At 44.6% G+C, this 72,089-nt stretch overlaps 3 protein-coding genes across 3 annotated transcripts in view; 2 read left to right on the top strand and 1 right to left on the bottom strand.

Moving 5' to 3' along the window:
* The first annotated feature begins 372 nt into the window (after positions 1-372).
* SETD7 (SET domain containing 7, histone lysine methyltransferase) lies at positions 373-40,904 on the top strand. The gene is made up of 8 exons (XM_036241424.1): positions 373-681; positions 9,846-9,975; positions 19,546-19,747; positions 23,344-23,533; positions 28,227-28,308; positions 30,870-30,987; positions 32,862-33,019; positions 38,084-40,904. Exons 1-8 carry the CDS (start codon positions 642-644, stop codon positions 38,262-38,264), a joined length of 1,101 nt encoding a protein of 366 aa, XP_036097317.1. The 5' UTR covers positions 373-641; the 3' UTR covers positions 38,265-40,904.
* A 21,260-nt stretch (positions 40,905-62,164) lies between these two features.
* RAB33B (RAB33B, member RAS oncogene family) overlaps positions 62,165-72,089 on the bottom strand; it is a 12,352-nt gene continuing 2,427 nt past the window's right edge. The window contains exon 2 of the mRNA XM_036240624.1: positions 62,165-62,830. Coding sequence (XP_036096517.1) covers positions 62,390-62,830 — 441 coding nt within the window. The 3' untranslated portion in view covers positions 62,165-62,389. The remainder of the gene's footprint in view (positions 62,831-72,089) is intronic.
* On the top strand, positions 65,501-66,046 carry LOC118615568 (small nuclear ribonucleoprotein Sm D3-like). The gene has a single exon (XM_036240625.1). The coding sequence runs from the start codon at positions 65,518-65,520 to the stop codon at positions 65,896-65,898; it is 381 nt and encodes a 126-aa protein (XP_036096518.1). The 5' UTR covers positions 65,501-65,517; the 3' UTR covers positions 65,899-66,046.

Genomic DNA, 72,089 nt, shown 5'->3' on the forward strand with positions numbered 1-72,089 from the left:
GGCAGACACAGCCCAGCAAACTTCCAAGTGTCCCCGCACTGCTGGGGGTCGGGAGTGCGGAGCCCCCCGAGGGCGGGTACCCGGCGGTCCCGAGTGTCCGCGAGACCCCCTCGACGCCCAGGACCATGTGGCGCGCTCGGAGCGCACAGAGACGCCGCGAGCCAAGGAGCAACCCCGATGGCCCGGGGGCTGGTTGGCCAGGGTGCAGAGGCTGCGCGGACCCGGAGCGCCTTTCGTTTTAAGAAGCCTTACTTCTGGGAAGGGACAGGGAACTGTCAATCAGCGAGGGAGGGAGCGCACCGGCGCCGGGTGATGTCAGCGGATCAGCTGCTCGCTAACAAAGAGGGGTTATTACAGGAGAAAGTTGCGGCGGCGGCGGCCACGGCGGCACCCCGGAGCCTCGGAGGCGAGGGGCAAGTGGGCGAAGGGGGGAGGGACGGCTGCGGCAGCAGCAGCTGAAGGCCAAGGAATCGAAAGGGCTGTAGGGGGAGGCAGTGCGAGCCAGCCCCGACTGCTCCTCCTCTTCCTCCTCCTCCTCCAAACTCGCAGGGTTCAGCCCCAGCGCTCGCCCAGCCGCCGGAGCACCCGGAGGGACGGGAGGCAGCCGCGCGGCCCGGAGCTGGGCAGGGTCCCCAGCCGCCATGGATAGCGACGACGAGATGGTGGAGGAGGCGGTGGAAGGTACAAGCATTTCTCTGGGGCCGGGGGAGGAGGCGCCGGGGCTCGGAACGCGGAAGGAGTGGCGGGTGACCCGCGCGGCGCCGGGCCCCACGGCCGCCACTGTCCCCTACGTGGGTGGCCCCCTGCCGGGCTCAGCCAGGGGCCGAACAACCGCCGCCACGCCGCCGGGAGCGCGCACTGCGCGGTGGGGCGCAGGCCGGGAGCCGGGTTCTGCCGGGCCGGGGCTCCCGGGAGAGCACGGCTGCTCCATCCCGCCGGCCACAGCCCGCATCCTACCCTTGGAGTTGCGAGCCCTGCTCCGCACCCCGGCCTTCCCCCTTTCGGGGATGGAAGGTGGGGGTGCGCGAGAGGACAGCCCTCCGGGACCCGCGGTCTCCGCGGAGCAATGCCCCCTCCCGGTTTGGCGACCCCGAGCCCCTCTCCAGCCGCCAGCCCTTTCCAGCCGCTCGCCGCTGCGAGCCGCGGGGATCGCGACCGCGTCCGGGTGGGTCCCCGGCGCCGCGCACGGGGCCGAACCTGGCACGTGGCAGCCGCGACCGGGCTGGTTGCTCTTCCGAAAAGATGAAATCATTGTAAGGCAAAGGACGACGCTCCCGACCCGAGGCTTGAACGCGCGCCGACCGGGAAGCGGGTGGCCCTCCCCTTACTGTCCCCGAGCGAACTCAGTCACACCGCCCCCTCCCCCTTCCTGCTTCCGAGCCGGGCTCCGCCGCCACGCGGTGCAGGCGCGCCGCAAGCCGGACCGCAATTGCTGGGTGACACTTAACTTTCTGAATTCCTCGCAGTTGGCTATGGGTGATATCACCGCCTTGGTGTCGTATTTCTCCGCCCCTTCTCTCCTTGCGCCCCTCCTCCGACTTTTCTCGCCACTTTGTTTTGCCGAGTTTCTCCACCTTTTTTTTTTTTTTGCTAGTTCTAAAAAGCGAGGTGGGGATGTTATACAGTCTCGTTGTTTGTGTCATGAGATGTTATGATTTTGTAACAGTGAATAGTGGAAAATACTCTTTGGCGTATCTGTTTATTTGGTTCTACCCAACCAGTGTGCCCCGATGTTTTGTAATGTGTGGTATTATTCCAGAATATATATGCTTATTTTTGAATAGTTTTAATTAATCCATATGCAATACACTTATTTGTCAAAACTTAGAACCCAGAATATTTAAAACTAAGCATCTAAGTACATAATTTTTTGTTTTGGGTTGAATTTGGTTTCTATTCCATTTGTATAAACAAGTTTTCATAAATAGTAAAGAAAAACAAAGTGGCAAAACCGTACAAAATGCATAAAGATACATAGTTATTGCTGCTCGGGGAGAAGAACTCTGTTTTTATGTTTTCATGAAACATAATTGACTCCTTTTGCAGTGCTCTGGAGGTCTTAGGATGAAATTAAGTAGAATAATATTTCTGAATTCTCTAAAAGGTATCGATTATAATGTAACTATTAAAACATATTTCTTTACCAGCTTCAAAGTGTGTCTGTTGCTGTTTCAATTTTGCAGCGTTGTGAACTCACAGATCCCTCTCTCTGATAAGTAAAGCCTATGTTGGTGCTTATTGAGGCCCAAAGACATTGAGTCCATCCATTGGAAGCCTTCTTACAATTGAAGTTGGCTTGTGCCCTTCTGTTATGAAAGATAAACTAAAAAATGCTCTTCTCAAATTGTCAGGGCTTGCTCTCATTCTTCAAAGTTTACTTTTACTTGCACTTTAAAATTTTAATGCAAACCCTTGATCATGGGCAGTGCTCCCCAGATCAAACTGCTTTCTCCTTTGAAGCTGTCTAGAAATGTAAGTCCATGGTCCCCAGGCTCTTTGCAGAGTTGTGAACAAGCAACTTTAGAAATATATCAATGTTGTCTTTGAGCTTGTCCAATTCGTAGAAACTGAGAAAGTTCTTCTTTTTTTTTTAATCCTCACCCGAGACATTTTTCCATCTTTTGTTCAGGTGGAGTGGGAGGGAGAGAGAGGAACAGAGAGAGACAGAAACATCGACGTGAAAGGGACACATCTAGTGGCTGCCACCCGCATGACCAACCAGGGCCAGGGACAAACGCAACCAAGGCACGTGCCCTTAGCCGGAACTGAACCCCGGTCTCTCTGGACCACAGGCTGACGTTCTAACCGCTGAGCCAAAACGGCCAGGGCAAACTGAGGAAGTTCTTTATATAAACAAGGAAAGTTCTGTTTTATAGGGTAACCATTTACATTACTGTCCAAAATCAGAATATGCTTGAGAATGGTAGGGGTCACTATTTACGCTGGTAAACAAAAACAAACTTATAGATATAGAGAACAGATTAGTGGTCGGGGGTGGGTGGCGGGTGAAAGGGGTGAAGGGGGTCAATTGTATGGTGATGGATAGTAATTAGACTTTTGGGGGGTGATCACTCTGTAGTGCGTACAGATGAATAATAATGTTGTACACCTGAAACTTTCATATGTATATACCTAGGCTGGGACAATTTAGGCTTCAGCCTTGAATGTTTGGAGATTACTCAGTTGTACCTAACAGTAAACAGAATAACATAGAAGTCCTTAGAGACAGCTGCGGGTCAGACTCACACAGCATCTAGAGAACTCGAGTGTACATGTAGAAAACGGCACCAGTGGGCTTTTCTCCAGCCATTCTTCGCCTTTTTAGTGCTGGCTGTAATAGTCTTCACGTAACATCTAGCACATGCAGGGGGACTGGTATAAAGCTAGTCTGAATATCTTGGTGTTCAAGTACCAACCAACTTACCTTTCTCCATAAACAAAGCTTCTGTGTTCAGTAGTTTCACTGTTCTTAGCTATAATTATAATTATATTAATTGTTATTGCTATAATTGTTTAGTTCTTATTCTGTGCAGGTTCTGTGCTGAATGTTTCACATACATTATCCATTCAGTTTTACGAGGCGGGTACTAATGTTAACCAGATTTTACAGAGGAGGAAACTGAGGCATAGAGAAGTTAAGAACGAATCTAAGTACACTCAGTGGGGTGGGAGACAGGCTTGGAATCTCTCTCCACTGTACCCAATTATCTCTCTATTTTTTTCTTATTTTTGACTTTTTTTTTTTCTTTTTGGTACGTGCCCCTAGCGGGAACTGAACCTGGGACTCTCTGTTCCGCAGGCTAATGCTCCAACCACCGAGCCAAACCGGCTGGGGCTTATTTTTGACTTTTGATGAGTCATCAAATATATACAATACTTGGGAACTGAGCTTGGAAGCAACAGTTAAATATTATGTCAGTATCACTATCAGTGGTAACTCTTTAGGGTTGGTTCTGATGGGGCTGAGTGACATTCAGGGGGAAAAATGTATCTGGGAAAAGAGAATTTAACTTACAGCCTTTGCAACAGACATCCTTTTTCTTCCTCCTAAGAAATGTATTCTGGGGAACAAATTGGTCTGTTCAGGACTTGAACTGTCTTTTGTCACATCATATACGTTTCGGTTCTCTGTCACAGTGGAACTGTGGCCCTGGTGAAGTTCTGCGCTCCGAGGGGTGAATCCCTGAGGGGAGCTGGGGGGCGAGGCTGTACCGCAGACTGGCTGTGCTCCTGCGGGCGGGCAGCCCTGGGCCTCTGAGGCCTGAGACCTCCCCCCGGGCGCCTGCTGTGGATTTTTAAAAACTCTCTGAGACTCTGGTTCAGTGGGAAGTGAGGTTGAGCTTTGGAAACAGAAATATTTATTATTACCCATATATCTATGTCTTGTCCACCCACAGATAAAAAGATGAATACAATGTGGTTCCTAATATACTCTCAAATAAATATATCCGAACAGATGAATTGCTGTGGCTGCGAGGAAGTAAAAGTTACTTGCAGCTCGGGCGAGGAGCTAGGGAAAGGGTTCCCAGAAGAGGTGGTGTGGAGTCGAGTCCAGCTGAGTGGGGACTTCGTTAGGAAAGACACAGAGGGGTGGAGTTATGCAGGCACATTCAGAGACGAGACACTGGTTCTGCTAAACACAGGGCCCAGGAGAGGAGTGGAGAGTAAGACAGAACACAGCAGCGGTGTCTCAGGCTAAGGACGTGGACTGTGCTGGAAGCCACGGGAGCCGTGGGGCTCTCTCGAGCTGGGAGTGCCAGGACCAGAGCCCCGCTCCGGGAATGAAAAGGCTCCTTGCAGTAGTCCCAGTGTGCACTGGTGAGGGCAGAAGAAACGGGAAGGCCTGGAAACATACAGCAGAAGAAAAGGGGAGAGCAGAATCCCCAGAACTAAGGAGCGGGGATGAAAACAAGCATCTCAGTGCTGCACTACCCCAGCCCCTCAAAATATCAAGAATATATTTAAAAAAAATTTTTTTTCCTTTATTGATTTCTGAGAAAGAGGAAGAGAGAGGGAGAGAGAGAGAGAAACATCAATGAGAGAGAACATCGATCAGCCGCCTCCTGCATGCCCCCACTAGGGGTTTGGCCCACAACCTGGGCATGTGCCCTGACCGGGAATCAAACTAGCGACCTCTTGGTGCATGGGTTGATGCTCAACCACTGAGTCACACTGGCTGGGCTCAAGAATATTTTTTTTTATTATTATTATTTTTTTATCCTCACCCGAGGACATTTTTCCATTTTTTGTTCAGATAGAGTGGAAGGGAGAGAGAGGAAGAGAGAGAGAGAGAAACATCGACGTGAAAAGGACACATCGAGTGGCTGCCACCCGCACGACCAACCAGGGCCGGGGATAAACTGCAACCGAGGTACGGGCCCTTAGCGGAAACCGAACCCGGGACTCTCTGGACCGCAGGTCGACGCTCTAACCGCTGAGCTAAACCGGCCAGGGCTCAAGGATATTTTTAACTGTTCCTCTGACATCCCATCCTACCTGTCTCTCATAAGCCTGCTCATGCTGTGTGCTTAAGAAAAATGTGGGCTCCATGTACCAGCCCTCTCCCTTAAAATTATGACCCTCACAACTAACAGTGGAGCTCTGGTCAAGAATTACTCTCAAAAATCAAATTATGTTTGTGACAACAGTGTACATACATCAGCATGAGGGCATGTTCTTTGCACTGAGCAGAATAAGCTTGCCTTGTATTTTATTTTATTTTTTGCACCAGCAGTTCTAGTCTACAAAACCACCAGTGCAGCATGTAAGAGTCTCTTGTTCTTAGGGAAACATACACACACACACACACACACACACACACACACACACACACACACACACACGCCATTCTCAGATCTCCTGTGAGCCTGAGGCAGGAAGCCGCCTGGTGTCTGATGCGGAGGGAGCCTGCCTTGCCCAGAGGTACCATCACTGCACAGAATACAGGCAGGCCTGGCTCTCATCAGGTTAAGGGGAAAGCTCAGAGGTATCTCGAAGGGAAACATTCCCCTTTCTATCCATTCAATAGAGAGTTGTCCTTAGAACAAAGTGCAAAAGTAGACTGTCAGATGGAGACATTTTTTCTTTCTCTAACTTCCATAAATATTTGAAATCATACTGCAGATAGACCGCACAGGACTGGGACAGCATTATCAACACGGAGCCGTCACTCCAGTGAATCTGCCTTGTTGTTCGGCCTGGTGTTCAGCCTGTTTAGTGGGAACTGGCCTGGAAGGCTGTTGGCTGACTTGGCGCATTTCACAAATTGACCTCGCCCAGAGCAAGGAGGGCTAGTGTTTCTCTGTGCATCAGGTGACACTGGAAGGGATAGGAATTTGCAACCAGTATATGCTGTTGCAGGTCCTGGTGGCTCTGTGAGAACTACCTTCTCTACAAAGGCTCTTCCGTTTCTGTATCTGGGGCCAGGACACACCTACCTGTTTTCGAGGTACCTGCTTCCACCAGCAGCAGGGGAGCAAGGGTCTTCTGTGAGTTCCCCTTAGGTGGGAAGGGGCTTCCAGCATGCTGTAGCACATTCAGAGCAGCGCTGTGCTCTCTTTGCAAGTCACCGGGCATTGGCTTCCCCATCTATACGACTGGCACTTGGAAGACTGTCGTGAGGTTCAGTTTAGATGACAGGACAGCACGCAACCCAAAGCCAGACACAGAGTAATGTACACAATCTTTTTCCTTCTCTGTGTATCAGTTTTCCTGTCCATTAGATTGACTGTCACTGACAAATATGACATGATCTACTGTCCAGGTGGCACTTGAACAAGACTTGTGCCAGAGGCTTCTTAGCATTGGCTTTGAAAAGTAGAGGTGAGGGCACAGCAACCGAGTCTCTTCTCCTCCCTACATTTCTTTCTTTAGAAAGTCTCTTCCTTGTTACTGTTTGAGTTGGGCTGCTGTTTTATATTCTAGGTTCTGCAACTAGGACTCCAGGCTGTTAAACATTCAGGGTGGAAGTCTTTTTTTGTTGTTATTAATCTTCACCTAAGGATATTTTTTCCATTGATTTTTTTTTTTTTTAGAGAGAGTGGAAGGGGAGGATAGACATCCATGTGAGAGAGACACATCGATTGGTTGTGTCCCACACACACCCTGACACTCTAACCACTGGGCAACACAGTCCAGGGCCAAGGTGGAAATCTTTTTTTTTTTTTTTATCCTCACCCGAGGACATTTTTCCATTTTTTGTTCAGATAGAGCAGGAGGGAGAGAGAGGAAGAGAGAGAGAGAGAGAAACATCAGTGTGTAGGGACACATCGAGTGGCTGCCACCCACACAACCAACCAGGGCCGGGGACAAACTGCAACCGAGGTACGTGCCCTTAGCGGGAACCAAACCCGGGTCTCTCTGTACCGCAGGCCGACGCTCCAACCGCTGAGCCAAACCGGCCAGGGCCAAGGTGGAAATCTTAAACGGCATCCAGCTCCTGTTCATTGATCCAATCTCCTTCTTTTGGAAAACAACAAACAGGCCAACAAGGGGTCCTGCAAGGGCCTGACAGAGGGAGAGTTCGGAACTTTCTCACAACAAGCAACCTAACACCTTTAAAATGGCCGGGAAGTGCCAGGTGTCCAAGCACCTCCTTCTAAATACACGAGGTCCCCAGAGAAACCACCTTCGTTCAGCAGCTCCTCTGCGTTCCTCTCTCCTAGAGACTAGGAAGGTGGTGGCACCCCTCTCCACTGACCTGTCGAGAGAGGTGTTGAAACCAGGAGCCCTCATGGAGTGAGGCTTATTTTTGCTTTCATTTCACTGGGATCTGTTGACCCTCAAGGGCTGTTAGTGTGTTATATGACACTGTCCATTTTCTCGAATAGCTAAACTCCATTGCTGACGGTGCGTCTGCGGTGTTGTATTCAGAAATAGGACAGGACTATTGTGACTGAGGGAAGCTGGAAATGAATCTACATTGGCTTCCCCCGCTCCCCTTAGTGTTCATGGTTATTATACCATTTCTCTTGATCTGAAGTAGAATAACATTTTATCAAACATTAACTTTTGAACATCTGAAATATGTGAACTGTTTTCTATGGGGAAAGCATTTTCAACAAATTAGTAAGTATTCCAATACAAAGCTAAACTGATTATTCTGATATTTATGCCTAAATCAGAAGTAAAGTGCTGAATTCATAGGTATGTGAATAGCTAAATTAAATTTGATCCCAACAACACTTTATAAAAGAAAGTGTTTAGCTATACACTGAGTGGTGTTATTTTTAATGAAAATAAAAAAGTAGATTTAATTTATTTTAATGAGAGAAATGTCATCAGTAGATATTTAGAAGATAATTGTCCACATTATTTCACATGACTCAAATGTCACTGAATTATGTCACATACAGTTGGGTTTTGAACAAGAAGAAAACGACTATGGCTTATTTCCCTCCTGACCATTAATTTTCTGGCTCTTGGTAGAAAAAAAAAAAATGTGTTGAGTGGAAATGTACTATATCAATTGTGATTTATTTAAGTAGCCATGTTTTATTTCCATCTATTCTAGGTAACTCATTCTATACAGAGTCAGATATAGAAATAAAACAGTATATTTGTTCGTTGTTATTTTATGCCTTCTTAAGAATACAATAAAAATCAAAGGCTTTTTGTTCTTTATAAGTGTTTACTTACCATCTCTTCCAAAGGATGATATTCTTTTATCACTTTAGAAGAAATCATTTTAGGAGACTAAAGTGTTCATTGTGGTGATAGGGTTTGTGTTTTCTTTTATGTCTGTGCCATCTGGAAGCCACACTTAAGTGTTTAATGTCCCTGCACTGCCCACAGTTTTTAATGCTTTTGTAACTTTTCATTCATGACCCAGGTCATTCGCCCACAAAAAAAGCCACTAGATTAACTACTGCCTCCATTTTCCCCCACCTCTACAAAATCAGCTCATCAGAGTGATTGGGGAGACACCAGGGAGGGGACTCCTGGGTTCTGTGAAATATGTAGATGATCATAAAACCCTAAACTTTGCCTGCAGATATAAGTGTTAGAATATACCAGTCTGTGACCCAGGCAGAAAAGCAATTTAAAGATCACAGTATCATAACTGCTGCAGATGTTCAAAATTACTGCTTAAATGGCCATGTGGCCAATTCTAGCTACATTTAAAGCACAAGCCCTTGAACACAGTGGTAGAGGGGATATGACAAGGTCATTACTAACATTCAAAGCTGGAAGATTTTGTAAAGTAAAGCAGTAAGTTCAAGGTTAAGCTGAAGTTCAAGCTCAGAAGGACTCTGAGTTCGTATGTTGGCACACGTGGTGTGTGACTGTTCCAGCAGGTTGAGATGCATGGCCATGTCCCTTGTTTGAATGGAACAAATAGCAGTGGGGTTTTCGGAAGTCCCCTGGCTAGCAGTCCTCCACACCATACTATATAATGACATATAAAATCATATTGTACACTAGTTCTAGAATTAGATGACTCATTGCAAGGACAGTGTACAAGGCGACAGACGATAAAATGGGGATCCTCGAGCACATTTCCATTAAGCATCAGTGGAGAAGTACCTGCTGGGAAGTACTTGGTAAACTGAGCAGCGCTGCAGATGCTGTTGTTGATGAGAACTCTCAGTCCCTGATAAAATGCAAGCTTATTTTCCGTTCATATCTGAAATGTGTCTAAGTCCCTCCATTATGGGCCCGTCCACTGATGGTCAGGTTTATACTGCGCATGCGGGCAAGGTGCAAAGGCTTTGCTCTCTGTCTCGCCCTGAGCAGGGAAGGGCCCCTTTGGCTGCTCCAGGGCGCGGTGACAGCTCCTGTGCTCCCACACATCGGTGGGGGACGTGGGAGATGTTAAGGTTTGCCTTGTGATTCCCTTTCTCCAGGGCACCTGGATGACGATGGATTGCCGCACGGGTTCTGCACGGTCACCTACTCCTCCACGGACAGATTTGAGGGGAACTTTGTTCACGGAGAGAAGAATGGACGCGGGAAATTCTTCTTCTTTGACGGCAGGTAGCACTCCCAGTTTTGTTTTATTTTGTTTGGGGGAGGGTACCAAATTACTTTATTTGAAGGAATGAGACAAATGAGAGAACTTAGGTAGCGTTTTGGTACAACTTATAGACAAGATCAAATGAGCCCAACACACATGCATGCACTGCTCTGGGGACCTAGAAGTCACCCCTGTGGTTATGGAGAAGCCAGCCTACGACTCTACTGTCATCATGGCCTCCTGGACATGCTTGGCAAAGGGATGCTCTGCAGTGCCAGGTTCGTGGGCCCCCCACTTTGCACTAGTTGCTTAGGTGGCCAGCCATTCTCTGATGGATTCCACCTGCTCACTGGGGTAAGGAGTCTCACGGAAGTCACACAGTGGGGTCGTTGTGTCAGGGGCCAGTGGCGCAGTTCCAGCAGTGACCGACACGCCTACTCCAAGTGCGCTGCACAGCCCATGCCGTCAGCCCCTCTGGTCTCTGGTCTCTTATTATCCTGAAGGAAGACCCAGCAGCTTCATCAGTTTCTCAGCATCTTTCCTCTTCTCATGGGATCGGTTAGGGAAATATTTAGCAAAGTTCTGCGAAGCCACGTCATCCCGGTCCAGGTAGACGTGGACGTAGACAGGAGGAGTGCGGCTCCCGCCCCGGTGCTGTAAATGCTCGTGTCGGGATACCCGGTCAGTACGCGCGGTGCTGGGTGCTGAGGTCACACCAGTACTTCCCGTGTCCTGCCCCCAGTTAAAGCATTCCACAGCAGTGGTTCGCTTTGCTTTGCTTTCACCTGTGTGAGGACGCTGAGGGGCAGCAGCTGCTACCCCCTTGTGGGGCTGCAGTGATGGTAGGACTTGCCTCTTTCCAGGCTGGACGGGGTTGCCGGGGCTCAGCTTTCCAATGCTGACCTTTAAACCTTGTCAGCTTTAGAAACAAAGGGTGCCCGTGGGCTTTCCCAAGCACTTGGAGGAATGAACGCCACAGAAGGGCCCAGACCACTTGGTTGGTGACACCGAAATGGGTTTAGCTAACTCATTCCAGGAGTCCATGGGGCACAGCCCGGTTCCCCAGCGCAACCCTGGGAATAACCTGAGCTTCCTAAACTGTGGCCTTCCTCTGGGAAAGGGCATGTCTAAGCGGACAGGGTGAGCACAGGGACTGGCTGTCAGCGATCTGATATGAGGAGGGGTGAGGAAAACAATAAACACCCATCATAGGCCCTGGCCGGTTTGGCTTAGCGGTTAGAGTGTCGGCCTGCGGTCCTGAGAGACCCGGGTTCGGTTCCCACTAAGGGCATGTATCTCGGTTGCAGTTTGTCCCCAGTCCTTGTTGGGTCGTGCGGGTGGCAGCCACTCGATGTGTCCCTTTCACATCGATGTTTTTCTCTCTCTTCCTTTCTTTCCCTCCCACTCTATCTGAACAAAAAAATCGAAAAATGTCCTCAGGTGAGGATTAAAAAAAAAACATCATAGAGCTTTTGTAAAATTTCATTTCAGTCATTCATTCCAACCTACTCTTTCCCATTGCCCCCAATTTCACACCCTGCCTTTTTGTTTTTAGCAGAGCTTTGCTTACAAACTTCACATTTGAAATGGTCAGCTACCTTGCTGCCTTTCTTTCGCCTGCTTGGAATACCCAGTGGGCTCCTGAGCCCCTCGGACGGCTCTGTCAGGATTTGATATCCGTGCTTCCTTCTCCCGGGATCCCTTCACCTGTCCGGAGAGCAACATTTCCTACTTCCTCCTTTTCTTATTCTCATAGCAGTGTGTTCACCCTCCCTTCCGGAAATACCTCATGCTGCAATTATGTTTTGATTCATTAAGCAAATGCAATGTATATAAATGTCTTGTTTCCCCTACAGACAGAGGTTTCCTTGGGGGCAGAATCTTGTCTGTTTCCTCTTCTGGGCTTCAAAGCACTTTCCCTTAACTTAATGCTTAAAAAAAATTCTTGCTGAATGACACGAGAGCTGGAAGCGAGTAGAATTCACCCAGAACACACGCACACGCTCATTCACGCTTCAAATGGAGCAGTTTGACGATCAGAGCAACTGATTGACTCTAGGAAAACAGTCCAGCAGTTTGGTTGGTTACTAGTGTTGTCACTAGATTGTTTCACAGACCTGACACACAGATCCGAGGGACCAGACGAGCTGCTAAACCAGGGTGTCAGGAGTGAGCTACACGTTAGCTCCAAAGTACTGGTCCCTCTGTCCTGGGGCGCCGAGTGGCGCCCGAGACTCCACCAGCACCTCCTTCCTCTCTCGGGCCAGTCACTTCTGGCTCCAAACAGCTTCATCCCGCCGCCCAGTGTGTTGTACAAATGCAGCGATTGGCACCTGCGTCGTGACAAGACCGAGCTGAAGCGCTAGGCCAATAACTAGCTATAAATTCACGACCTTTTTTTTTTTGAGACACCAGTTCATGACTTTTCATCCCTACCACTCAAACCCTGGTAAGACACTGAGCGCGTAGAGTAGACTCAAAGAATGACGGTGTTAGCAAGGACCTCGGGAGCTTATCTTTGTTAGCTTTCTTCACACAGATGGGGACGAATGCCGGGTGATGAAGCAGTGTGGTGACAGGTTCTCATCACCCTCTTTCTTAAACCCAATACCGATCCTGTTCAGTGACACTAAAAGCATTCACTGTGAAAGTTGGTGAGATGGTCTTAAGACTAGAAAAAGGCCATGGGATCTGTTGGGTCTTTCTAGGGAGAGCGCAGGAGTTGGGCACAAAGTCCGTTCCCACAGGAAGCAGCTCCTTTCTTTACATTTGTCTGTTAGTTTTCCTCCCAATTGCCACTCCTAATTTTTAGGGTCTGGTGTGTTAGGTAAAATAAGTTGGAAGCCCTGCACCTTTATTTACTGCCAGTCAGGAGGCTTTGGTCGGGGAAAAATTCCCTAACAGAGGCTGAAATCAAGATATTGAAATAGCAAGTGAGGAAACAAAGAGTTTCTATTAGAGTTTTAAAAAGTTGTCCAAACCTGTAGTGCCAGCTAATGTTCCCATCAAAGGGTTTGTTTGCAATCACAGGGACCTGTGTGTGCAAAATCACCAAGTGTAGACAGATTCAGATGGAAACATTGTATGTAATCTTACATAAAACCTGAACTCAGGTGTGTCATTTTTTAAAACCAGTGTATTGAGGTATGATTCACATGCAGAAAGCTGTGCGTATTTAATGTGTACACCTTGATGAGTCTGGAGTTAAACATAGGTCCATGAAACCATCATCATAATCTATGCCATTAACTGGGTGTGTGATTTATGAGGTTTTATATAAATGTGAATTTCTATCAAGAAACTTTCAGAATCAAATTTTCCCTTAATACAGATCATGATAAACCTAAATAAGGATTTTAAATACTCAGATCACCAGGAAAATGGCCTGTTACATCTTTTCACCAAGTTCCTAGACAAAAGCAGATTTTAGTTTATTTTTAAATTACATATGTGGCACATGCCTGGTAGGAAAAAAAAACTTCAAGAGACAGAAATACAAAAAATTAATATAGTCCTCCTTTATTAACCCTCACTCCCATGTCACAGAGGTCACCACTATTGGCAAAAAATTTAAGCGCCTTAAGTATATTCAAGGTAAAATAAGGAAATCACTACTTCTAAATCTCTAAAGGTTTCAAGAGTCAAAATTTACATTGTTTACCTTTTTACTGCTGTCTCAGCTTCAGACCGTTTGCTAGTTCTGAGACCTTAACGAACAGCTAGTCTTTCCTTCATTACATGACAAAACGCAGACCACAAGAGGTGTCATTACAACAGGCTGTGCAGTCGGAAACCTGGAGACAGACCGCGCATCCTTTCCAGATTATCCTGCAGATGCGAAGTGAATGTGAAGATGGACCTTCACTGGAAAATTGTCTTTTCAGGCAGCTATTGTTTTCCATTTTCCCCTCTTTTTAAAGGAAAGAAGAAAATTGTACTAAGATTAGGTTATTGGGACTTCTTAACATCTGCTCGGATCCTAGATAAAGATGTCTACACCTTGAGGAGGCAGGGAGCTCGGGCTTTGCTGGCCTGGCTCTGGGTGGGACCACAGTGGGGCGTTATGAGAATGTTTACTCTGCAAAATACTTTGATAGACACATTTCTAATTTTCATACTAATCCTCAATTCTGGGTGTTTATTATAATGTATTTTTTTTCTCATAATTGTTCTTATTTCATCTGAGATTATGGATGTCAAGACAATTTAGCAGGACTTCTCAAAATCCTAGAATGGTAACAAGGAAGGGGTAATTCAATGCTGATAGGCTTTGGCTTGTGTAATATTTGAGAATCTTGTGTTTTTTTAGCCTGATTATAAGGTAGAAATGAGTTATTTCATTTCGTTTTAGTTTTTTATGTTACTGTTGCTTCTCCTTACTTGCCAATTAGATTTCCAAGTATTATTTATTGCTCTGTGACTTCACTGTCCCATGCTTCTGTCATGTCCTAAAGTTGATTTGCTACATGAATGTGTCCAGCTAAGTGGGCTCCTTGGAGTTTATCATTGGCCAGGTAACCTGAGTGAGGCTGCCCATCTGATGAGCCACCGAGAAAGGTTCCAGGTGACAGGTCCATGCAGGATTTCTTGTGTTTGCTTTTGAGAAAGTGCTTGGTCACATTTCAGAGACATTGGAGTTGGGATGAACTTCTAAAGTCATGTATTCCAACCTCCCACACAAGGCACAAAAAAAGTCCTTCTCTGTTCCTGACAGTCATCCAACTTTTGTTGGCACCAGACTTGACAAACATATTCATCTGTATTCTAATAAACAGTTCTGATTAAGGCAAACATTTTTGTGACACACAAGAAGAAAGGGAGTGGAAAAGAATGGGTAACTTTGAATACCTGTCCCTTGTTCACCTGCCGTCATAACAGTGTGAAGTCGGTCTTATAATCCGATTTTACATATGAGGAAACCAAGGCACAGAGTGGTTAGCTAACTTGCCCAAGGTCCCTGTTCATAAGGGTTGGAGCCAAGATTCAAACCCAGTGAGTTCCAGTGCAGACACCCCTCTTCTCTTTACACCTACTACCCTCCTCCGGTCAGAAGCAAAGAAGTACCTCTGATCCCAACGGCCTTTCTCCCATGCTTACCTTTACTTGTGATCACTCAGCAGCTGTCATTAGGCGAGCCTCAAAGGAGTCCTGGGGTGAATTCAGCGACTCTCCTATAGGAGCTGGGACAACTTGGTAGCTTGGTGGAAGGTTTCCCTGAGGAACAACTCAGAGGAGCCCTGATCCAGCCAGGTGGCCTCTTCCTCATAAGATGTTACACCCACTGCCCTGAGTTGTGAAGACTGGAGAGAAGGCCTCTCAGGACCTTGTAGACTGGAGGGCACCTAGCAGACGCTCACAGGAAAACATGGATTTTTTCCTTCTATTACTGTGTATCTGCATTTCCCCCAGCTTGATGGAGATATCATTGACATAACATGTGTACGTTTAAGGCGTATAGTGCGATGATTTGATACACGCATGTGTTGAGAGATGGTTACAACAGGGTTAGTTTACACCTCCATCCCTTCACATAATTACCATTTCTGTGTGTGTGGTGATAACATTTAAGATCTATTCCCTTGACAAGTTTCAAGTATTTGATTCAGTCTTGTGATTTATAATCACCACGCTGTCCATTAGATCCCCGAACTTACCCACATCTGGAAGCGTGTACCCTTTGACCAACTGCCCCCCATTTCCCATCCTGCAGCCCCTGGCAACCACTGTTCTCTCTCTGTTTCTGTGAGTTGGGCATTTTTAGATTCCACATGTAAGTGAAGACATACAGTACTTGTCTTTCTTTGTCTGATTTGTTTCACGTAGCATAATGCTAAGATTATTATCATATTTTATCATTAGTGTTGTTACTATTATTAGTATTAGTTTATAACAATGACTAGCAGAGTTTTCTTACAGTTTTTTGAGAGCAAAACTAATTTCACGAAAATTCTCTCGAATATTTCACTATCATCTTGAGCCTTTATAAGAATCAGATCCTACAGGCGCACAGATCTTCTTTTTATTTGTTTTTTTATTTGTTTATTTATTTATTTTTTTATCCTCACTCGAGGACATTTTTTTGATATTTTGTTCAGATAGAGTGGGAGGGAGAGAGAGAGAAACATCGACGTGAAAGGGACACATTGAGTGGCTGCCACCCGACCAACCAGAGCCGGGGACAAACTGCAACTGAGGTACATGCCCTTAGCGGGAACCGAACCCAGGTCTCTCTGGACTTCAGGTCGACGCTCTAACCTCTGAGCCAAACTGGCCAGGGCCCAGATCTTCTTTTAAAGGGTAAAAAGCTTGGCACCGTCGACCACACGATGGGTTCACGGACGTATGTGGTGCCCCGGTCACCATGGAGGGAGCTGCAGTTTCTGGGCGAGGTGGTCCCGGCAGAGGGGTAGGGTTTGCGGGTTTCTTGTTGGCCTTCTTCTTTACTCAGCCTTCAGTATTTAAAGAGGTCATATATATTGTCGTACAAAATAATTCCTAAAACAATGTTTCTAAGAAGAATCGCAATTTAATTGGGTTATAGATGGGAATTCAAAGTAGAATTGTGATTCGCTTTAAATTTCCCTCTTGGTTCTTATATTGCTATACTGCCTGGGAAGGGAAGGAACCTCATGGGGGTAAAGAATAGAGTTTATGCTTCAGAAAAACCATCTAGACCCCAGAGCTATAAAGGAAAAGCCAAAGCTGTCAAGTGTCCTAAGACCACTTTTGTATATTCAGATATTAAAGAGAATTTTAAAATGAATGCAGTAATATTTGAATAAATACAAATGTGTCTGTCTAGGTAAAAGGGAATGTGACCCACAGATTTTTTTCCCTGTGTCCTCAGGGATTTTAAAAGTTTAGCCACAGCCCTGGCCAGTTTGGCTCAGCAGTTAGAGCGACAGCCTGCAGTCCAGAGAGACCCGGGTTCGGTTCCCGCTAAGGGCACGTGCCTCGGTTGCAGTTTGTCCCCGGCCCTGGTTGGGTTGTACGGGTGGCAGCCACTCGATGTGTCCCTTTCACGTCGATGTTTCTCTTTTCCTCTCTCTCCCTCCCACTCTATCTGAACAAAAAATGGAAAAATGTCCTCAGGTGAGGATTAAAAATAAATAAATAAAAGTTTAGCCACATATGTTTTATGGGAAGTAGCCAGGAAAACCCAGTTTGGAAGCTGAGCTACATAGCTGTGTGCCTGGAGCCAGTACGTGAACCAGCATGAGCAGAGGGTCCCACAGCAGGCGGCACCAAGCCGGCCCTGTACGGGGTGAGACAGCAAATGTCTTAGGCTTCTCAGGCCACATACAGTCTCTGTTGCAACTATTCAGCCAGAGAGGATCTGGGAAGGAATGTGCTTGGCTGTGTTCCAATAAAACTGTATTTACGAAAACAGGCAGCAGGCCGTGGCTTGCCAACCTCCTCTAGAGGAGGAAAGAGTTGGACAGAAAGGTTAGTGCCTTTAATACCAGGCTGAGAAGCTTTTATTTTATTTCCTGCACGATGGAGGATTTCAAAGCCGTATCTTCTTTATTGCTGTGGAGTCCCCAGCCTGGAAACATGCCCCCTTTGTCTTCAGATGCCGTCCGCGCCACCATAAATGTTCGCCGAGGAAGTGAAGCTGTTTCCTCAGGCAGGTGCTGAAAATAATGCAGTTTAGTTTTCCTCTCTGATGCCTCGGGAATTTGCATGTGGATATCTTATTATGTCAGCTGGGCTAAGAGGAAATAGCAGTTTATTATGATGGGTCTTATGATGCTAATAAGGATAGGCTTCATTGCAAGGGACAAGCTACTGGATATGGTTGGGGGGGGACTCTGTCTAGGTCCATATTATTATTTAACTGATTTGTGCCTTGTAGAGTGGATTGTAAACCTGGGAAATATTGGCAGACTGGTTAGGGGGTAATTCTACCCAACATGTAATTCAGTTTTGAATGCTGCTAAGAATCCAGTCGATCTGGTTGCCAGGGTTAGCCAATAAGAATCCAGGGCACCCAGTGAAAATGGCATTTCAGATAATCAACAAAACATATTTTAGTGTCACCACGCCCTATTCAATACTTGAGACACATGTATCCTAGCAATGTATTTGTTGTTTATCTAAAATTCAAAGGTAACTGGGTATCCAGTGTTTACTCCGGCAATTCTAAAAATGAAGACAGAGGATGAAATAGTTGTTTGCAATATTTATTGCATCATTATGTCAGTTAATTAGTTATCCTTCAGCAAGGTTTTTTTTTTTAATTGTGGGAGTCTAATGACAGTCAAATCTCATTAATTCCAACCTAGCCGATTTAGAATTTTGATGATTTATGCAAGGATTCTGCTAAAGTGCACTTTAAAATAAACCTATTTGTCATTCATAGTACAAACAAAACTGAAAGAGAACTATTTATCTCCTTGGGAGACTACAAATAGTGTAATTACAATGTAATCAGAGGCTATCGTTATTTGGACTGTACTTTTTGTTTAATAATTACAGATCATTCTGTCATTTATTAAAACAAGACAAGACTGCCAGGCACAGTCAGGTGCAGCCACCTCAGTCCCATGGCCCCTTTGCACCCCTCCTGTGACTGGTACACAGTCCCCTGGGCTCCCCAGAACCTCACACGATGCTTGCTACTTAGAAAGCACCTTATAAATGTTTGTTCATTGAATTAATGAATGAATGCTATCTGCACATGTTAAAACAATCAAACTGTCTTTGTTGCGAAACAGCTCACATTTTACATTCAAAAAAATAATTTGAGTTGGTCTTCCCCCCTTATTCCAAATTTCAGTCCATAAAGGGAGCTTCTGGTAGGCCATGAGAAGCTAACACTGAAAATGTTATTGAAATTCTGAAAGTGTTTTTTGAGGAGAGACAGAGAGGCACTTGTGAAATCACCATGAGCACCCTCTGAGCATTCTTCTGTTCCAGGGCCGTGGGTCTCACACGTTATCAGGCTGCTAATGGCGTTAGCAGGTTTAGCCTGCGGTTCTCCTCACTTGCCCCATTTTCCATGATCATGTATGTGCCCTCTCTCTCTCTCTCTCTCTTTAATAAATTTTGGTATATCTTCCAAAGAAATGGAAGGGGATTCTTTTGATTGGATACCAATTATGGCTGTCGCCAACAAATAATACATTAATGATTTAAAACAAATATGTAGACATTGACCCATTCTAAACCACACTTGTATCATTAGAGACCACTATATACGAGCCAACTGAAAGACCCTGAGTCTGCACTCTTGAGGGAAGTGAGGCCTGAGTGACTTGTGTGTGGAAAGGGCGACCCCAGGATCTCTGTCGCCAGGTGGTGGTCGACACCCAGTCTTGGAAACACACTCAGATGAGGCTTGTTCTGTTTCCACCTGTGGCTTCTTTCTGGTTTGGTTCCTCCAGCAGAGAAAAAGGGTTAAGAGAACCAGGAGATTAGGAATGACGTCTCCCTCTGTGTTCCTAACCCTCGGCAGTATTTTTCCTAGCAGTTTGCAGAATGCGGGAGGATGTGCTGAGTACAGGTCACTGGTTCTCGGATGTGATCCTTTCTTCTGGGAGAGTTGAGTCATGGCCTCATGATGCCTTTTGTTCTCCTTTCTCTCACAGCACCCTGGAGGGGTATTACGTGGATGATGCCCTGCAGGGCCAGGGAGTGTACACCTATGAGGACGGCGGAGTTCTCCAGGGCACCTACGTGGACGGAGAGCTCAATGGTCCGGCCCAGGAATACGACCCAGACAGGAGACTGATCTTCAAGGGACAGTATAAAGATAACATTCGGCATGGAGTGTGTTGGATATACTACCCAGTAAGCCTTGTGACTGCTCATTTTGCTGCAAAGTAGCGTGTTGTAAGGCAAAGCTTTGACTCTTCGCAGTAGAGTCAAATGTATTCTCTGCGTAAGAAAACGTGACGCTGTGACATTAGAGAGTCACCGTAGCTGAAGCCAGGGACTTAGGAGCTCTGTCTTCTCACTGGTGTTCACTCCTGATTGAGATTGTTTGCCCCTCTGTCTGCCATGAGCTCCTTTTCAGCATTGTTTTGGAAAAGAATGATTAATCATGATTAAAGCAAGTTGAGACAAATTGGTTGTGTTGTACCACTAATAAAGACAAAAATATATTATTTCTTAAAATACTTCTTTGCTATAGTATAGAAAGAGGTGGTGGAATATTTCATTGTTGCATTTAATTTTATTCGGTCGCTCATGTGTAAGAACTAATCCAGCAGTTCCCCATCTTTTTGGACTTACTACGCCGTAGGTACTTGATTTTATAACCCTACTCGCTACTTTATAGGGTGCTTTATAGTTTATATGGCTTAAATTAAGGTGATTAAAATTAACTTGCCTTTGAGTATTTGATAACATTTTATGATGTGGAGTTTACTACAGCAAAAAGATGTGGCAAAACCCCTGGTTGGGAATTAATGCTCTAATTGTTTGCATTTCAAATGTCCCATCTGTTGGTGAATTTCCAAAAATTGTTCAGAAAACCGGCCTTAGAAAATATCTCATCTAATATTTTATTTTGTCTAGAGCTTCGGTCAAAATACATTTTTCTTACTCCGAACCCTATCTTCCTATGATTAAAAAGTATTAATAAACACAAAGTATCTAAAAGAAAAAAAGTAGTCCCGGCCACATCTACTTACACATTATTGTTCTTTAAAAATACGTTATACTCTAGGAGTAGGGCATAAGAAAAGAACACGGTGAAACGTTTTTGTAAATAGTGACGAAAGGTTTTAGACCTGCTCTCGGCCGCTCCGCGTAGACCAGAAGCCCTTCAGCTCCCACCTAGAAGTAGCAGGAAGAGGGCAGTGGTGGGGGCAGGGGCGCAGACAGACCGACACCCTCCTGCTTCGTGAGTAGGCAGGTGAGCGCCTTGCTGCAGACCCACAGTGACTCTCGGAGTCAGGGAAGGTGGGCCTCCCTGGGAGAGCATGGGTGTGGGAAAGACACCAACTATGGATTAGCAGATTCTCCCCCTACCTGTCATTTTACTTGTGACTGAGATCAGTGAAAGCCCCTGGAGGAGATAGAAGATGCTCTGAGGAATGGGTCCACCTCACTCGCTGTGGCTGCATTGTAAAAGCTGTGTGCCTCTTGCCCTCCTTATCATCTTAAATGCCAAGAGAAGACTCTGCCGAGGAAGGACGCACTGGGGAATTGCAGGCTTTCCAAAGAACTTGGTTGATAACACTTGCTTTGTCCCCGGTGTCCACGGGCAGTGGAGGGGGCGAATCCCACGCCTCCGCTCTGGGACACAGGCGTAGGTGGCCGAGGTCGCAGTGTGGCTTTACCGTGGCCTGTGGAGATGTGGTGTGGGCTCTGCCTTCCCCTCCCAACTGAGCGCGTGGACCAGCTGCAGACAGCTGCTAGAAAGCTGTAGGTTTCCCCTGGGGGGAGCAGGGCCTGCGGGGAACTTCCCCAAGGGGAGGACAGGAGCGGAGAAGGGGCAGGTGGGCCTGCGGGCACTGCCAGCTCCAGGCCCCAGGAGAGGGTGAGCAAAAATGGGGCAGGACACATGGGGGCAGCAGCTAGATCCTGTTAACCCCTCACCCAACAGCGACACGGGTGCCAGAAGGTGTCCGAGAGGAGGAGCCGGGGAGCAGAGGAGGAAGGCAGCAGCTCCTTCCCCAACACTCCCTGACGCAGCACACAAGAAAGTTTTGGGGACACAGGGTCCAAGCAGGAGCAAGTGGGGAGAGGAATAATGATTCTCCCTGCAGTATTTATAAACTCACTCTAAATTCTTTCAAAAATTTACCTTGGAACAGTGATGCAAAGTTCTTACTTAAAAATGCATAACCCCTTTATGAAATAAAAGAAGAATTTCTGCTTTATCATTTCAGCCAAATAAATCCACTTGCCCCCAAAACCAGAAGCTTAAAGCATTTAAGAGAAAAAGGATGAGACCCTAGGAAGACAGAATAAATAGGAATGTTGGCTTATATTCATTTCTGCATGTAAGAAGCACAAATGTCCTCGTCAGCTCAGTAATCACTAAAAGCCTGAAGGCAGGTTTTGCATAAAGTATCATCCCCATTATGCTGGGTTGTTAAGAAGTAACTCGGGGAGGAGAAGAAGCAGTAATATATCCCCTAATGCACTTTCTATCCATGAAAAACGCTTCCAAGTATTTTTCTTTCTATGGAAGTGCTGTGATTCGTTTTTAAATTCATAACCTTTTTTCTCCAAAGAGCAATTCAGCTTCAGAGAACTGTCCACCATGTACCCGATGTTACTTACTCCTGCTGGCTCTCAGTAAAAGCAGCATTGGGGTCACTCAGAAGTCTCCCTGTATCACTGACTTTGGGTAGCTGCTCCCAGAACCTCTGAGAAGGGGAAATAGCCAAGCATTTAGAAGATGTCCTGGCATTACTGTCGTTATATCAAACCCACAAAGGTCTTAGATTTTCAAAGTTACACCAGAAGGACCTTCTGCATGGCCCAAAAAAACAAAAACACCAAAAAAAATTAAAAACCCAGAAACATCTCTTGCACTTTAAGATCAGATTATTTTTTGATTATTTATTCAATTACATTTTGGTATCCCGGTTCAATTCTAAAAGTAGTTATGGATCACCTACCGTGTCTCTAGCACTTAGCAGGATGTACAATTCTGACAGCCTCTGCCCTAAAGCATTTAATGACCCTTAAGAAGACAGTAAATGGCAGTTAAAGAGGGCGCACAGCTGGCTGTTCAGGGGAAGGAGGCCCCGGGGAGCAGTGACTGGAGAAGAGGGGGAGACACGAAGGGGAAGCCAGTGCAATTTCGTGGGTCTTTTTTCACTTTTTCTTCTAACTCCAAAAAAAGTAGTGGGATGGGATTCTCAGAAAGGCAGTGTCCAGAAGTCCTTTTGTTTATCTCTTAGAAAACTCAGCCCATTCTCTTTACTCGTGGACACTAGATTCATTCCTAACTATGTTTGAACTAAAAATTTTCTTAATTGACCAGAAATCCAAAACTCGACCTGGAGGAGTGAGACTGCGTGGACGGGCCGTGGGGAATACTCATCACGTTTGATGAGGGCCCAAAGAGCACTCAGCCCCATTTCCTTTCATTGTTTGTAGTTAATATTACAAATATGACGTATTTGTTTCGTAGACAACAAGCCAAGATCGAGTATCAGTAACTTGTCCGGGATCATGAAGTGTGATGCAGCCGCTGACGCTCTAACTCGGGCCGCGCCCGGCGCACATGACCTGTCATCGTCTGTTGTATGGGGCTGGGTGGCCAGATCTGGTTCTCACACACGTGAAGAGCTCTGAGTTCTCACACTGTGGGGTCCATATGCGTGCTGTTCGCAAGGGAGATGCGCGAGAGAAATGTCCTGCAACTGGTGTCCTATAGATCAATACTCTATGTGATTTCTCTGGATGTTGGTTTCTCCCACCAGGATGGAGGCAGCCTCGTAGGAGAAGTAAATGAAGACGGGGAGATGACTGGAGAGAAGATCGCCTACGTGTACCCCGATGAGAGGACGGCACTTTATGGGAAATTCATTGACGGAGAGATGATAGAAGGGAAGCTGGCTGCCCTGCTGTCCACTGAGGAAGGCCGGCCCCACTTTGAACTGATGCCTGGAGGTAAGTTGAATGGGCTCCAGGTAGGCTGCTTGAGTCCCAGAGCAGGTCCTTAGGGCTGATTTGAGAGGTGATCCGGTGTCTAGTCCACTTGAATGCTGTATTTCCAACCCAAGTGAAGTTATAAGGGGAGAGCAGAAAGGATAATGAATGTAGGCATCAATAGGCCTAAGTGATCTTTCGCTACCTAGGTTCTGAGGAGACTCTCCAAGGGAGGTTTCCAGAAATAGAAAATCTAGCATTTTGCATTTAGGTCCAACTTGGATTTTCTTAAATGTGTCATTTTTTGTTTTTAAGTTAAAAATTAAAGCCATCTAAATGCAGTCTGGGGTTCTGGACTGGATCTTGGAACAGAAAAAAAGGACATTGAAGGGAAAACTGGTCAAACCTGAATAAAGTCTGGAGTTTAGTTAATAGTAATGTGATTATGCTGTTTTTTTTTAAATTTTGACAAACGTACCATGTAAAAGCTAACATTAGGAGAAACAGTGAGGGGTATTGGGAACTCTCTGTACTATCTCTGCAACTTTTCTGCAAATTTAAAATCATTCCAAAATAAAAAATTTTAAAGTGAAACAGTAATCTTTGAACTTCAGATTCTAATATCTGTGTGTTTCACATATGTTCTGAAAGGAGACAGCGTCATAATGTTTAAAAATGAGGAGAACTGGGCCAGATGATCCCAATTGGTGATGCAGATGATAAAACTTCGGCATTTTTAGTAGCAAGGTCCTTGAACTTAAGAGTCACTTTAGCCCTGGCCGGTTCTGCTCAGTGGTTAGAGCGTCGGCCCTTGGACCAGAGAGACCCAGGTTCGGTTCCCACTAAGGGGATGTACCTCGGTTGCAGTTTGTCCCTGGCCCCATCCAATGTGTCTCTCTCACATCAATGTTTCTCCCTCTCTCCCTCCTGCTCTATCTGAAGATGAATGTAAAAATATCCTTGGGTGAGGATAAAAAGGAAAAAAAAAAGAGTTACTTTATTTGCAGAGAAGGTAAAGGGGTGAACAGTGTGGTGATGGAAGGAGACTAGACTTTGGATGATGAGTTGTATACCTGAAACGTACATGTTATTGACCAATATTACCCCAATAAATTTAATTTAAAATTTTATAAAAGAATAACTAATGACAATGGGGAACAGAGTCACCTAATCTGAGTCTTTTTTTTTTTTTATCCTCACCCGAGGACATGTTTGCATTTATTGTCAGATAGAGCGGGAGGGAGAGAGGAAGGAAGAGAGAGAGAGAAGGCCACATTGACTGGTTTCTACCCACACGACCCCAACTGGGGCTGGGGACAAACTACAACCGAAGTACATGCCCTTAGCGGAACTGAACCCAGGACTCTCTGGTCCACAGGCCGACGCTCTAACTGCTGAACCAAACCGGCCAGGGCCTAATCTGAGTCTTAACTCCAATGTTTACTGGATTATATTCTTTGACAGGTTATTTTCATGTATCTTTTCAGAACCCATTCCTTCATTATAAAACACAGATCTTGGCACCTATCATGAAACATCGTCACGAAAGTCCCTGTTAGTACATTCTTCTTGGTATTTTTTCTTCTTCTTCTTCCTGGTATTAATAAGAAACAGATTTTGGGAAGCGAGAGTGATCATTCTCAGGGGAATGATGGTTTTTCTTAGAACTCATGGTTGTGAATAACAAACACCTTCTTCAAAATAACTTAAGGCCAAAAAATAAAGAAGCAGCAGCAGCTGGGTGGGGTGTTGGCAAGGTTCTGGCGGGCCTCAGCCCTTCAAGAGGCCGTCGGACAGTCTGGTTCTCAGGACGGTCCGGACCTGGCGGCTTCGCACAGATCTCTGTCCTGCCACTTGTTCCTCCCTACGCCTCGGTCAGCTACGTTACTGAACTGCTGACTCATGGCCTGGTGGCTGGGGAAGGAGGAGGAAAACAATCTCTCACCTGAAATACTCCTGGCCTGCCTCCTCCCTGACCTTTCCCCCTGGTCATACCCCTGACCTCACCCCCTGACCTCACCCCCTGACCCCACCACCACACATTTCTCCTTACGCTTCTGTAACCAGACTGCTTCTGGGTTTCCACTTTCTTCTTGCTGATTTCCTCATTATGCCTCTGGCTGGAATTTTTTTTTTTTTCCCTTATCCTCACACGAGGACATTTTTGCATTTATCTTCAGATAGAGCGGGAGGGAGAGAAACATCAATGTGAGAGAGACACATGGATTGGCTGCCACCCGCACGACCCCAACCAAGGCCGGGGACAAACTGCAACTGAGGTACGTGCCATAAGTGGAAATCGAACCTGGGACTCTCTGGTCCACGGGCCAGCACTCAAACCGCTGAGCCAAATGGGCCAGGGTGATTTTTTTTTGCGAGAGAGAGGAAGTGAGAGGGGGGGAGAGAGAGAGAGAGAGAGAGAGACATCGATGAGAGAGAACATCAATTGGCCACCTCCTGCATGCCCCCCACTGGGGATCGGGCCCACAACCTGGGCATGTGCCCTGACCCAGAATCAAACCGGTGACCTCTTGGTGCAGGGGTCGATGCTCAACCACTGAGCCACACCAGCCGGACTGGAATTTCTTCTCTGCATCTCTTCCTCTCTGCACTTAGGAATCCCTGTCCCTGGCAAGATCCTGTTCCCGCTTTAAGACTTGGCTGACCTCTTCGAATTAATGTTTGTCAAGTGAATGAATGGCTTCTAGTCAGCAGACCTAGTGTAGACTATAGCGGGAAGGAGGAACAGTAAAGGATGCCTTCTGTCTGCCCGCAGCATTTGCCTGTCCGGGGGAGCAGAGGGCGGGACGACGAGCCCTGGAAAAGGTGGCATCAGCTCCGTGAACGCAGAAGAGATGTCACTCCTGTCTGTGTCCACACGGCCCCTAACACGGGGCCTTACGTGTGGTTGGCACTTCGTGAATTTGTGAGGAAAGTGTTAGTCTAAGGAGAGGAGATGGAAGTACATAAGAGGATTTCTGCACAGTAGAGCGTGTATTTCACAGAAAAGTAGTTTAAAGGTGATTTGTTGTTTTTTTCCTTTTTTGAACTAACGTCCTTTCGTGGAGTGTGTGCTGGCCCATCACCAGCACGCTCACAGATACCTGTGCCCTCTGACACCTGCCGTGGCCCTTCCCTGCCCTGCCTTTACTGCAGGGTCTGCCCCCTTCAGGCTGCACCTTCCCAGGCTCCCGTGCGTCTGGATCCTGTCTGGGTTTGGCCACAGGAGTCACTGGCTGGGGACACAAAAGAGAAGGGAGCAGAAAGAAGCCCCCTCTTCTATCAGTGTCTCCAGCAGTGGTCTGCCTCCTGATTCCATCTTCCACCAGGAAGGTCCCCGCGGTTCAAGCTTCCTTAGGCTACCCTAGCTCTAGAGAGCCAGGAACCCCAGCTCTGCAGCTACAGAAACCTCCGCTCGAGAGTTTCAGGAGCCCCAGCTTCCTGCTTTTGGCAGTTTTCTGGGCTCCGCACTGCCGTCTGGCTTCTCAGCTGTTCCATCCTCTGTGTGTAACCATTTCCCTGAATTCAATTCTCTCTCTTTGAAATACTCAAGTGGTCTGTTTGCTGGGTAGAGACTGACTGGCTGGATTGTTTTCTAACTTGTAGTTTGAGACAATGATTTGGGTTTGGATTGTATTAAACACACACACACACACACACACACACTCACACACACAGAGAAAGAGGACCTGGTAACAACTGGGAACCACTAAGGAATTGCTTAATGGGATTATTTGTGATGTCTTAATGCCTAAAATAATTGACTTTGCAGGAGTAAGCCCTCTAGTTCCAAAACTTGTTTCTTTACTCATTAGCCTTGGAGTATCGTGTGTCTTCCCTGTGGTCCGGGAGGATCCTCTGAGGCCAGTCCTTTGCAGAGAACCAATGTTAATTCTAGGACGGCTGTTAATTCTAGGACCGTCGTTCTGGAATAAATTACTAATTGGCTTCTGAGCCACTTTAATAGAAGTAGGATGACTTTGTAAATGCTTCGTCAAAAGCAGTTCTTGCTCTCCTTAATTCTGGTGACGCCAAATGCTTGTTTTTAGTGAAGGAGACGACCGTCAGGGGGTGGCTGGGTTCGACAGACTGTGTCTGGTCTGAAAAAAAAAGCACGAGAAAAATGTAAAACCATTATCCAGTCTGAGCTGACCAGAGATCTCAAAATTTCACAACAAATCATTTTCTTGATTAAAAAAATGTGTAATTACACAAGCATCTTTGAAACCTCTGAATAAAGAAATTTCAAAAGAAAAAATAACATTTTAAGAGACACCTGTGATGGATATTCATTAACACCTAAAACTAAAATTCAAGAGCTAGTCTACAAACTGTCCATTTAGCCCAGCTGGTGTGGCTCAGTGGATTGAGCGTCGTCCCGTGGACTGAGAGGTCCTGGTTCGATTCCTGGTCAGGGCATGTGCCTGGGTTGTGGGCTCCATCCCTAAGAGGAGGCAGCTGGGCAGTGTTTCTCACATCAGTATTTCTATCTCTTTCCTTTCCTCTCTCTCTGAAAAAAAAAAACACTTTTAAAAATAAAAATGAAAACTGCCCATTTATATTGAAGAATTTTATTCTATTTTGTTTTTTAATTCTTTTGTTATTTAACTCTTTTTTGTTATTTAACTCTTTCCAGTCCCATGGATAGAGAGAAATGTTGTTGATCCTTTCCCCCAACTTTGTACCTGGACTGAGATTTTTGTTTGCTTTTTAGGTTCGGTGTACCACTTTGATAAGTCGACTTCATCCTGCATTTCTACCGATGCTCTTTGCCCAGATCCGTATGAATCAGAGAGGTACGTTTTCCCTAGGGTTTTATTGGCACTGTTTGTGGGAGGGTGAATAGCCTAGCGGTGGGAACCCACAGTCCTCTGTGGTTCTCTGCTCAGGCCGAGTTTCTGACCAGAAAAAAATGTTCATATATTCTGCGGAAAGACATTGTTATTCTCATACAGTATCTTTCCGGTAAGAGTTTCTCCACCTGCGAAGCACAGAACAGCCCATGTCAGTCCTAGAATGAAACCTCTACAGAGAGGCAGTTGGGCCAGGCAGCCAGCAACGCCCTGCCCAGGTGTCCCCTTTTCACAGGCTCTGGTGTCACTTTGAGCTGCGGCCTCCTGCTGGCCTCCAGGAGGACGTGTCACACTCTCCAAAGCTCTAGCCTGGCCAGGGACCAGAGGGCCTTCTTCAGCTGAGAGGGTCTGGGACGCACCACAATGTATTGACTAAGGGCGAACAGGAGTGAATGGAGAAAACATGAAAACATTCTGACCTACAGATGACAAGTGTCTGATTCTATAAGCTCAATCCCAGAGGGTGAAGTCCTGCTACATGTCCTCTTCTCTGAACTCAGCTCCTGGTTCTTGGTGTGGCTTCTGGTGCCCTGCTTGGGTTTTTACGCCCCAGCAACTGCCTGTTGATGAGTAAGAGCGCCATCTGCAGGTGGCTTTCCCTTGGCCTCACTTTTTGTAATCCTAGTTTACAAAGCTGGCTCCATTCATTTCTATTCTGTTCCCATCTCGGAAATAGGCCTTTCCCCTGGTTTAACGGACACGGCTGACCCCACAGTGCCACATTGAATGAACAGCCTCTTTCTTGACACGAGGCTCTGGCCCCTTTACAAAGGGAAGGGTTTGGTCTCTTGTTTGCCCCGAAAACACAACAGTACATTACCGTATGTATCAGTGTCCTGTTACTATCACTGTGACGAATCTGCACGCTGATATCCTCCAAACTATCAGTGGTTTACAAATGCGAACCTTTTATTTAATGCCTGTGGATCTGTAGGTTGGCTGAGGTTCAGCCACTCTTGACTGGGCTCAACTCAGCTCAGCTGGACTAGGCTGGGCTCCAGGTTTCAAGTTGGGGCAGGCCCGTTTCCCTTGTCTGCAAGGCTCGGACTGAAGGAGCCACCGCCTCCTAGGCCGTCTTCTGGAGGGAGTGATGGACACTGGAGGAGGCTGGCAGAAAGTGGCCGTGCTCCCTCTCACCTGAGGCCTGGCCCGCACGCACCCGCCCACGCTCCCGTAGAAAGCAGATCACAGGCCAAGCCCAGCGTCAGGCAGGCGGAACATAACCTCTGCCAACTCTGAAGGAACACCACGACATCACGTGGCCAAGTGGCAGGAAGTAGAATTCGATCACGGGGGGGAGGAAAGAGTTGGAAGCAGTAATTCAGTTGTCTAGTCATAAAGGAAGTCCGAAAGATCCGTGTAACAAATTACGGATGACCGGTCATGACATCACAGAGCCCAAAGAACTGAAGTCGCTGATGGAGCACGTACTGTCTTGTTACATCCAGTTCACGAGCGCTATTTTCTCACTAAGCAGGTGGTTGAAAATTCTTTCTGTAAAGAGCCACATGGTAAATATTTTTAGGCTTTGAGGGGCTCTCTTGCAACTACTTGACTCTGCCTTTGTAACCCAAAAGCAAAGACAATACTAAACAAACAGGTGTGGCTGTGTTCCAATAAAACTTTATTTACAAAGATGGGCAGCAGCCAGCTTTGGCCCTCAGGCCATAGTTAGCTGACCCGTTATAAGCTGCTTTGTTGGGAAGTGCTTAGAGGATGGATTTTGTTAACTATTTGTCACTCTTTCATGTAAAACATTCATCTCGGGGCTTAATTAAAAGTCTTTTCCTCCTGTTTGGTGCTGACAAACTTGGGTATAGCTTTAATTAGCTTTGGAAAAGGTTTTATTTGTCCAGGAAGACAGTGAAAATTGACATTAACTTAAAACATTTTTAGAACCTTATATCAAGCACTGAGTTATGAATATAATAACCCTCTTATCGGAGAGCAAATTTTAACCACTCTGAAAAGAGATATAAGTACCAGTTCTTCAATTTCCAGTGCCAAAAGGTTGTGATTGAGCTTTCCTTCCTTCCTTCCTTCCTTCCTTCCTTCCTTCCTTCCTTCCTTCCTTCCTCCCTCCCTCCCTCCCTCCCTCCCTCCCTTCCTCCCTCATAGGATTAGTATGAACTGGCATTTTGGGTTCAGTAGCCATAATGATATTTTGGTGCTTGATGTAAGGAGTGCATCAAAGACATACCAAACTTGCCCTGGCCAGTTTGGCTCAGTGGTTAGAGTGTCGGCCCGCGGACCAGAGAGTCCTGGGTTCAGTTCCCGCTAGGGGCGTGTACTTTAGTTGCAGTTTGTCCCCAGCCCTGGTTGGGGTCATATGGGTGGCAGCCACTCGATGTGTCTCTCTCGCATCGATGTCTTTCTTCCTCTCTCCACCCCCCCTTCCCTCCTGCTCTATCTGAAGATAAATGCAAAAATGTCCTCGGGTGAGGATTAAAAAAAAACAGACGTACCAAACTTAAAGCATCATCGTTTGACTCTCTGTTCCGTAGGGTTTATGTTGCTGAGTCTCTCATTTCCAGCGCTGGAGAAGGGCTCTTTTCAAAGGTCGCAGTGGGACCTAATACAGTTATGTCTTTTTATAATGGAGTCCGCATTACACACCAAGAGGTGAGTGGGGTCGAAGTGGAAAATCAACTTGGCTGGTTAAAGGGCTTTGTTTCAAAGTCTTTTTACATTAGTCCTTTTCCTGTAGTATTCATTAGAAGTATAAAGGAGCAAACAGGCGTTTGTGTAAAGTTGATTGGATATTGTCTTATAGAAGTTTTCAGACTGCTGTAGCGAAAATAGCATAGGCCGGGTGGCTTATCAACAACATCCATTTATTTCTCCGCGTTCTGGAGGCTCTGAAGTCCCAGGTGTGAGCACATTCGGGTCTGGTGAGAGCCCACTGCCTGGCCCATAGCTGGCCCTCTTTCCTCCGAACCACATAGCAAGAGGGCTCCGCCTGCCCTCGTGACCTAGTTACCTCCTAATGTCATCACATTGGGGATCAGGTTTCAACATATGGATTCTGTGTGGACAACAAAAACTTTCAGATACAGCAGATATTTTTCTCCTTGTTTTGAGCCTTAAAATGATTTTTCAAGTTCCACAACTATGTTATAGAAAGTGGGATAGTGTCATCAAAGAGATAGTAATTTTTTTGTACTGGCCCATACCCAGTGTCTGAAAAACAGTTCCAACTGGACCCTGTCAGTATCTAATCTCTGATCTTGGTCAGGGTGCTTTGTAAGAAGACCCCCTACGTCTGCTTGTGCGACAGCCATACAATCGCCTACATCTAGCCAGGAAGGGTTCTATTGTCCCCCCAGAAATTAAAATTAAAAAGTTGAAGAGTTGAGCCCTGGCCGGTTTGGCTCAGCGGTTGGAGCGTCGGCCTGCGGTCCTGAGAGACCCGGGTTCGGTTCCCGCTAAGGGCGCGTACCTCGGTTGCAGTTTGTCCCCGGCCCTGGTCGGTTGTGTGGGTGGCAGCCACTCGATGTGTTCCTTTCACATCGATGTTTCTCTCTCTCTCTGTTCCTCTCTCTCCCTCCCACTCTACCTGAACAAAAAATGGAAAAATGTCCTCGGGTGAGGATAAAAAAAAAAAAAAAGTTGCAGAGTTGAGCCCTGGCCAGTTTGGCTCAGCGGTTAGAGTGTCGGCCCACGGACTAGAGAGTCCCGGGTTCGGTTCCCGCTAAGGGTACGTATCTCGGTTGCAGTTTGTCCCTGGCCCCACTTGGGGTCGTGTGGGTGGCAACCAGTCAATGTGTCTCTCTCATGTCAATGTTTCTCTCTCCCTCCCTCCCTCTCTCCTTTCTGCTCTATCTGAAGATAAATGCAAAAATGTCCTCGGGTGAGGATTAAAAAAAAAGTTGAAGAGTTGAATCACCTCTTGCCTCTAAGACACAGTCTTTGATATATTTCCCAGATTTCATATTGTTTGTTCTTATTTCTTCACTTCACAATTAACTTCCTTAAGTACCTGCCTAAAGGCAAAAGGTGTACTGCTTTTAGCACAGTTTATACTCTTCACCCTGGTCTGACTTGGATTAAGGGTATGGGACTTAAACTCATAGCGGGGTGAGGTGTCCCCCGAAAGTAGGCTCTAAGTGGCTAGAACTCTGCTCTGTTTGGGCTACTTAAGAAACACACAGATGCATGAAAATTTGAATTTGATGCTTGCGGGCTTTTAGGGTAACAGTTTTCAGCATGCAGTGAAAAAAAAAAAACCAAGGGACCTCTGGTTATATTTGTGTAAGGGACTTTTAATCTATTTTTTCATATAAGATCAGGAAAACATCAATCCATATTAAGTTGGGCTCCCCCGTGATGGCTACACGTGCCTTGTGCACCATCAACAGCAGAGGATGCTGTGGCTCGTTCCACATTTGTGGCTTTCAAATCATGACGTCTCAGGACAAATGAGCTAAGACCTCTGACACCCTCTGAGCTTTGGCGAGGAAGGTCCTCTCTCATGTGCACTTGCTTGGATTTTACAGGTTGACAGCAGGGACTGGGCCCTTAATGGGAACACCCTCTCCCTTGATGAAGAAACGGTCATCGACGTGCCTGAGCCCTACAACCACGTGTCCAAGTACTGTGCCTCCTTGGGACACAAGGCAAATCACTCCTTCACTCCAAACTGTATCTACGACATGTAAGTGTGACACCTCGCTGCTGGCAGTTCTTTGCCCCTGGAACCGGAGCCCTGGGCCAGGGGAGGCCATGTACAGGTTGCTGTCCAGCCCCAGAGGAGGCTGCTCCCTCAGAAGATGCCCGCGGGTCCCCTGCCCAGGGCCTCACAGTTCCGACTTGAAACGCAGACTCTAAACAGTGCCACTCTTTGGCCTGGGCAAGCTATGGAATGAAAAGTCCTTTGAAGAGTAGGAATGCTCTGGAAATACTATATTTATTGGTTGTTACAGTTTTGCTTTTTTAGTATATTTTCATTGATTTTTTTTTTTTAAGAGAGAGAGGAAGGGAGAGGGGGAGAGAGAGAAGCATCGATATGAGAGAGAAACATCTATCTGTTGCCTTCCATATGCACCGTGACCAGGGATCGAACCCATAACCTGCAGCCTTTCTGTGGATGGGACAACGCTCAGCCAACTGAGCCACGTTGGCCAGGGCAGTGGTTGCTATCTTATTGTGGCTTTTTTGCCCTTCACTTGTCTTATTCTGGAAAATGAAGGATAGTGTTATTTGAAATAATAGTAAAAAATTGAAATGACTCTGCATAATGGAGATTAGGGAATGCTTTCATGATGTGAAAGGAAAGAGAAAATAATCCTAAGTGCAGGGAATGTGGTCTCAGTGTTGTACAAGTCTTATACAATCATAGTTCCTATTATTTGTCAATAAGAGGAATGAGGTATTGCCCTGAATGGTTTGGATCAGCAGTTAGAGCGTCAGCCCTCAGACCAAATAGTCGTGAGTTCGATTCGGGTCAAGGGCAGGTACCTTGGTTGCAGTTCAGGCCCCGAACTTGGTCAGGGTTGTGTGCAATCAGTCGATGTCTCTCTCACACATGGATGTTTCTCTCTCTCTCTCCCTCCCTCTTTATCTGAAGATAAATGAAAAAATATGCTCCGGTGAGGATTTAAAAAAAAAGAGGAATGAAGTACTGATGAATATCACAGTAGCATGAGCCTTGAAAACATTATGCAGGAAGCCAGTCACAAAAGCACATTAATACGAATGTGCAAATTCATAGAGACAGAATGCAGATCAGTGGTTGCCTAGAGCTGGTGGGGAGTGGGGAGAAATGGTGTTGATGGCTACTGAGTATGGGAGTTTTTTTGAGGGTCAGGTTTTAAAATTTGATAGTGGTAATGGTTGTACCACTGAAAACTACTACATACTTGCATACTTAAAATGGATGAATTTTATGATATGTGAATTATATATCAATAAAGCCGTTATTTTTTTAAAAAATCAAAAAACCCTACCTTCCTCTCGGAAGTTTGAATCTCCTTTTTGAACTGCTCATTGAATATCTTTTTGGAAACCTCTGCGGATGGGGAGCTTACTATTATCCACAAAGGTGGCTGTCTGGACAAACAGATATTCTGAAATTACTTTTTGGGCTCTCTGAATGTTTTGTTTGTTTGTTTGTTTGTTTGATTTGAGAGGGGCGAAGACATTGATTTGTTGTTCCTCTTATTTATGCATTCTGGTTGATTTTTTTTTCTTTTTTAGAGAGAGTGGAAGGAAGGGAGAGAGAGAGGGAGACATCGATTTGTTCCACTTATTATGCATTCTGGTTGTTGTTGTTGTTGTTGTTGTTTTAGAGAGAGTGGAAGGGAGGGAGGGAGAGAGTGGGAGATGTCAATTTGTTGTTCCACTTATTATGCATTCTGGTTGTTGTTGTTTTTAGAGAGAGTGGAAAGGAAGGAGAGGGAGGAAAGGAAAAAGAGAGAGAAACATTGATGTGAAAGAGGCCAGGGGTGGGAATCAAACTTGCAACCCAGTTACATGCCCTTAACTGGGAATCAAACACACAACCTTTTGCTGCGCAGGCCAATGCTCTAACCACTGAGCAACACTGGCCAGGGCTCTTGTTTGTTTTTTTTTTAATTGAGCCCAAATGAGTTTCTCTGTAACATCCAGCCCTTGGCCCTAATTGTCTCCATTTCTTTCCGGTGCACTATGTCCATCTTTCTTCCACATGGTAGCCCTACAAATATTTTAGCACTGTTTATATTCCTTCTGAATGTTCCCGTCCCAAAGTGAAGTATCCCTGACTGTTCCTTAAAGGATACAGTTGGGATTCTTTGCACTGTGGTCTCTGGTCCTTAGCTTGCCAGCTCTTCCTGGGAGCTGGGGAGCCGCGGGCGGCCTCTCCTGCTCAGCCGTGGCTGCCGTCTCTCCATCCTCCCGCTTCGTAACGTGAGCGGGATCAGACCACGTGCACATAATCTACAGGAAAATTGCCAGGATCTGACTGTCCCTCCTCGCATCCCTGAGATGGCTTTAAAATTGCCCGGCAGTGACTTGCCCTCCTTGGCAGTCAGTACAAATACTGAAGCTACAACTTCGGTTTAAAGGGTGGGTAGAAATGGCAGTGGACGTGTGTCATGTGACATGAAACTGACACTCTTATGACCTCCAAGGCTTTCATGGCCAATGTGAAATTAGGCCAAAGCATCGTTCCAAGCTGCACACAGCTTCACAACAACCCTTTAAAGCAGTGGTAATAACGATGATAAATTCTACTTAGACTGCTGTTTTAAGACACATCAGTCTGTGATCTCACTGCAAGGACGATTTTTCTCACCAGAAGGCAGAGGGAGCAGGAGACAGGAGGGACCACTGGTACAAAGTCAAGTCCCTGGACTCTTCAGGGTGGTTGTTTTTCAAGACCAATGTGACCAATTAGTTTTGGGGGGCAATGGGAAGACTCCCTGAGAAAACAATGAAATATAAAAATCAGATACCAATTTATGGCATTCATTTGCTCTAAAATCATTGGCGTTGTAATGCACACTCAGCACAAATAAAACAACCTCCGAGGCTGTTTTAACCGCAGTCTGGCACAAAATGTCCAACACACAGTCAAGAACCACTTTCCTAGCGGTACACACCGGTAACGTGTCCAGAAGGGGCCCGGGGCGTTGTGCCCCTGACGTTTGCCACGCACTTACTCTGGGTGACCCGTGCTCAGCCTTCTCGGGCAGGGTGCACTCCGGCTCCCAGGAACCGCAGGCTTCTCCCGAAGTGATCGGGACCCCGTGTTTCAGTACCGCCTGGCGGAACCAACGCCTGAAGTTGAGTTCTTCTCAGTCTCTCCGTTTCCTACTCTCTGACAATAATGATAATAAGCAGGAAAATGAAAACACAAGAGGATTGTAAGAAAAGTCATAGGTTTCTCACAGGATTTTTTTTCAGTGTACCAGATTAACTAGAGTTCCATTTCAGGTGTATTATTTTTAAATGGGATATTTTAACTTGAGACAAAGAGTTGTGATTTTAATAAAGAATTCCTGAATCCCTGGTCCAGGGATCTGCTCTGTGAGGGAGCACAACCTGCTCACACACACATGTACACTGTCATGCATGCTCTCACACGTGCACACTCACGTGTACGCTCTCACACACGTGCATGCTCTCACACATGTGCACACTCACACATATGCTCTCACACACATGCATGCTCTCACACGTGCACGCTCTCAATGCATGCTCTCACACACATACACACAAACGTGCATGCTCTCACACACACATGCACACTGTCTCAATGCACACTCTCACACACATGCACACACACGGGCATGCTCTCACACACGTGCACCCTGTCTCACACATGTACACTCTTACACAGTGCACACTCTCACACACATGCATGCTCTCACACACGTGCACGCTGTCTCACACACGTGCACGCGCTCACACATACGTTCACACTCTTACCATAGTAACTAATATTAGCTGAGTCCTCACTCTGTGCCAGGCACTGTGTGAGGTGATTTATACACGTGACTGTTTTGTCACAACCACCGCTCTTGTCGGAGAAGGATTACTAATACTCTGATTTTGCAGCTGAAGAGAGTGAGACTCAGAGATAGGAGCTGAGCTGTCCAAGAGGAGGCATGATCATGTGTGGAACCAGGACTCACATTAAAGTCGTCTGACCCAACTCAAGTGTGCTTTTCAGGAAACATGACCCTTGAGTAGGTGAACATAGAGGACCCTCGAATGGGGTTGATATTGCTCCTTTGAACCCCACACACGAGATGACCCTGAGCCTCAGACACTCCTTTCCCACCCCGAGAGAGGGAACCAGCCAAGGACTTCATCATGCCCGTGTGCCCATCTAACTTCAGGCCCGGAAGCTTCTGCTTTGATGTCTCCATGCCCTTTGTTCAAAAAGTGACAACACACCCCTCAGACTTTTGACCAGATAAAACACAGCTCATTTCTTTTTGACTGTGCTTTGGATACAGCCATTGGGGGTTTCAGCAGCTGCTAGGGGAGCCCATCCCCTGTTTATCACCTGTCCTGAGGAGAGCTGGCGGCGAGCGGGCTGGGAACCTTGGCGAGGACTGTGACAGCTAGAGTCCTGCCTCTGCTTCTGAGGAGACTGAACAGGACGAGAGGCTGCCCCCTTCCAGGAGGCTCCCCGGGGAAACAGTCAGAGGGCTGGCAGAGAGGGCTACACTTCCCCCTTGGAGAGAAATCTCCATCCATGTTTTTGCTAGAAAAGAACAGGTCCCCTATCTGTACAGGGCAGAATGCAGAGTTTCTGCTTTTGTAAATCGACAGGGCTCTTTCTTACAACTCCCAGGTGCCCTGGTAAAGCCACCCTGCCCCTCCCCCAGGTGCAGCCTGGTAATCCGATGCCACGGGCCAGACGGGCTGAAATTCCGCTGCACTGGATTCGATTTCTCACTGAGGACAGACTTTTGTTGTTGACCGCGTTTGCTGGTTTATAAATACAGAGGGCCAAATATGCTAAAAAAGGAAGACAGAGCAGCGCTTGGGAAACTCCCCCGTGGTTGTGAATCTCCTGGGGGTGCCATTAAAATGCAGATTCCAGCCCCACGGGTCTGGGTGCAGCTGAGATTCCGGTTAGCACCTCCTGGGTGAAGCTGATGCTGGCTGCTCTGGGACCTACCCGTGGTATCAGGGAAGATCACGTGGGGGATTCCCCACCAGCCCCCGCACCCCAGGTTTGCTTCTAATCTGCCCGGGGAATGACTGTGCCCATCTTGATGTCTAGGTTTGTCCACCCCCGGTTTGGGCCCATCAAGTGCATCCGCACACTCCGAGCAGTGGAGGCCGACGAGGAGCTCACCGTGGCCTATGGCTATGACCACAGCCCCCCGGGGAAGAGTGGGCCTGAAGCCCCCGAGTGGTACCAGGTGGAGCTGAAGGCCTTCCAGGACGCCCAGCAGAAGTGAAGGGCCTGGCTCCGGGCCTCGGAGACCTGGAATAGAAACTTGGATCTATGCACTACGTTTGTCCGCCTGCGGGACAACCAGGGACTGCTCGTGCTGTGACATCACATCCTCTCACTCTGCGTGCGCAACAACTTTCTCGCATACTAACTAGGTTTGACTGTATTACTCATACCAGATTTAAAATTAGCTAGCCTTGCAGCAGCGTCCTACTGAGAGGTATTGTCGAGCACTTGACATAGGCAGCATGATGTTCTTGGGTGGTTCGAGTCTAAATCCGGACCACATTCAGAGATGCCAAATGATCAGACCGAAAAAGGGAAAGGGGGTTTTTCAGTCATTTTTAGTCAGTGGTTTTTCCATGATGTTTTTTCCTATGGCCAATGCAAAGTGTGTTGTTATCCACCTGCAAATGGCCCATAAGGAAGATAGAGAATTACTACATTTTTATTCTCTAAATGTAGTACAGTTGCCTTTTAACCTTTGATCTGTATCTTGCAGTAGAATGGCTTTGTTTTTTTCATAGTGGACAGAACCTCACTTTTTGAGTCAGTTCACCCCTCGATCCTGTTCTCTGTCTCAGACACCTTTCACAGGAGAGAACTTCCCAATGGGTTTTGTGTCCGTGCCAGTGTATAGGTCTCTCTGGCTCTTTCTATATCATTGTTTCATTATTATGTCCTAATATAAAGAACTGGCTCAGAGAGCCAGGCTATTATTATAGAATTATTATTCTCGCATGTAAACAAAGATATCTTTGCATTAATATGTGAGAAGGAAGCATTTACTTTGTTTGCATTAAGTTATGGAAGAGTTGTAATATATACTTTAAGAAAGAAGAGAGGGAAATTATCATTTCTAAGCAGTAACTGTGGCAATTTTACAATATCTTCAGTAGTGCTAGTAATTTTTTTCTCCGTGCATATACATTAAATGTACATAACACAGAGCAGTCTGGCTTGCAGCACAGTGCATTGAATTCAGAAGTCAAATAGCAAACTTGAATTCTAACACAGAATTCACAAGTTGCGTTTGTTTTTATCGCTACTGTTAAGAGAGACATACTGATCACTAGATACAAAATCAGACAACACTAAAACTCTTCATCCTTGTGATTTTAAAGCACTTACCTGCTTCAGAGCATTGTGAATTAAGAATAACACTTGTATAGTTTAAAAGCAACAATATCAATAGCATTTCAGCTTTTTTGCAAGCCATGTATAATCACAACTGCAGAAATAAGGAGAAAACCCCTGTTTTTAGTTTAGCTAATTAGGTATGCAACATAACTGGGATGGCGCTGGATAGATTCTGAGACTTTGGGGTTGCTCTCGCCACATGCAATGGCTGTGTCTGTAGATGCCTCGAGGAGGTAGCTGGGAGGTCCGGTGAGCAGGGGACTCAGACCTGCAGTTGTCAGTGGTGGCCCTGTCACCTGAGCCAGTTCGGTCCTGAAAGTTAAAGCCTTCTTGCTGTAGCTGGTAGAGAGCTCTGACTTGCTGGGAAGGGGACAAGAGTAGAGAAACTGGCAGGAGGAAGTTTGATCGTTCTTGTCAGTGACATATTGCTCTTAGGAAGAACTGAACAGAATGCTTGACTCGGCTCCTGACAACCTTTAGTCCAGGCAGCCCCTGGGCACAGCACCAGCTCGGGATGCTGACAGAGCTGCCCTTTCTTTGTTGGCCAGGCCAGGCTTGTGGGAGCCCCCCTCCTGGCAGGGCCAGGGTGGCGAGGTGGTGTGGCTTCAGGGAGCTGCGCCGATGATGATTCACATATGAGAGGTTGTCAGGGCTGCTGGAAAGATGTCCCACGAAGGACCGAAGAGAGTTTTTAGATGAAAAGGCACCAGGATAGGATCGCTCCTATTCTGCAGAAAGAGACCGTTCTGTGAACTGTGACAGATGGGCAGCCCTGGGACGTATTCTGATCGGTGCTTTCATTCAAATGGGTCCCAACGTGAGTGGCTGTGGGCAGGAGAGAGATGGCGTTAATGAACCCCCGTGGTTCGGGCTGGGAGTCGTTGGGGGCAGATGGCCGCCGTCCCCCTGCAGCCGCTGGGAGGTTCCTTCCCGAGGGCCGCGCTGCTCTGGCTGAGGCTGCAGCGAGGTGTAATTTCTGGGCGATGTGCTCCTCTAATGACCCCGTTCAGATGGAACTTGTCTTTTTTATGCTTTTTTTTTCCACAAAGGGATTAAAGAGTTGTAAGTAGTGATTACCCAATGAATCCATTACATATTGGATGATAATGCTCTGAGTTTAAAACGCAGCAGTGTGTCCTGACCTTCAGACATCAGGAAACAAACCCAAGCCGAACCTCTCTGTCTCTCTCCCTCCTGCCCATCGGTGTCTACTGGCCCATCCTTCCTTCTCCTGCCCTCTCCTTCCTCTTCCTCTGTCTGTGACAAGGCCTGGGGGGTACCGCCACCCCCAGCTGACCTTGTGCTCTCTTCCTCTCTCTCCTCCATGTTCTCAGCTCCTCCTTGCCGGCCTCTCTGCTCTGAGTGCCCTTCGGACCCTGTCTGTCTGTCTTTCCATCTGTGTGGACCTCTCTCCATCTACTCTGCGTCATGTCTAGCTCTGTCATTTCTGCTGTCCCCCTGCCACACACACACAGACACACACACGCAAACACGTACAGATACACACACACACACACTGATACACACACATACACACAGATACACACAGACACAGATACACACAGAGAAACACACACACAGATACACACACAGACACACACACAGATACACACATGCAAACACGTACAGATACACACACACACTGATACACACACACAGATACACACACAGACAGATACACACACAGATACACACACGCAAACACGTACAGATACACACACACACTGATACACACACAGATACACACACAGATACACACACACACAGATACACACACAGACACACACAGATACGTGCGCGCACGCGCACATACACACACTCTCCCAGTGTAAGGCTTTGTCACAGGTAGACTCAGGGGGCTGGAGGTTCCCTGTGTTCCGTCGGTGGGAAAGCAGTCAAGGGCGTTGACATTCCCTAAGGAAGTCCCCGGCGAGTACACAAGGGTTTTTCCTTGTCTGAGCCGAAGTCTGACGGGGAAGCTCCAGGATGTACTTTCTGCTGACTCCTTACATCCTCTGTGGAAGGAAACATGTCATCGTGACCAGGGAGATGTGGAAAATCCCACGTGGTGAGGAATAAAGAAATCACTTTTTGCTCACCCCAAGACCGGCTGTGCCTCTGGGTGCAGGACGCCAGGGTCTTGAGGAGATTCGCTCAGAGCGTCTCAGCCCACCCCCTGCATGGCCAGAACTTTCCTCAGCAGCTTTTCTGTGATGACATAGTATCTCGTGTTAGTCAGGAATAAACCAGTCCAGAGGAGCACGTCCTCAGACGGACATTGGGACAGAATAACAGGAACAACTGTGAGAGCCGAGTGTCCAACACAAAGGCAGGGTGAGGTCGCAGCGCAGCGGGCCAGGGAGGCGTGAGTTAGGACCTTTTCTTACTTTCCCTGCCTCATCCCTGCTCTCCCTGAGAAACCGAGAAGGAAATTCACTTTTCCAGGCCTCCCTGAACCCGCCTGTGGTTGTGGTTCAACTTCTTTGCCCTGTGGAGGTTCTTCACACCTGAAAAGCTGTTCCCTTACCACCAGCCATCCGAAAGGCCAAGGCGGAGGCCCAGTGGGACTGTTCACGACGGTAACTGTGACTGGTGACGTGCAGGATGTGTGAACAGTGACCTGGAAGGTTGCCTTCTCAGCGAGACAGGACGTGGCACTTCAGTAACTTTCCTTGAATATAGAATATTTTAAGTCACTCAACTGCAACATGCATTTAAGATCTTCCGAGAAGGTACAGTTCTCTGTTTTGCTTTGTTTTAAAACAGTTGCCTCAAGTTTCTGTCTTAAGAGTAGTGATTTAGAATCCAGACATCTTTCGTTTTAGAAAAACAAGCAAAGCTATGTTGCAAGGCTGACCATTGTGATGTTTATTTGCCACAGATCAAAGGTTCACAAAATATATTAAATCTGCATCTACTTGAGGTACCTTGATAGATTGGGTGTTTTTTTGTTTTTTTTTTCTTTGATCGTTCCCTTCAGGAATTGGAGCCTTGGTGTACCTTTTTTGGTTTAAAAATTCCAAATTTTAATAGTTTTATTTTGCCAAATGTGTGCATATTCAAAGCAATGAAACAATTTCAAGCCATACAACCACAGGGGTGGAACCCTTTTCACAAATTTTAATGTGTTTGTATGTAAATAGATGTTTGTATGAAATATTTTCATGGTAGAATGACTATATTTAAATGAAGTTGAATTATTCCAGTGCTGTTTAAAAAAAAATTACAAAATTTTTGGTGAGAATTATCTGAGTCTATTGAGATATAATGCAGATCAGTTTTGATTTTTAAAAATCAAAAGCCTACAAATAACTCTGACCCAAGGCAACTTCTTTGCGTTGTTGCATGTGACATGGCGAGAGCTTGTAGGCTTCCCCAGTGCCTCAGCCGCTTCCTGGTGTAAGTTAGGTGCTCATGGAGGTGTGTCCGCCCTTCAGTGACTCACTCCTGGCCTAGGGGCCTGTGAGTGAATTCAAGGCATTAGAGACAATGGTGCATTTATCCAGAGCACAATTTCTTTGCAGGGCAGCAGAATCAGAAGCCAGATGTGGCCACTTGAACCTCAGAACTGGGATTTGTGGCCACCACCAACCGCCACCCTTACTGCCTAGTCACACTTGTCAGGGAGGCTGCCCTCAGTGGAGTTGGGGTTCGACCCCAGGGTGGGACTTCACGGTTTTGCTAGCAGTCCCTGCCTCCTGACCTCCACCTCGCAGAGAGGAAGGAGGAGGCAGCAGCTGGCAAGGGGCCCGTTTCTCAGCACAGTACTTTCCTGTCTCAGCTCTGGGTGACTATGCACGTACGCACCAAACTTCCAACCAGAGAGAGACGTCCTCGGATAATGCCAATCCTTGCTTCCTGTCTGTGACTTCGATACCAAGACCAATCACTTCCCCAGGGCATACCTCCCAGCTCTCCTGACCCTACGTTACTAAAATACTCCTTTATAACGATTTTCAACTTGACTGGGGGTTTTCTGTTTTCCACTTTGGTCCTGGATATAATGAAATGATCAATTTTATGACAAATTTTCACTGTGTATACTAGCAATATGTACACACATGCCAATGTATCCTAACATTGACTTGGTTACATTTTGGGTTACTATAATTAATCTCGATTTATGTATTGGGAAATACAGGGACTACGTAATGCCTGCTTATCATAGAAGAAATTTGGTTCATGGTTCTGAGCTCCCTACTTCAAAAGTTTTTTCCTCCTGGGTTTTCTACATTCTCTTTTTATTCTGAAATGCATTTATGAGGTTGTGAGGTATGTTTACGGAATGGAAGCCAGGGGTACACTTTTAGCATTTACTGCAACCAAAAGTTAACCCCACCACAGTTAACGAGCATCTTTGACTGGTCTTCTGTGGAATTTGAACTAAATCTATGAGCCTTATTCAATATCTATAACTCTATGATTTTTTAAAATTATGGGAAATTAATGAAAGATGTTTACATGAATAATGTTTGCCCTTACTGTGTTATGAATGAGTTTTTTGTAGTGTGTCTGGGTGCATGTGCAAGAGAGTAGGAAAAATGTTTCTGAAACAAAACTTGACAAATATTTGTAATGAAAAGTAAATTTAAAGATTGCTATAATCGCGCTATAGAAACAATGCAAGTATTAAACAAAATATACAATCATCTGTCATTGTCTTCTTTTGGTCATCAAGGGCAAAAAGGGAATAATGTTTTCTCTTATGCACCATCCACCTATATATTTATTTCATTTTTTATCCTCGCCCAAGGACATTTTTCCATTTTTTGTTCAGATAGAGTGGGAGGAAGAGAGAGAGAGAGAAACATCGATGTGAAAGGGACACATTGAGTGGCTGCCACCTGCACGACCAACCAGGGCCGGGGACAGACTGCAACCGAGGTACGTGCCCTTAGCGGGAACCGAACCCGGGTCTCTCTGGACCGCCGGCCGACGCTCTAACCGCTGAGCCAAACCGGCCAGGGCCCACCTATACATTTAAATTACTAAGCCAACTTGACATTTTAAGTTGTGTGGAAACGTTATGAACCATTCCCATGTGAAAGCACCGCAGTGGGACCCGAGGAGGAGTTTGGTGTGTATGTGCCAGGACCACATACACCCATGAATCCAGCAAAATTAGCAAGATCAACCCAAAGTGTCTCTGATCGATGACATAAAAGCTAAGGGTATTGAAGATAAATGCGATGACCAGGGAAATGGCTGGCAGACGGGAACACCAAACCAAACCTGCCCTCTCTGGTCCCCCTTCTCTGCACCAGCGCCAACGGGCCACACCAGGCTACATGCGCACACTGTCGATTATTAATAAGGGAACCATCGAAGTGACCTCCCCCGCAGAAGACTGGCTTTGGGGACCTGCAGGCGTATCTTACTGGGTGCGCACAAAGCATTCTCTAAATATTTGATGTGAGAATGACCGAACTTAGAGTGTCCTTTTTTAAAAAAATTATGTTCTCCGTTTTGTTGGTTGCCAGATGGGAAGGGTCTTGAGGGAATGGGTGAAAAAGGTGAAGGGATTAAGAAGTACAAATTGGTTGTTAGACTGACAAACCTCAAAGGGAAGGGGGGTGAGGGGTGGGAAGAAACAAACCAAAGAACTTATATGCATATATGCATAACCAATGGACACAGACAGCAGTGTGGGGAAGGCAGGAGGGGGGCGGGAGCAGGGAGGAGGGCGTCAATAGAGGGAAAAGGAGGAACATCTGTAATACATTCAACAATAAAGATTAGTTTTTTTTAAAAAAGTTCCTTGAGCACTATTTAAAAAAAAAAATCATGTTCTTAGTTTGCTCATTCTTTCAACACGTATTTCTCAAGCTGGACCATCTTGTTCAAGGCCATTAACAAATCAGTGCACAAAACAAAGTCCCTGACTTGTGGAGCTCACATTTTCATGGGGACACTGGTCGTAAACCAGCCAGGGACCCATGCGTGTGCCAGGTAAGTGCTAAGGAACAAGGAAGGGGGGAGGGTATGTCGGGAGAGGGTTGCAGGGCTGAGACTGGAGAGACTTCTGAGAGGGGAGGGCCCAAACTGGGGGTCTGAGGAAAGGTTTCAGGCCCAGGAGGGGCTGCAAGGAGCCAACCCCGAGGTGGGAGCTGTGTGGAATGTCCAAGAATGGGGAGGCCAGGGAATCTAATTCTATAGGGCCACCAAAGCCATTTTAAGGACTTGGTTTTTAACTCAGAGTGTGATGGGAGGTCAACCAATGATGTAAAATACTAAACAAACCAGTTTTGTTCACCTTCCCGCACGCACAGCAGGTTCTAAGCACACTTCTGACATGTTCATCGTTACTACCCTCCCGGGGAGGGTTCTGGACAGAGGAGGGTGAGACCTGCCTCCCTTGGGTAACAGGGTCACTCTGGGTGTTAGCAGGTAGGTGGGCTGGAGTGGGGGTGGGGACCCAGGTGGAAACGGAGGACAACACGGTGATAGGTGGGATGAAAGGGGTGACGGTGATGAGAAGGGGTTGAATTGTGGATATACCATAAAGGCAGGGACAACAGAATGGGCTGAGATGTGGGGTTAGCTATTTTAAATTGTAGGTTTTCTCTTCCAGGTGTGGTGAGGCCAACAGATCAGGAGACGAGGGAAAAGATCGAGTTCCCAGGGGGAGAGGCTATATCATGCAGGGGGCCCCTTGAGCTGCAGGGACAGGCAGAGGCAGAGGGGCAGGTTTAGGTGGCTGGTTCGAATCACGTCAGCGGGCCCTGGGTGGAGGGGCTGTCTCTGGTGGTCTGGTGCCTGGCTCTGTGGGGGAGCCCATAAAGAAACTGGTTGCCCTGAGGGCTCTGGGCTGGTTGGTCTGCATAGGAAAGTCACGGGTGCTTTGCTATTTTTCTAGGAATTGGTAGCCCAGGGTCGGCTGGACCCAAGATGTCAAAGCATCAGAATAAAAAGACAGTTGGGAAATAAGGAATCGAAGCTGAGTGTGAATTTTGGTCTGAGCAAGTGAAAGAATAATCACTTGGGAAAATAAATGCTATCACCAGTGCTAACAGTGTCTCTCCCTGAACTGCCTGCACTCTCCAGTTTATTTCTAGTCCCAGAACAACCCATTCATTTTTCCATGGTCCAGCTCCCTCGTGTGGCGAGAGTTTATTCTCATATTGCTTCTGAAATAAAGCAATAAAACAAAAACTTTATTCAATGGATGATTTAATACATTTTAAAAACAGACATCAACTCTGGGCCAGTGTTTATTTCTGTTACCAGATTGGACTTTGGCTGAATGAAGACACCATTTTAGGGCTTTTTTACTTATTAAATAAGCCCAACTTTCAAAAGGGCTAATAGTGCTTTTGGAGCCTTCAGCAAAGCTTGTTTGTCTTTTAAAAGGAACAAAAGTCTTTTCATGTCACATAGCTCTTGAAAATCTACCTGGCTAAAGCAGTCTTCTGCAAAACATGGGTTATGCGTTCATCAGCCCTAAATTAACCAAATATTTTACTTTGCTGATCTATCACTTTTTTTAATGAGTCAGCCATGTGTGCTGAGAGTTACAGATCGCCAGGTGAAGTTACCTGCCGGTTACCCATGTGCACAAACTGTGCAGAAGTAAACGGAAGTGTGTAGATACACCTTCACCTACAAGCAGCTTCCTCGGTTTCTTCTAGACTCTAGAATCCAGCTCCTCCTCCGAGCCCTTGGATATAGTGTCCCCAAAACAAGGAAATCTTAAGTAGCTTGAACTAAAAACTGGGCCTATATCAAGCTTACCATGAGAACAGGATACCCACTGAGAGGAATTGTGTTCATCCCACACCTACTGAAATTGGCCCCTAAAAGGAAACTATCCCAATAGGATGAGGATATTAGAGAAGTTCCTAGATATATATATATATATATATATATATATATATATATATATATTTAGTTAATCCTCACCCAAGGATATTGTTTCCATTGATTTTTAGAGAGAGAAAGGAGGGGAGAGAGAGAGAGAAACAGCTATGTGAGAGAAACACATTAACTTGCAAGCCAGGTACAATTAGGATGTTTGGAATTTTTTTCCAATTCCAGTGCAGGAGGTGGGGGCGTAGACAAAACCATACTGGCCCTGTGTGGAGGGTGACTGAAACGGACGATGGCTACACGGGGTTCATTATCTTGTACCGTGTATGTTTATGTTCCCAGATCTCCAAAAGAAAAAGTTAAAGAAAAAGGAGAAAGTGATTCATTATAAACATGTGTGTGTGTGTGTGTGTGTGTGTGTGTGTGTGTGTGTGTGTGTGTGTGTTTTGTACGTGCCCCTAACGGAAACCGATCCCGGGACTCTCTGGTCCACAGGCCGACGCTCCAACCACTGAGCCAAACCAGCCAGGTCAACTATAAACATATTTAAACACAAATGTTACAGAAGCCAGTATTATCTGTCCTAATTCTGTTCAAGTAATTGCCTCCCCTGAGTTTCGCGGGCTCATTGGCAAACTCATCTCTACTGTGAAATAGATTTGTTAGGTAGCATTAAATGTTACATGTATACAAGTGAAAACCCCCTTCTTCTCATCCCTGGAAAAACATTCTGATGGGCTAGCTCGGCTCCTCAATTCACTGTCACTGTCTTCTTTACCTGGGACCAGACCAGGCTTCTGGTCTTGATTCTAGTCTTATTACAAAGAATTACTAAAAGTTTACCATTTCAGATCATATTACTAGTCAACTCACTTGAGCAGACACATGTGAGCCCACATGTCACAATGCACAGAACGAGAATGAACAGCTGGGGTAGCCTCTCCGCAGGGTAGGCTGCAGAATCAGACAACCGGACTCCACACGTGTAAGGCATGTGGGCGTCTGACGTCAGTGTCAATTCATGTATTGAATATTAGCAATGCTGAATGTCTGTCTCCATCTACATCATCTGTATCCATGCAAACAGAATCCTCATGTCCTTCCCACACTCCAGTGAACTGTCTGCCACATCCCCTGGGTACATGCTCTTACTGTTCTGTTTGGTGAAACAATATTTCCTAGTATAACAGAAAACACTATTATTTCATTATTTCCTTCTCATTTTTCAAGGCTTCTTTCCATTCTGCAGCCTGGTCTGATGACCTGGCATCCGCAGTGCCCTTCAGCCATGATGATTGCTCAGGTACAGGGGACCTTGAACACAGTGCTTGAAGAATGTCTCACCCACAGATACAGCAGGACTCGTGTGACCGGGATCAGCCTTTCACGGGGCCCAGGGCACTGAAAGGTAATGAGAATAGCACCTGCAGTCTGAGGTCAAGAGATCAGCACTCAAACCAATGAACTTTGTGCTCTTCGATGCCATCTCCCCTTCACAAACGAGTCCAATAAAACTTGCCCATCTATTTCACAGGCTTGTTTTAAGTGTCATGCAGTTGGCCCCAGTGGCAGACACTGGGTTAGCTATCCAAAAGCCATTCCCAAGCCATTTTTTCCTTTGTCTTCCTGTGCCTAGAATATGCACATTCCAAGAATCCCTTGCAGCTAAACTGGCCACGGGATCCAGTTCTGGCCAATGAGGTGTCAGGAGGAGGGCAGTAGTCCTTGAGTGGAGCCCTCGGCTGGCTTGCTGCCTTCCTCTCGTACTCTCCAATCCACTTTCCGTGAAGCAGCCAGAGTGACCCTTTACAACAGTAAAGCAGATCCACTGCTCTGCTGAATCCCCCCAATGGTTTCCCATTGCAGTTAGAACAAAACCCAAGTGATTCACAATGGACAGCCTCCCTCTACCTCTCTGGTGTCGTTCAGTTATGTTCCCCCACACTCTGCAGACCAGCCAGACCTTCTGTTCCTCAGACATGCTGAGCATTTTCCTGGCTCCAGGCCTTTACACCTACTCATTCCTTTGCCCCGTGCTCTCCTCCAGCATTTGCATGACTTGTTCTCTCAACTGCAGCTTTTAACTCATCAGGTCGGTGTTAGCGATGCCCCCTGACCATCCTGTCTTAGAAGGCACCCCCGCATTTACCCTCCATCTGGTCACCCGATTTGTTTCATTGTTATCCCTTATCCCAATCCAGTTACTTTGTGTATTTGTTAATTGTTAGTTATCTTTCATCATTAGACCATGAGGATCACTGGACTGTCCTTAGCCCCTTGCATGGTGCCTGAAACACACGAGAAAATCCTAAATTGGCTGAACGAATGAATGGGTCTTCCTTATGCATCTCATCTTCCATTCATTACTTTTCCATAACAGGAAATTTTAGGCAAACAAGAGTTTCCAGTGGGAATCACAGGGCTTAACACAAGGCATGGGTGGATGACTTCCAGGGAGGGGTAATCGGGGGAGCCAACTTGGTAGAAAAATGGGGGGGTTGTGACTGGCTGAGAGTAATGTAGTGAAAAATGCTGTTTCCATCATTGCCCAATCACTATTGGAATTGCCGTGGCTGTAGACACCTTAGGAACTCAGGAGAAGACATTTGGAAGTGAAGGTGATGGGCCAGTCAAGACAAAATTCCAGCTTCCTGTAAATTCAGCATCACATGCCAGGGTGAGGTGGCTCTCACCGTTCATTGAAATTCCTGGTTCTCTTTATTCCCTCTCCTCACAGATTCCTCTATTCACACCACTGCTCTGATTCACCACCCTGAGCTCTTCAAAGCATTAAGCATTCACTACATTCAGTCTCTCTCTGTATATATGTGTATGTACAGATGCTCCTTGACTTACCATGGGATTATATCTGATAAGCCCATTGCCAATTGAAAAGATTAAGTGGAAAATGCATTTAATACACCTAGCCTAACAAACATCATAGCTTAGCTTAGCCTGCCTTAAAGGTGCCTAGAACACTTACATTAGCCTACGGTAGGGTAAAACCATCTAACACAAAGCCTATTTTAGAATAAAGTTTTGAATACCTCATTTAAATTATTATGTGTATCACTTTCAGACCATCGTAAAGTAAAAAAAGTCCTAAATTGAACTCTCATAAGTCAGGACCATCTGTATGTATACATAAACACACACACTCATACACACATATATTTGTTATCATTTTGCAGAAACTTTTGAAAGAGGTGGCTGACATGCTGAGTGATTTTTCAAATGGGAAAACTTAAGGGAAAAAGATGATTGTGTAGGAACCAAATGACATTCAAGTAAAAGATACTGATCGCAAAGATGTGGAAACTATTATCCATACTCAAGGCTATTATGAGCAAAACAAATGAGCCTAGTTCTTCCTCCTTTCCACCATACAGTTATTACTATGTTGCAGAACATTGTGAAAGCAAATTGCAGACATCAAGACACTTCAGGATTCCAAAATGGCTGCGGAGTGAATGGAACCTACACAGACCGTCTCCTGGGACCAAACTGGAATTACAACTAAAATAAAGACAAATCGACGGGAAAAAGCAACAGAAAAGCAGCTTGCGAGGACCATATAACCAGAGACACTGACTCGATCCTGGTAGGATTGCGGAGGCACAAGACGGGGGCTGGGAGCCCACAGACAGCAGCGGCCTTAGCTGGGAGCAGCGCCCTCGGGTTACACTCCCAGGCGGCTCCACAGCCCAGCCAGGACAGAGGCTAAAACAGCCACAGCCACTCACCTTGGGATCCGGCAGAGGGAGGGCAGACTGGACTGAAACTGTGTGGAGACACTCGGGATTTGGAGGGGGCTCAGAGCTTTTGCTGAGTTGCAGCCACGCAGGACAGTGGCCATATTGCTCCTTCCCAGGGCTCTGGAGAGAGGCAGTGGCCCCTCCCTCAGAGATTCAACGCCATCCAGGTGGGCCATTGAAATGCAAATTGAGGCTCACTAACAACCAGCATCTGCCCCACCCTTGGAAAATCCCCTTATGCTGAGCACCTGAAGGAGTTTTTCATTCAACTAAGAACCCAAGGCTCTTCAAGTAACCACTACTGCTAGCCTCCAGGCAAAAAGCTAGAGGATAACTGTACCATTCCTGGGCAAGCAACTCTAACCAGGAAACTAAGACTTGACAGTGGTGTTTAATGTGGGTCCTCCCTCGCTCATCCAAACCCAGGAGAGGGAGCCACAAACAGCAGAACACCAACACCCACAGGGAATTTGGCAGGCTCCAAAGCCCACTGTGATAGCCAAAATGGTGAAACAAAGAAACAAAAGCCAAATGAAAGAACAAGAGACCTTTCCCAAAGATGAGATAAATGTGGAGCAGTTAAGCAAGTTAACAGAGCTAGAATTCAGAGCCATGATCTTGAGGAAGCTCAACAGCATGAGTAAGGATATAAAGATGTTGAAAATCAACCAATTGGAAATTAAAAGCCACCAAGAAGAAATCAAGAATGAGCCCTGGCCAGTTTGGCTCAGCGGTTAGAGCGTCGGCCTGCGGTCCGGAGAGACCCGGGTTCGGTTACCGCTAAGGGCACGTACTTCAGTTGCAGTTTGTCCCCGGCCCTGGTTGGTCGTGCGGGTGGCAGCCACTCGATGTGTCCCTTCACGTCGATGTTTCTCTCTCTCTCTCCCTTCCTCTCTCTCCCTCCCACTCTATCTGTACAAAAAAAAATGGAAAAATATCCTCGGGTGAGGATAAAAAAAAAGAATGACATATCAGAAATAAAGAACTCATTGGAAGGTCTAAACATCAGAGTAGAAGAAGCTGAGGACCAGATCAGTGAATTAGAAGATGGTAGAAATAAATCAACAAATCAGAAAACTAAAAAAAAAAAAGATTAAAAAACAGGAAAACAGCTTAAGAGAACTGTGGAACAACTGGAAACATAATAATATTCACATCATAGGAGTCCCCGAAGAAGAAGAAAATGAGCAAGGGTTAGAGAATATATTCGAAGAAATAGTGACAGAAAACTCCCCTACTTTGGTGAAGGAAGAAGGCATTCAAGTTCAAGAAGCACGGAGAGCCCCAAGTAAGAAGAACCCAAACAGGCCCAAACCAAGACACCTAGTAATTAAAATGTCAAAAATTAAAGACAAAGAGAGAATACTAAAAGTAGCAAGAGATAAGCAATAGGTTACCTACAAAGGAACCCCCATAAGACTATAAGCTGACTTCTCAAAAGAAACACTACAGGCAAGAAGGGAATGGCATGAGGTAATCAAGGTCATGAAAAACAAGGATCTGAATCCAGACTACTCTATCCAGCAAGGCTGTCATTCAAAATAGAAGGTCAAATAAAGAGCTTCCCAGACAAAAAAAAAGGCTATGGAAATACATTAGCACCAAACAAGCACTGCAAGAAATGTTCAAAGAACTGCTATAATTAGTAGAAGAAATAGGAAGAACCACATTAAACAAAAATGGCAATAAATAAGTACATATCAATAATCACCTTAAATGTAAATGGGCTGAATGCTCTGATAAAAAGACACAGAGTAGCTGATTGGATAAGAAAGCATGACTCATCTATATATTGTTTACAAGAGACCCACCTCACAACAAAAGACTCACATAGGTTGAAAGTGAAGGGATGGGAAAAAATCTTCCAAGCAAAGGGTAAGGAAAAAAAATCTGGGGTTAGCAATACTCATATCTGATTAAATAGGCCATAACTAGAAACAAAGAAAACCACTACATAATATTGAAAGGATCTATCCAACAGGAAGATATAATCTTGATAAACATATATGCACCCAATATAGGAGCACCAAAATATATTAAAATTCTTCTGGAAGACTTCAAAGGAGAAATCGACAGCAATACAATCATAGCAGGGGACTTCAACACCCCACTGACACCATTGGATAGATCCTCTAGACAAAAAATTAGCAAGGAAACAGAGACTCTAAATGAAGCACTAAACCAAATGGATTTAATAGATATCTATAGAGAATTACATCCCAAAACTACAAAATTCACATTCTTCTCAATTGCACATGGGACATTCTCAAAGATAGACCACATGAGAGGACGCAAACTAAATCTCTACAAGTTCAAGAAGATTGAAATCATATCAAGCATCTTCTCAGATCACAATGGCATGAAACTAGAAATCAATTACAACAAAAACATGCAAAGACATTTGAACACAAGGAGTCTAAATAGCATGTTATTAAACAATGAATGGGTTACCAAAGAGATCAAGGAAGAAATTAAAAACTTCCTGGAAACCAATGAAAATGAACACACAACAACATAAAATCTATGGGATGCAGCAAAAGCAGTTCTGAGAGGGAAGTTCATAGCACTACAGGCCTACCTCAAGAAACAAGAAAAATTTCTAATTGACTGTCTAACCTCACAACTTAAAGAACTAGAAAGCAAACAAAAGAAAACCCCAGAACAAGTAAAAGAAAGAAAATAGTAAAGATCAGAGCAGAAATAAACAACATAGAGACCAAAAAAACAATTCAAAGAATCAATGAAACAAAGAGCTGATTTTTTGAAAAGATCAATAAGATTGATGGACCCTTAGCTAGACTCACCAAGAAACAAAGAGAGAGAACCCAAATAAACAAAGTCAGAAATGAAAGAGGAGAAGTAACAACCGACACCAAGGAAATACAAAAGATCGTTAACAACTACTATGAACAATTATATGGCAACAAATTCGACAATCTAAGCGAAATGGACAGATTTCTAGAAACACACAGTCTCCCAAAACTGGACTGGGAAGAGACAGAAAACTTGAACAGACCAATAACAACTAAAAAAAATTGAAGAGGCCCTGGCCGGTTTGGCTCAGCGGTTAGAGCGTCGGCCTGTGGTCCAGAGAGACCCGGGTTCGGTTCCCGCTAAGGGCATGTACCTCAGTTGCAGTTTGTCCCCGGCCCTGGTTGGTCGTGCGGGTGGCAGCCACTCGATGTGTCCCTTCACATCGATGTTTCTCTCTCTCTCTCTTCCTCTCTCTCCTTCCTGCTCTAGCTGAACAAAAAATGGAAAAATGTCCTCGGGTGAGGATAAAAAAAAAAAAAATTGAAGAGGCAATCAAGACTCTCCCAGCAAACAAAAGCCCAGGCCTGGATTGCTTCACGGGGGAGTTTTACCGAACATTCAAAAAAGAACTAACACCCATTCTCCTCAAACTATTTCAAAAAATTCAAGAAGAAGGAAGACTTCCAAACTCATTTTATGAGGCCAGCATAATTCTAATTCCAAAACCAGAAAAAGACACTACGAAGAAAGAAAACTACAGGCCAATATCCCTGATGAACATAGACGCCAAAATCCTGAACAAAATACTAGCAAATCGGATCCAGCAATACATCAAAAAAATGATTCACTATGACCAAGTGGGATTCATCCCAGGGATGCAAAGCTGGTATAATATTCACAAATCAATAAATGTGATACACCACATGAACAAAATGAAGAATAAAAACCACATGATCATATCAATAAATGCTGAAAAAGCATTCGACAAAATTCAGCATCCATTTCTGATAAAAACACTCAGCAATGTGGGAATAGAGGGATCATATCTCAACATAATAAAGGCCATATATGAAAGACCTACAGCCAACATCATACTCAATGGGCAAAAACTAAAAACAGTTCCCTTAAGAACAGGAACAAGACAGGGATGCCCACTTTTGCCACTCTTATTTAACATAGTACTGGAAGTCTTAGCCACAGCAATCAGACAGGAAGAAAAAATAAAAGGGATCCAAATTGGAAAGGAGGAAGTGAAACTGTCATTATTTGCAGATGACATGATATTATACATAGAAAACCCTAAAGACTCCATAAAAAAATCTACTAGACTTAATAAATGAATTTGGCAAAGTAGCAGGATACAGAGTTAATGTCAAGAAATCAATGGCATTCTTATACACCAATGATGAAGTCACAGAAAGAGAAACTGAAACAACAATCCCATTTACCATCGCAGCCAAAAATGTAAATTACCTAGGAATAAACTTAACCAAAGAAGTAAAGGACCTATTTGCAGAAAACTACAGGACATTGAAAAAAGAAATAGAGGAAGATATAAAAAAGTGGAAGTACATACCCTGTTCATGGATTGGAAGAATTAACATCATTAAAATGTCCATATTACCCAAAGTAATTTATAGATTCAATGCAATCCACATCAAAATACCAACGACATATTTCACAGAACTAGAACAAATACTTCAAAAGTTCATATGGAACCAAAAAATATCCCAAATAGCCACAGCAATCTTGAAAAAGAAGGACAAAGTAGGTGGGATCACAATACCAGATATCAGGTTATACTGCAAAGTGACTGTAATCAAAAGAGCCTGGTACTGGCACAAGAACAGGCATATAGACCAGTGAAACAGAATAGAGAACCCTGAAATGGACCCAAGACACTATGCTCAATTAATATTTGACAAAGGAGGCAAGAGCATACAATGGAGTAAAGACAGTCTCTTTAATAAATGGTGCTGGGAAAATTGGACAGCTACATGCAAAAAAATGAAACTAGACCATCAACTTACACCATACACAAAAATAAACTCAAAATGGATAAAAGACTTAAATGTGACCTGTGAATCCATAAAAATTCTAGAAGAAAATGTAGGCAACAAAATTTCGGACATCATACGCAGCAGAATTTTCACTGATAGCATCACCTAAGGCAACAGAAACAAAGGAGAAAATGAACACATGAGACTACATCAAACTCAAAAGCTTCTGCACAGCAAAAGAAACCCACTGTATGGGAGAACACCATTGCCAATGATACACCAAATAAGGGGTTAATTTTCCAAATATATAAAGTACTCAAACAACTGAACAAAAGGAAGACAAAGAACCCAATCAAAAAATGGGCAGAGGAACTAAATAGACACCTCTCCAAAAAGGACATACAAATGGCCAAGAGACCTATGAAGAAATGCTCAACATCACTAATCATCAGAAAGATGCAAATTAAAACAACAATGAGGTATCACCTCACACCTATCAGAATGGCCTCCATCAACAAATTATCACACTATAAGTGTTGGCGAGGATGTGGAGAAAAGGGGACTCTAGTACACTGCTGGTGGGAATGCAGACTGGTGCAGCCACTATGGAAAACAATATGGTGTTACCTCAAAAAACTAAAAATTGAACTTCCATTTGACCCAGTGATCCCACTTCTAGGAATATACCCTAAGAAGCCTGAAACACCAATCAGAAAGAATATATGTACCCCCATGTTCATAGCAGCACTATTTACAATAGCTAAGATCTGGAAACAGCCCAAGTGCCCATCAGTAGACGAATGGATCCAAAAGCTGTGGTACATGTACACAATGGAGTACTATGCAGCTGTAAGAAAGAAAGATCTCTTATCCTTTGAGACGACATGGAGGGACCTGGAAAGTATTATCCTAAGTGAAACAAGCCAGGCAGAAAAAGACAAATACCACATGATCTCACTTATTTGTGGAATATAATAAACATAACAGTCTGAGGAATGGGGTAGACCCAGAAACATGGAAGTAGGGTACAGACTGACAATCCTCAGAAGAGGGGGTGGTGAGGGGAGGGAAGAGATAAACCACAGAACTTATATGCATGTACACATAACCAATGGACATGGACAACAAAGCCGGGGACGGGGTGGGGGAGATGGGGAGGAGGGTGTAAATGGGGTAAAAAAGGAGAAACATCTGTAACAAAAATAAAATTAAAAATAAATTTTAAAAAAGACACGTCACCCCTAAATACTTATACAAATCTCTCCTAAGATTATCCCCTTAACCTCAATACCATTATCACAACTAAGAAAATTAACAAGCATTCCCCAATACCATCTAGAACACAGCCTGTATTCAAATTTCCTAGCACTGTTTCCTTTGGAGTGGCAGATACTGGGTTAGCTACCTACATCATATCAAATATATTATAATGCACCCATAAGTACTGTTCTTCTGAAAACATTTTAAAAAATGATTAAGTCTACAAGTAAACCATTGATTTTTTTGTGATCAGCTAGTCTCTCAGCAAGCATGGTACATGGTCCTTTTGAAGGAAAATCATCGAAACCTACTAGTTGATTTAAAATATAATTACTGAAAAAAAACATATAATTAGTTTTTCTAATATCAGCATTTTATCAATTAATGTCAACATACTTTTTCGTTTATAAATATTTAAATGCTTCTGAATTTTGTTTTGTTTTCATATTTTGGGGTCAATTTTTTTTTCAGGTCTCAAAAGTTTTCATAGGGCTTCAGAAAGCGCCTTAGTTCGAGGCATGGTGCAGAGGACATAGGAGAGCGTGACTCACCCAGCCCGTGGGCTCGGCGGTTAGAGCGTCAGCCCGTGGTCCAGAGAGTCCCGGGTTCAGTCCCGCTAAGGGCACGTACCTCAGTTGCGGTTTGTTTCTGGCCCCCAGTTGGGGTCGTGTGGGTGGCAGCCACTCGGTGTGTCTCTCACATCGATGTTTCTCTCTCTCTTCCTCCCTCTCTCCCTCCCACTCTATCTCAAGATAAATGCAAAAATGTCCTTGGGTGAGGATAAACATCAACAAAACAAACAAGCAAACAGAAACGGATTTCCAGTCCCAAACCTCTGCCTCCAGCCGCAGCTGCCATTGCCCAAGTTCTCGAATCTGGGCTGCAGAGGGGTCCTGAGGCTAAGGGGAAGGGGGTGGGGGATGAAAGCTGTTTCTAGGAGACAAGGGTTTCCTGCCTGTGCAGCCCGGTCAGTGGCTCAGCTCGGGAACCAGGCTGGAGACAGTCCTTACAAGATGTAATCTGAGTGAGCTCTGCACTGGTCAGAAACTCCAGCTTGGGGCACACGGTTTGGAAGAGTTTGGTAACTTTTCGCTTTGTTTGGCTTCCGCTGTGGAGGGTATCTGAAATCATGAGCATCTAGTTTCAATTGAATTCATAAAACCAGCAAAGATTCTGGCTGTAGGAAATTTAAGGCTGATGGTTCCCCGTAAGACAAAAATACAATAATAGAAAGCAGAGAAGTCTGTATTAGAAACGACTTTGTCAATCGAAGGAGTCCTATTTATGCTTCTAAGAGGATTTCATTAGAATAAGTCAACCTAATAGTAATTGTCTTAAGGCATAAAAGGAGCCAGACATTATTATTGACCCCATTTTGCAGATGGGGAAACTAAGGCTGAGAGACGTTAACACGGCTTGTAGCGATCTAGCTGAAATTCAGTTGGTAGAACTGGATGGACCTCGCCTGCCATCATGACTCAAGAGAAAAAGATGAGGATTTCAGTATTCTAAGTTCATTATTTTCTTTTTGATAAAGAATTGCTGCTGGTTTTTTGGTTTTGTTTTTAAGCATAGCAAGAGTTAAAAGCAGAATGACTTTTTACTTTCGTGAAACAAAACCCCCAGAAGACACGTTCTTGAGAAAGTCTGGATGCAGTACTGCTATTACATCGTGCTGGGCACAAACTGTTCATTTTCCCGACGCATGACTCAGTCATCACACCAGGGATGTTTTCCTCTTAAAACCTCTTGGAGCCAAATTGTTAAAGAATCAAGAGGAATCACTTAAGGATATGAGGGATCGTCAAATGGCGAACACATTGGAGGAAAGGGTGTTTGTGGAGGAGACAAATGACATCAAAGAGTAGATGCTGACTGTGAGGCTGTGAAGACTATTATATGCAATCAAGGCTCCTAGAAACAGAATTAATGAACGTAGTACCACTCCTCCCATGGTAATATTCTAGGGAAAAACAGAGTGAAAGTGGTGGCATTAAATATGCTTCATTATTTTGAAAATCTTGATTTAATACTTCATGATCTATTTCTAAATCCAGTGTATACTGATACTTGCATTTAATGACTGTCAAAGTTAAGGGGGAGCGGGGAGACCTCACAAAGATCCTTGGGTCCAAATAGAAGAATATCATCAACCAGGCTTATTAAACCCAAAAACTGAGCCTGGCCAGTGTGGCTCAGCGTATTGAGTGTGGTCCCATGGACTGAGTGGTCACAGTTCGATTCCCAGTCAGGGCACGTGCCTGGGTTATGGGCTCAATCCCCAGGAGGGGGCGTAGGAGGCAGCTGATGGATGTTTCTTGCATCAATGTCTCTCTCCCTCTCTCTTTAAAAAAATAATAAATTAAATTTTTTAAAAAATGCTTCATTATTTTAAAAAAACAAACATGAAAACCAAGTTTTCAGTTCTGCTCTCCAGTTACCCAAAGGTTTTTACTGGAATTCATTTGCTAGATTTCCACATCCCCAATTCGTTTTTACAAACTGGATATTGCATTGACATTTTAACAAATAGGCCAAACTCTAGGTCTTAGTTTGGAACATTTTTAAACAGAATAAAATTTAACTTTTAAATGCTCAAATAGGAGCATGTCTACAGGTGACTCAGACTTCAGAAACCGAGTTGGGCAGATGGAAACATTTCCGAACAGCCACTAGGAAGAGACAGATTGTTTGTCTCTCTACAACAAACTCTTAAAGTAGCATAGTCCTTAGTATGAAATACATTCCAGACACCTGTCATTACAGAAATGAACAATTTAAAGAGTCGTTTTGTGAAAGAAAAACGTGTAGCCCATCTTCTTCTGCCACGTGGTAACCATGGAATCATCCAAATGGCACCAATCGAAACACTTCTTTACGGCAAAGCTGGTTTATTGAACTTCATGAGGGAAATGTTACAGTGACATTATTCCACAACAAAAGTACTGAGTTTAGATTTCATAAGGAAACATAGTAGTACACTGTCAATAAAGCATTGTCATTAATAGCTAACTACATTATATTCTGGACTAGCTTCCTTTGGTGTTCTCAAATTAAGATTCTCCAAAACATATCTGATGTTTTCAATTAAAAGTCATAGTTAAAATAAACTCACACAGGAGTTACAAAATGTGTGATTTGTGCTTTAAAATTAATAGTTGTTTGATAGCCACCATTTTGAAAGTGATTTCTCAATTGTCAATGAAGTATTTTATAAACATTTCAGAAAATATCTAAAAGCTTTACCCCCATTCAACTAACATGTTCTTTTTAAAAACAAAACATATACAGAAAAATTAAAACAAGTTATCATTAAAAAATTAGATGTAAAGTTTTAAATAAATATTATAGTGAAAAAATAAGTCCTTTCATAGAACTATAAAGAATATTTACTAAGTTCTTACAAAAAGAAATAAAGTTAATTTTCTTTTTAAAAAACCATTAATAACAATGAAAAAACATAATGTGCTTGGAAAGTCTGTAAACTTTCTTCCCCTACTCCAGAAAATGTTTTGAAAAGCAATAAACAGGTTCCCTTGTCAAAAAAACTATTATGCCCATCACAATTATTATAGCTGTCACTGTTTCTCTATAAAAAGTTACAAATCAACATTAATTTAGATGGAAGTCAAATCATTTTGAATTTTAGCATAAGAAAAATGAATTACTCTCTCTAAACACAAATAAAGCCAACTTGTTTTTCCTTAAGCTCTAATATTTAAACCTGAGTAATTATTTTCTATAATTATTACTTTTAGTTAGTTTAATAGAATTATCTAATTTTTACCATTAAATTATCCAGTTAGGACCACCATGATGATAAAACACAAATCCTAAACTAGATTAGATATTTAATTGGTTTCCCACATTCTGAAAATATTATAAGCACAATCATCTTTTCACTTAATTTCTTCTAAAATTATCAAGGACAGTAATCCATCAGAATTAGTCAATGTGAACACATCAGTGAAAGTTCATGGCTTACATTCCATTTATGTAATAGTTTCATATGCAAGCTTACTATTTTCTATGTGCAAAGTCTTAAATTCAAAGTAAAAATATTTAGGGTAAAAGAAAAACTTTCTGAAACTGATAGAAAATATTTTTTCAATATCTAACTTGATTTTCATACTGAGGAGGAATAGCATGTTGTGGCCATAAATTTTAGATTTTAAAACCTGCTGTAACACATTATCATTACAGAAATATATGCACACTCAAGGCAATTAGAGGTATGCCCTCAGAGCTACAACCAAATGGAAGATGATTTGCTAATTTAGCCTTTAGCCAATGAGTTGATTGGAGGTTGGGGAGAGCAATAGAGACTATGCCAGATACATACCCTGAAATCACTAGAGCTGAGAATAAGTCTCCTGTGATAACTAGGAACCATATTTACCTACTTTCTCCCAAGTTACAACTTCTCATATGCTTTTGATTCATTTTTCACTGTTTAAAGATATCATAATAAAATATAAGCACCTTATTCTGTCACTTCATTTGCACTATAATTTGACTTATTTCTGCATATTTTAATAGAACTTGGTAAGAAAACAAATTACTCTTTAAAAAAAAACAAGGATTTTTGTAGAACTCCTTGACAGTGATTAGAAATATCAAGTATCTCGCTAGAACTGTTGGTAAAGTCTTTCTTTATGGACTGAGACCCTGAAAACATTCTGTATCTTCTTCTCCCACTGGAAGTGAAGTCTAGGTTCTAAAATGTACCAATAATAATGCAATTAAACCCATTAGTAATACAAAGACAGAACTCCAAGGGAGAAGCAAATACAAATTTTGATCCTATTGAGAACATTTCCCATTCAAAGGACATACCATGAAGTGTGTACTAAACCCTAAATATTTTTTTTCAATCTCAGGAACACAGGACTAAACCAGTCACTGACTCTTGAAACTCCATCATGCTCTCATTTGAAGCCTCCTTCACTGGGATTTAATGGAAAGATGTTCTGATCATCCTGTTTGCTTCATTTTGAACCTCACTTGAAAACCAACTTTTTTTTTAAAATATGTTTTTATTGATTTTAGAGAGGGAGAGGGAAACATGGATGTGAGAGAGAAACATCTTGGCTGCCTCCTGTACGCCCCCTACTGGGGACTCAGCCTGCAACTTGGGTATGTACCCTGACCAAGAATCAAACCAGTGACCTTTGGTGCATGGGACCATACTCAACCAGCTGAGCCACACTGGCCAAGGCCCAACTTTTTTCTTATGTTGTCAGAGTGACAAACTTGATTATGTAAAGACAAAATACAGAAGTGAGCATAATGATGATAAACAGTGAAGTGCTAGGATGATCCATTATATTTGAGATTAAATCTTATGACTATCACTCTGATACTTCAAAAGTACTTCTTTAGTCAAAATTCAACAGTATCATAAAGACTGTTATTTAGCACCAGCATGTCATCACAGGCTTCGGTTCAGGCTTCAGGGTAACTCCATGATCAGGGGGTTGACTAAGCATCAATGGTTTGTGGCTCTTAAGCTTATGAGCCAAGGTCATAAATATAGCTTCCACGTGGTCATTATCATTGGGGTTTTTAGCAGATGTCTCAAACAAAGGCATACTGTGTGTATCAGCAAATTTTTGTGCCAAGTCTGTAGGCACCTGAATGGCACTTCTTAAGTCACATTTATTTCCAACAAGAATCCGTGGTATATCATTGGCTAGCAAATGCTGTTTGCATTCTTCTATCCAAGATGGCAGGCTATGGAAACTGGCCATGTTGGTCATGTCATACACGAAGACAACAGCATGCACATTTCTGTAGTAGTGCTGCACCATGCTCTTTCGGAAGCGTTCTTGGCCCGCTGTGTCCCAGAGCTGGATCTGAAAATGAAAATGAAAAAAAGAAAGAAAGAGGAAAACTGAAAATGTCATTCCAATCATTCATATTGACAATTTGAATCACCTTTGCATGGTCCTTAATACTTCACTTATATTACTTTGTTCCCTTCCATAATGCCTTTTCCATGTTATTTATGGGATCTACACTCCCTTATGCTAGTCTATACACCTCATAATTAATGCAACAGAATATTTCAATTTAGCATTTAAATCCCAGTAAATCGGAACTGTCTGCATAAAAAAGTTATTTTAAAATATTAAGAGAAAATTATATCAGATTTTAATAAACATTAATGTCTAATTGCTATAAATTTGGTTACTATATGCCCTTGTCTACCCTTCATAAGTCTAATTTAAAACAGTAGACGTGCCTGGCCAGTGTGGCTCAGTGGCTGAGCATTGACCCATGCATCAAGAGGTCGTCGGTTCGAATCCTGGTCAGGGCACATGTCCAGATTGTGGGCCCAATCCCAGTGGGGGGCATGCAGGAGGCGATGTTCTCTCTCATGTATGTTTCTATCTGTCTCTCTCCCTTCCTTCCTCTCCCTTTAAAAATCAATAATAAAAAAAATCTTTTAAAATAGTAGACGTTAACAGTCTACTTGGAGGTCTAACCTCAAAACCAACAAATATATACATTCTATGAAATTCAAGCTCCGCTGAAAAATTTAAGTATAGAAAATCACTTATCTATCCTAAACATCTCTACCAACAAAACTATTATACTATCTCCTAGTCAAAATATGGGGAAATTGAGGGAAATGATATCTAAAGCTAAATATAAGTTACATATTATCTTAAAACACGAAATTATCCTGCCTTTGTTTCTTTCCTAAGAAAATGAGTTAGCCCTGGCCGGTTTGGCTCAGCGGTTAGAGCATCGGCCTGCGGTCCGGAGAGACCTGGGTTCGGTTCCCACTAAGGGCACGTACTTCGGTTGCAGTTTGTCCCCGGCCCTGGTTGGTCGTGCGGTGGCAGCCACTCGATGTGTCCCTCTCACATCGATGTTTCTCTCTCTCTCTCTTCCTCTCTCTCCCTCCCACTCTATCTGTACAAAAAATGGAAAAATGTCCTCGGGTGAGGATAAAAAAAAAAAGAAAGAAAATGAGTTAAATGATGAGAATTTACTGGTCCCAGTAGAAAAGATGAGAGACAGATTGCTTAAATAAATGTTAACTGAAAGACATGTACAATTTATAGGTATTCAAAGTATGGACTGGAAGCCAAAACTGGTGACTTCTCATAGCGCAATACAGAAATAACAGAAACTGAGATGTCGTAGATGGTCCTTAGTAAATGCCTCATTAACTTAGTAATTATCTTTATGGCTCTCCAATAAAGTATAAAGTAATTATTTCATACTTCTTGTTTCCTAGAAGTATTGATGTCATTAGAATGCATAGAGGTTTGAGCAGGACTGATGGGAAGATGCATATGGTTGAGTCAATCCCATCCCAAAGCAAAACAAACAAATGGTTTCTTAGGGATAAGTATCTTCCTCATTACTAGTGATATTGAGGACTTCCACAGTTCTCTGAGGCAGGTCTAAATTCTTTGTCATTTTTTTTTTTAAATCCTCACCCGAGGACATTTTTCCATTTTTTTGTTCAGATAGAGTGGGAGGGAGAAAGAGGAAGAGAGAGAGAAACATCGACATGAAAGGGACACATCGAGTGGCCGCCTCCCGCACAATCCCAACCAGTGCCGGGGACAAACCGCAACAAAGGTACACGCCCTTAGTGGGAACCGAACCTGGGTCTCTCTGGACTGCAGGCCGATGCTCCAACCGCTGAGCCAAACTGGCCAGGGCTGCACTTTTTTTCTTAAGTTTAGTTTTTATAAAAGAGATGCATGGGTCCAGCTGGTGTGGCTCAGTGGCTGAGCATCAAGCACCAAGAGGTCACCAAGAGTTCAATTCCCTGTCAGGGCACATACCAGGTTCTAGGCCAATCCCCACTGGAGGGAATGTAGGAGGCGGCCAATCGATGTTCTCTCTCACCCATGTTTCTATCTCTCTCCCCCTCCCTTCCTTTCTCTCTAAAATCAATAAAGGAAAAAAATTTGAAAAAAAAAGCAGAGATGCATGAAAACATAGAAAGGTAGAAATAAAGGGGAAAATTGACTTAAAGACAACCATTGTCGCCCTGGCCGGTTTGGCTCAGCGGTTAGAGCATCGGCCTGCGGTCCCGAGAGACCCGGGTTCGGTTCCCGCTAAGGGCGTGTACCTCGGTTGCAGCTTGTCCCCGGCCCTGGTTGGGTTGTGTGGGTGGCAGCCACTCGATGTGTCCCTTTCACGTCGATGTTTCTCTCTCTCTCTCCCCCTCCCACTCTATCTGAACAAAATATAAAAAAAAAAAAAATGTCCTCGGGTGAGGATAAAAAAAAAAAAGACAACCATTGTCAATATTTTGGTATATTTCTTTTCATGTGCTTTTTTAAAAAAACTTATCAACTTGTGCTTATAACAAATCATTTTTCATTGATGACATCAATTCTGAACACCTGAGCTACAGGAAATGTTATTAAAAAGAAAAGATTAGAGATGGAGTAGGAGGGAGGGAGGGAGAGAGAAACACTGATGTGAGAGGGACACATCCACTGGCTGCCTCCTGCACAACCACGACCAGGGCCGGAGATGGACCATAACCGAGAACTCTCTTCCTGCCAAGATGTCTATTGGTGTGCCGATTAAAGTCCTGCATGAAGCTGAGGGTCACATTGTGACATGTGAGACAAACACGGGTGAGGTGTATCGTGGGAAGCTCATTGAGGCGGAAGACAACATGAACTGCCAGATGTCCAACATCACAGTCACATACAGAGATGGCCGAGTGGCACAGCTGGAGCAGGTGTACATTCATGGGAGCAAGATCCGCTTTCTGATTTTGCCTGACATGCTGAAAAATGCACCCATGTTAAAGAGCATGAAAAATAAAAACCAAGGCTCAGGAGCTGGTCGGGGGAAAGCTGCCATTCTGAAGGCCCAAGTGGCCGCAAGAGGAAGAGGACGTGGAATGGGACGTGGAAACATCTTCCAGAAGCGAAGATAAATTTATCTGTTGCACAGAGCTTTGCCCTTTATTCTTTTAGGTTATCTGGAATCAGTGGCGTATGTGCTTATGTGTATAGTCCTAGGTGGGTTTTTTTGACATCTTTCTCCGTAGAGTGGGGGAAATGTTAAACTAAATAAATATTTTAGTTTGGTAAAAAAAAAAAAAAAAAGAAAAGATTAGCTCCAATTTCTTTCGACAGTTTTTTTTTTTTTAATTTCTTTTTTTCTTTATTGATTTGAGAGAGAGAGAGAGAGGGAGAGAAACATCAATTCGCCACCTCCTGCATGCCCCTCAATGGGGATTTGGCCCACAATCTGAGCATGTGCCCTGACCAAGAATCAAACCAGCAACCTCCTGGTGCATGGGTCGATGCTCAATCACTGAGCCACACAGCCGGGCTGGTCAGCTGTTATGAGAGTCATCCGAAATTATCTTTTGAAATGTTGAAGTGGGTCCTTTGTAATTTAAAAAAAAAAAAAAAAACAGATATAATTCACATACGAATTACTCTTTTGATATATACAATTCAGTGGTTTTTAGTATATTCCCAAGGTTGTCCAATTATCATCATCATCTAATTCCAGGAGATTTCATCACTCCTAAAAGAAACCCCATACCCATTAGCAGTCACCCCCCTTTCTTCCCCTGGATGATGTTGAGGAAAAACAGGAGAGGCAGATTTGCCAGGAAAGATGAATTCCTTCAGACATTTGAGGCAAAGGAGGGATTATCCAAATAGCCACGCCTAGAAGACAGTAGGAACTGCAGAATGTCAGAGGAGGAGAGGTCTGGGCAAACCAAAGATGCGGAAGTTATCCTCACAGAAGCGACTACTACTGAAGGGAGAAGGCGGAGAGAAAAGCAGGTCAAGGGACAGACTAGGTCTTACCCTGGATCCATCATCAATTACTGCCACTTTTCCTCTCTTAATTATACATATATAGTCCTTAGGAACAGATGAATGCATATAGACTTTATTACATTTCCTGAAAGGGCACTGCTATAAAACATGCTCTCTGATAATTTTCCAGTCCACAATTAAAAACATTTAACATATTTTATTTTTACCAAATAAAATAAAACAAAGTCTAGAATGTCATTTTATTAGTAAAGTAACAGAGCTTTCCAGCTTCCACTCTACAGTAAGATAAAATTAGAAGAAATGTTATTTCAGCCTGGCTGGTGTGGCTCAGTGGATGGACTGAGAGGTCCCAGTTCCAGTCACAGTCAGGGCATAAGCCGGAGTTATGGGCTCCACCACCAGTAGGGGGCGTTCAGGAGACAGCCTATCAATGTTTCTCACACTGATGTTTCTCTCTCTCCCGTCCTTTCTGTCTAAAAAATCAATTAAAAACATAATTTAAAAAAAAAGTACTCCAGCCCTGGCCGGTCTGGCTCAGTGGTCAGAGCCTCGGCCTTTGGGCCAAAGAGTCACAGGTTTGACTCCACTCAAGGGCTTGTCCCTCGGCTGCAGTTCTGGCCCCATCCTGGTCGAGGTCGTGCAGGAGGCAACCAATGGATGTGTTTCTCTCACATCGACCTCTCTCTGTCTCCCCCTCCTACTCTATCTGAAGATCAATGGAAAAGTGTCCTAGGGTGAAGATTAAAAATAAAAAAATGACTTCCGGTCAAGATGGCGGCGTAGGTAAACGCAGTATCGCGTTCTCCCACAACCACATCCAAGTTACAACAAAACTACAGAACAAGCATCATCCAAAACCGCCTGAAATCAAGCTGAATGGAAGTCCTACAACTACGGAATTAAAAAAAAAAAAAGCAGCTACATCCAGACTGGTAGGAGGGGCGGCGGCGCGAGGGGCTGGTCCCACACCCACGTGTGGCGGATAAAAATCAGGAGGCTCCCGTGGCTGGGAAGGTCCTTCCTGAGGACTGAGAGGTCCCCATCCCACACCAGGTGCCCCGTTCAGGGTTCCAGTGCCAGGAAGAGAAATCCCCATAACTTCTGGCTGGAAATACCAGCGGAAACTGAGGCTCAGGGGGGCTGAAGCGGCTGGAGCCCCAGGCAGCTCCCTAAAGGGCCCGCACACGGACTCATCAGACTCCCTCCCTCTAAGCTTGGAGGGGAGGCAGCTCGAGGGGCCCCAGAGACACACAGGGAAGAACTGAGCTGTTTGGCACTGGAGCGAGGGCTGGAGAGGGGGCTTCCTCTGGGACAAACGTGCTGTAAGAGGCCTTTGTTCCTTTGGTGAGCCCTTCCTGGGGGCAGACAGAAGCCATATCTGGGACTCCAGCAACCTGGCTCACACTGGTAGCCCCGCCCTGCTGACTCCCTGAGGCCCCGCCCCACCCCGCCCCACACAACTTTCAAGCCCACCCAAGCTGTTGCCACTTGCTTAACCATAGGATTGGCCGGTCTTGGATCGTGCTTCAGGTTTTTCCTAAATTCTTTCAAACGAGCAGCATCGGGTCTCAGTGAGCCCCATACCTCTCATTAAGTAATACACAGAAACAAACACAGGGAGGCAGCCAAAATGAGGATACAAAGAAACAGGTCCCAAATGAAAGAACAGAACAAAACCCCAAGAAAAGAACTAAGCGAAATGGAGATAAGCAACCTAATAGATGCTGAGTTCAAAATACTGCTCATAAGGATGCTCAATGAACTCAGTGAGGGCCTCAAGAGCATAAAAAAGGCCCAGTCAGAAATGATCGATGCACAGTTAGAAACGAAGAAGGCTTTAACTGAAATAAAGAATAATTTACATAGCTTCAATAATAGAGGACGTAAATCCAAGGAGCAAACCATCAATTTGGAATATAAGGAAGCAAAAAACGCCCAATCAGAACAGCAAAAAGAAAAAAGAATCCAAAAAAATGAGGATAGTGTAAGGAGCCTCTGGGAAAACCTCAAGCGTGCCAACATTCGCATCTTGGGGGTGCCGGAAGGAGAAGAGAGAGAACAAGAAATCGAAAACCTGTTTGAAACAATAATGGCAGAAAACTTTCCTAACTTGGTGAAGGAAACAAACATACAAGTCCAGGAAGCACAGAGAGTCCCAAACAAGATGAACCCCAAGAGGCCCACACCAAGACACATCATCATCAAAATGCAAAAGGTTCAAGACAAAGAGAGAATCCTAAAAGCAGCAAGAGAAAGGCAGCTAGTTACCTACAAGGGAGTTCCCATTAGGCTGTCAGCTGATTTCTCAAAAGAAACTTTGCAGGCCAGAAGAGAGTGGCAAGAAATATTCAGAGTGATGAAAACCAAGAACCTACAACCAACATTACTCTATCCTGCAAAGCTGTCATTTAGAATCGATGGACATATAAAAACTTTCCCAGACAAGAAAAAGTTAAAGGAGTTCATCACTACCAAACTGTTATTATATGAAATGATGAAGGATCTTTTTAAAGAAAAAGATAAAATATATGAACAAATATAATGGCAATGAATACATATCTATCAACAATGGAATCTACAAACAAAATGAACAGGAAGAACAGGAACATTCTCATAGATACAGAGAACATTTTGTTGGTTGCCAGTTGGGAAGGGGGTTGGGGAAATGGGTGAAAAAGGTGAAGGGATTAAGAAGCACAAATTCATTGCTAGACTGACAAACCTCAAAGGGAAAGGGGTTGGGGGGGTGGGAAGAGATAAACCAAAGAACTTATATGCATAACCAATGGACACGGACAATAGTTTGGGAAAAGGTGGGAGGGGGGCGGGAGGGGGGAGGAGGGGGTCAATGGGGGAAAAATGTGGAACATCTGTAATACATTTTACATCCAACAATAAAGATGTGGAAAAATAAAAAAATAAAAATAAAAACACTTAAAAAAAAAATGTCATTTCAGCCTGGCCAGTGTGGCTCCCTGGTTGAGCATCAACTCATGAGGTCACCAGTTTGATTCCTGGTCAGGGTACATGCCCAGGTTGTGGGGGGCATGTAGGAGGTGGCCAATTGATGTTCTCTCTCATCAATGTTTCTATCTCTCTCTCTCTCTCCCCCCCTTCCTCTCTATCTAAAATCAATAAAGAAAAAAAAAACTTTTTAATGTCATTTCAGATTAAACTGATAAGTTTCCAAAGAGAAAATATGAACATCCATTTAAGATGTATTTACAGATCAACAAAAAAGTAGAAACAATACATGGAATAAACCTCTTCTAAGACATTTAGGTTTTTGGTTTTTTGTTTAAAAAAACAAAAAACACAAAACACACTAGCCCTGGCCAATTTGGATCAGCGCTTGGAGCGTCGGCCTGTGGACCAGAGAGTCCTGGTTCTGTTCCTGCTAGGGGTGCGTACCAAAAAAAAAAAAAAAAAAGGCACACTATAATAATGAACAAAATAAACTAACAAACAAAATAGACACAGACTGACAACTGTCAGAGGGGAGAGGGGTTTGGGGGCTGGTTGAAAAAGGTGAAGGGATTAAACAAACAAAAAAAAACTTCATGGATACAGACAACAGTATAGTGATTACCAGAGAGAGAGAGTGGGGGGAGGCAGAAGAGGTATGGGAGGATAAGGGTAATGAAAGGAGACTTGACTTGAGGTGGTGAACACATAACACAATATGCAGATAATGTATTACAGAATTATACACCTGAAACCTATATAATTTTATTAACCAATGTCACCCCAATAAATTAAATAAAAAAGAAAAATTAAATTTTTAAAAAAGTGTCCAATATAGTCATATCTTTTTCTACTACAGAAATCTCGGAATACTTCTGTAGTCTTTCCAACTGCAATAAAAATATCTCTCAAGTCTTACAGCTGGAAGTACAAGCCAATGGCTAAGGTCTCAGAAAGCAGAAAAAGAAACTCAGTGTCCAGGTCCCTATTAACATAACAGGTTAGACTGAAGCTGAAGAGGAATAATTCCCCAAAAGTCGTCTTCTTTCCTCTCTCAACCAGAAGGATCAACTATGCTCCCAGATTCATCACACCCGTGGTCCTGGTTTACTTAATCACTGCCAGCACTTATCCCAGTCAAGTCTTCAACTTTATACACTGAACATGTTTTATTTTTTTCAATGTTAGGTATCTCTTAAATCTGTACGTGATTCATCTGTGATCATACAGGATAAATGCAACCCAGAAACAGGTTGAGGGTCATCAAATCTCAATTTCTCAAGGCCCTCCCTGCCTCCCTTCCCTCTACTGTTTTTTTTTTTTTTATCCTCACCCGAGGATATTTTTCCATTTTTTGTACAGATAGAGTGGGAGGGAGAGAGAGGAACAGAGAGAGAGAGAGAAACATCGACGTGAAGGGACACATCGAGTGGCTGCCACCCGCACAACCAACCAGGGCCGGGGACAAACTGCAACCGAAGTACGTGCCCTTAGCGGGAACCGAACCCAGGTCTCTCCGGACCGCAGGCCGACGCTCTAACAGCTGAGCCAAACTGGCCAGGGCTGTTTTGTATTTTTTAACATCCTGCAACCAGCCCAGCCGGTGTGGCTCAGTGGATTGAGCATCACCCCATGGACTGAGAGGTCCCAGTTCTATCCCTGGTCAGGGCACATGCCTGGGTTGCAAGCTCGATCCCCAGTAGGGGGAATACAGGAGGCAGCCAATCAATGTTTCTCTCTCACATCGATGTTTCACTCTCTCCCTTCCTCTTTCTCTAGAAAAAATAATAAAATAAAAACATTACTTAAAAGAAACTATTTTAAACACACACACACACACACACACACACACACACACACACACATCCTGCTACCACTTAAGGGGAATTTCTCGTCTCTTCAGCCGTCTGCCCATGCCCTGCTCCATCTGTTCCACTCTCTGGTTATAGAGCTGCAGAACTGATGGTGCCAAAGAGGAATAAGGATGTGAAGCCATCAAGGAAGAAGATGAGTCTGAAGATTACCAACTATGGCCCTGGCCGGGTTGGCTCAGCAGTTAGAGCGGTAGCTCAGAGACCAAAGAGTTGGGGGTTCAATTCCGGTCAAGGGCACATACCTTGGTTTCGGTTCGTCCCCAGCCCTGGTCAGTGTCGTGTGGGAGGCAACCAATCGATGTGTCCCTCTCACACTGATGTTTCTCTCTTTCTCCCTCCCTCCCTCTCACTCTATCTGAAGATAAATAAAAAATATCATCGGGTGAGGATTAAAAAAAATTACCAACTATCAACCTGGTGGTTCACATACGTCCTCATCTAATCCTCACACCAGCCAGATATGGTATTATTATCCCAATGTTTTAGAA

Source organism: Molossus molossus, unplaced genomic scaffold, assembly GCF_014108415.1.
Source record: "Molossus molossus isolate mMolMol1 unplaced genomic scaffold, mMolMol1.p scaffold_m16_p_4, whole genome shotgun sequence".
In the NCBI taxonomy this organism is placed as follows: Eukaryota; Metazoa; Chordata; class Mammalia; order Chiroptera; family Molossidae; genus Molossus; species Molossus molossus.

Excerpts from the sequence above, each read along its gene's own strand:
- SETD7 (XM_036241424.1), top strand. The coding sequence starts at position 642 with ATGGATAGCGACGACGAGATGGTGGAGGAGGCGGTGGAAG. Across the intron at positions 682-9,845 it reads GGTGGAGGAGGCGGTGGAAG|GGCACCTGGATGACGATGGA; the intron begins GTACAAGCATTT and ends CCCTTTCTCCAG. Across the intron at positions 33,020-38,083 it reads CCAAACTGTATCTACGACAT|GTTTGTCCACCCCCGGTTTG; the intron begins GTAAGTGTGACA and ends CTTGATGTCTAG.
- LOC118615568 (XM_036240625.1), top strand. The coding sequence starts at position 65,518 with ATGTCTATTGGTGTGCCGATTAAAGTCCTGCATGAAGCTGAGGGTCAC.